Below are 71,801 nucleotides of genomic sequence, written 5' to 3'. Positions count from 1 at the left end.
CCAGGCCAGTAAACTGAGGCTCAGAGAAGTCCTTCTGCTTTTCTGGTTTGTTCCTTTCAAAGAAAAAAGCAAACTTAAAAAAAAAACCAAAAACATAGACTTATGCAAAAATGGAAGATACAGAATTTACAGAGAAGCATAAATTGGAAAAATGTGCATTTCCACCCTGGTGGTCTCCACAACCTGAGGCCTAGTCTTGCACTGGCTCATCTGTTAGATGTTGGTGGCAAAGTCTCCCCTGTCTCTGGTTCTCACTCCTCCCTCCAGTAACAAGAGATCAGGACCTTTTGCCTCCTTCCTATAATGACCAGTGAGTCAGCCCCAGGGAGCTAATAAGCCTTGGGAAGAGCACCCGTGTGTGGGGCTTCTTCTTTTTTTTTTGAGACAAAGTCTCACTCTGTTGCCCGGGCTAGAGAGCCTAGCTCACAGCAACTTCAAACTCCTGGGCTCAAGCCATCCTCCTGCCTCAGCCTCCCGAGTAGCTGGGACTACAGGCGTGCACCACCACACCCGGCTAATTTTTCTATTTTTAGTAGAGATGGGGTCTCATTCTTGCTCAGGCTGGTCTTGAACTCTTAACCTCAAGCAATCCTCCCACCTTGGCCTCCCAGAGTGCTAGTATTACAGGCATGAGCCATGGCCCCTTGTGTGGCCTTCTGATGCCTAACACCTGCTGCGGCCCAAGTGGCAACTTCTATCCTATATATCTCCCAAGGGGCCCTCACTTACCTGGTCAGGATGTCCCCTGGGGTCATCTCTTTATCTGGCCAGATGTATTTGATGATAATGATGGCAGTGACGTACCAGGTACCCACAACACTCAGGAAGCTGCCAGGAAGCAGAGATTGGGTATCCTCTTCCCCATGCCAGCTGTCCCTTCTTTGACTCCCTCCCCAGGGACATCCACACTCAGCTCTAGTGACAAGTGTCCACTGTATGAACTGGGGACTATGCCAAGCAGACTCAGGAAATGTCTGAGAAATAAGTTTCAGAGAAAGCAGCCACAGCTAGGAGGGAGCCAGTAAGGAACCCGATGGGCATTTCTGGACATTGGGAAATGCCTTGGTTCAGTTCCAGGGCTCAGAGACCATGGCAGAGACCTGGGCTCCAAAGCACACCTGGGACTTCAGTCAGAGCAGCCCAGCCTTGGCAAGCGTGGCGAGCAGGCCATCTTCTGAGCCTGGCCTTTGAGAACTAGGAGATGCCAGAGGTAAGAGGGTTCAGAGTACAAATCCTGGAATTCAACATTCAAGGAAGCCACAGACACAGCTGAGTGTGACCCCTTCACTTACAGACTGGGGACAGTCTAGAATCCCACAGCTTTCTAGACACTGAGCCAGGAAGCCAGTCTCCTCCCTTCGTGCCAAGCTGTATGGAAGATGCTGCCAGGCTGACAATCTCAGGTGATCCAAATCCCATCCTCCCAGGGAAAGCCGAGGCCCAGGCCAGCAGGCTGTCTTCATACTCCCGGCCACCACCCATCCCTCCATTGACAAGGACACTTAGAACTGAATCTCTCAGTGATAAAAGGGTTGCTATCTCCTCTGATAGAGCCAGAAAGGGAAGCTCTGCTGCCTGAAGCTCTGCAAGCCCTGGCCCACCCTGCCTTGCCCACTCTTGCTCCCTGAGAAGGTGAGGTGGCACGGAGGAGCGGGGTTCCCCAGCAGCCCTGGGTCTCCATCTGCCCAGGACCAGAGTTCCTCACTGCCCCGGGCTGGGAACCTGCTCCGAACCTGGCATACTTCTGGAAGCCGATCTCCCTGGGGATGGACAGGGGCAGGATGAAGAGGAAGGCGGTGAGGCTGATGGTGAACTTTCGGTCTGTGTACCAGGGGCTGCCGCTGGTCCCCTCAGGCTCCTTGGCCATCACAGCTATAACTGCACGGGGAAGAAGGAGGGAATGTCATGTCAGGCCACCACAGGGTGTGACCCTTCTGCTCTGCTGGGCCCCAGGACCTCCCTCCGTATAATGGGCCTGGCAGCCTAGAGGGAGCACTCCCAGGTGAATGATGGGCCTGAGTATGTTCTAGGCAGGTGTTCAGCGCCTCTTCCCTTCACTCCAGGATCCCCAGGGCAGAGGGGGAGAGGTAGGTACTGAGGGGGAACCTTACTCTTGTCCTGCTGGTCCCCGATGATGATGAGGAAGGCGATGCAGGTGCCGAAGGTATATATGGCGATGGTCACCTCACACAGCACACCTGTCAGCTTGCCGCACACAGCCCACACCACCTCCTGGTAGGTCCTCTCGTTGCTGGCCTGGGAGCAGTAGGCCAGGATGACGAGGCCACTGATGATGAAAACCAGCATGCCCTGCAGGGGTGCAGAACCAGAGCATGCGGGAGGGGCCTGGCAGGAGAGGGCCTGCTGGGCCTGCTCAGCATTTGCCGGGCCAGTGCCCAAAGCAGGCTTGCCAGATCTCACGGGGCAATTTTAATAGATTGCTAGAGGTAGCTGAATTGAGATTTTCTGTGAAAACAAAATGTTCGGTGAAAAATTTCAGACACACAAAAAGTAAGGAGAACAGCACTGCCATTATCCATCACTCAGCTTCAGATATGATCAGTTCACGGTCAATCTTGTTTCGTCCTACTCCCCTTCCCACTGTGGATTATTCGGAAGCCAATACAAGCTATCACATCATTTCATTAGTAAGTATTTCAGTATGTAGTTCTGAAAGATAAGGGCCCTCTTTTAAACATAACCACAAAATCAACATAACACCTAAAAAATTACATATGCAGTTGATGTTCAGATTTCGCTGACTGTTGGGAAGGCTTCGGAAGCCTCGTCTGGGCTCAAAGGAAAGAAGGCTGGAATAGATTAGTAATGTCTGCCCACGTGTGAGGGAGGGGAGAGTGGTGCATATGTCACCTACTGGCCATCCCTGACCCAAAGAGCCCACCTGAACCGCACCTCTGCCCTCCCGGCCAGTGCACTCACCATCTGCAGTGCGATGCCAGCTGCCACGCCCCCGGCAGTGCTGAAGGCTGCTGGAAAGTTGAGCAGCCCTGCGCCCAGGCAGGCATTGACAACGATGAAGACGGCCCCAAGCGTGGAGGTGGTGCCTCTGCTCGGACCCCCAGGAGGGGGCTCCCACTCAGTCTTGGGGGCTGTGTCCACACAGGGGCTCTGCAGCAGCCGGGCCCGCTCCCCGGCATCTGTGCTCAAGCCCCACTCGCCATGGTCACTGTTGATGCAGAGCTGGGCCATGGCCCCGAGAGCCCTCTTCCTGCGGGCTCTGCAGGTTCTGCCTCACGAACACATCCCCCGGGCAGTGGAGGAAACACTCGCCTGTCTGGGGCTGTTATCCTCAGAGGACTCCTCTCAACCTAGATGAGACGAAAGCAGGTACTCCTGTTATCCTGAGATGGGGAAACTGGGGCAAAGAAAGGCGAAACAGCTCTCCCAAGATCACATGGCTAGGATTCAAACCCAGGTGTGCCTCTGTGCAGAAAGCTGCACTGGGTGCCGCAGTGTGGGGAGGCAGGGACAGAAATACGTCACGTGCAAATCTTGCTTGTTTTAGGCTTACAGACCTGTGGGGTCACTTAGATGGGAACATAAAAAAGAGGAGTACTAACACACTGTCAGCACTAGAGAGAGGCCATGCACTGGGCAGGTGCGTCATGGACCTATCTTATCTCATTCCATCCTTATGACACCCTCGTGGTCACAAGGTTCAGAGACATCAAATCACTGTCCCAGGGTCACACATTAGCAAGCTGCAGGGCAGGATCTGGATCCAGATCTGTCTGGCTTCCTGGTCTGTTTCCATGCCACATGGTCCCCTGAGGAGCCCTTACCAAGAACGGTGATTCAAAATATTACAGCGCAGCATGCCTTCCTCTGGCCCAGAGTCTACATTCTGTGCGGCTTTCAAGGCCATTCAAAATTTAAGCCATGTCTCACTCTTGTCCCATGTGTCTTCTCCCATGTGACAAGCCCTCCACGTCTGTCATGTATGTGTGTTCAGGAAAACAATTATCAATCCTGGGCCTGGAATGCTCCCAGCCACTTTGCCAGCCACCCTTTCAGGTCCCATCCCTTCTTCATTTCCTCAGACACTCCCTGAGCTCTTCTTGGAGCCACCAGGGAACTCAGCCCCGCTCAGGATGTTTCCTCCCTGCATTCCCTCATGTGCTAGCATTTCACAGGCACTTTGCTTGTTCTCCTGGGTTAAATTACAAGGCTCTGAAGCCAAATGTGCAATGTTTATTGTTACTATCAACCACCATTGCTGCAGCCATGGAATGCTTTATCTTAATCCTCCATGTAGTCCAAAAAGGCAGATGATGACAATCACCATTTTACCAAAGAGGAAATTGAATCCCAGATGGGCTAAGCACTCTCCCCTGGGTCACACGGCAGTCAGTGGTAAAGCCAGGCCTGCCAGACCCCAGGCGCATCCATTTGTTTGTATTTACTCCACCTTTGGGCCCAAGATGGTACATTGGGCACAGCTGAGCTCAGATACAGGCTTATTACCTGATTGATTCTCTTCATTCTCTGGGTAAACACAGGTGAGCTGCAGTCTTTCCTTTGGCCTTGGTCCTCTTTATTGAAAACTGGGAAGAAGTTTCTTCTTCCCAGAATCTTAAGAGGCTCTGAGGAGCCTGGCCCTGAAAATAACCTTCAGTGTTCTCAAGGTTAAGCTCAGAGTCTGAGACCCCCAAGAAAATGATGGTCTGAAAGAACCAAGTCCACCCCCAGATCAAGTGCAGCACTGAAGAGGGAGGGGTGGTGGGACTGGGTCTCAGATTAGATTCTAAAATCAGAATGCTGACCCCTCCACTTCCTAGCTGTGTGACCCTGGGCAAGTCATTTCACCTTTCTAAGCCTTTACATGGTAAGTTCCTGTGAGGAGTGTGTTAATATTAATAATGGTTTAGCACTCAATAAATGGTCATTGCTACTGTTATTTTTGCAAATGCCCCTTTCCACATTGCCTAAGAATCTTCAGCTCTAAACAAGCAGAAAGCAGAACACATCAAAATCAGGGCCTGGTGCCATTGGCCAGGTAACAATGGGCACAAAGGCACTGGGATAGCTGACAGGAGGAAAAGCGACATGAAGGCCAGGTTACAAAGGCAGGGGCTGATGGAGCAGTAAGGAGCCAAAAGCAGCCTTCCCCAGAGGCTGCTATTGGCTGGCTACCACGCAGGCTAGTGAAATCTGCCAAAGACTCCTTTCCCTAGAGTCTCATCATTCCTGAGTCCCAATCCAGGGCATTCACACAAAACTCTCTTTTATTCCCTACTCATCCTTCCCTGGTTTGGTCTTTATAGCCCACAGAGAAAAGAAGGGAACTGGCTGGATTCAGCCATAATGACTGGGCTAACCACTGTCCCTCATAGAGCCATGCTGTCTGATGCCCTCAGCCCCTGGAGGTGTAGAATGGCTACCAAGGCCCCTCGGGCTGGAATGGTACACTAACGAGAAGGAACGGGAAAGTTCAGGTCCTCTCAGACATGTGTCATCAAGCATGGAACCAAGGGGCACAGCTCCAGAGGAAACATTCCTCTGCTGGGTCCAAATCCAGAAAAATCAGTCAGATGCCACAGGGCTCTTCCTCTTATGCAGCCTGTCATCAGGCCAACAACTCAGCAAAAATCAAAGCAATGAGTCTCGAAGGCAGAGTTTTGGGACTCCTAGGCTTCCAGCATAGCTTAAGAGACAGTCCTGCAAAGTGGATGCCACCAGAGTTGCAAGACCACCTCCACCCTGCTCACATTACAGACACAGACATCTACAGAGTGACCCATTCAAGGTCATACGGCTTGGTGTGGCTTTCTGACTCTCCAAGTGGCACGTTTCCCTTTGGCACCCTTGCCCCAGACTCTTCTGCCACCCACAAGAGAGCGCGGGGTGGGGGTGGGGGTTCCTTATGGAACTTAGAGGCAGAGTGGTCCCACCTCTTGCAGGCTCTCTGCATTGGTCCAAGATCTCTCAGCACCCCCACCCTTCACACCCAAATTACTCAACCCCATTGTTCCCAGCTTACCTGCCCTTTCTACTTGATTGGCTATGGTGGGGCTGCAGTGCTCCTTTTCCCCAAACGTCTGGGATCTGATTCTCCTCACTTCCCCCTCTGGCCCCCAATTTCTTCTTTCTCAAGACATAACCTAAAACCTGCTGTCAGCAGAGAGAAGAGTTTGCGCGGTTTCTGTGCTGGTTCAGCAGAGTGTGGGGATCTGTGCAGCTCTGACACTAACTCATAGAAAGGAGTGCCAGATCAGACAGGGCAACAGGCCCACGGTGGGAAAGAGGTTAGACTAAGGTCAATGCGGCCAGTTGGCAGAGCCCGAACAAGAAACCTGGTGCCCATATGCTCAGGCCACAGATGTAGGCCCCTCAGATCCCAAATGGAGGGGGTCCCCAGTCCAGCTTGCGGTTGGAGCCCTGAGAAACAAGAGGCAGGCTGCATTGGGAGGTGTGCCAGGGTGCACCCGGGCCGGGGCAGCGGAGCATTGATCCTCAGGCCTGACGCAAGGCGGGTGTGCAACTGTGGGGTAAAGTGGGGAGGGGTTCTGGGACTCGATCCCGGCCTAGGACTAGGTGGTGACTGGCCGGGCTCAGGCGCGGCGGAACCGGCCCAACAGAGGGCGGGCGTCGGGCGAGGACGCCGGGCTCCGGAACCCTGCAGGGAAAGGGCCCGAGCGCCGCCGCGGTGGTGGTGGGGCTCCAGGGACCCCGGGGACCTAACGTGTCCACTCCCCACCGCCTCTACCGCCTACCACCTACCTTCGGTGCTTCATTCCCGAGCCGGCAGCCGAGACACGTGAGCATGGATCACATGATCGCCCGGCTCGGCGGGCCGCGCGGCACACTGGGAGTTGTAGTTTTCCGCGGGTGTCAACCTTGCACAACACCGGCTCCCTGACCTGACTTCATCCCCTAAGCCGGCCTCGCGCCCAGGAAGCCCGTGCTCTTTCTGTTACTGTCCTGGCCTCTTGCCCAGGCCAAACACTGCTCCTTCCTCCTAGGAAGAGCATTAGGAAGTTTGGTGTCTTTGCCAGTCCTGGGGCAGTGGGTCATTATTGGTCTCATTATCCTCCTCCGTTTCTATCCTTGCCTTCATGGCCACCGCCAATGACCCTGGAGTTTCTTTTACTGAGGATTGTGAGGAGACCATTTTTACCGCCTCCAGCCGTGATCTTTCCTACCAGAGAAAGGACTGCACTGAGTATTGTTTATGGTTGCAACTCCTGGGCTTAGATTCTAGAACAGTTTTTGAGGCACTGTAAACACTCAGTAAATATTAATATTTGTTGAACGAAGGAATCGGCGTCCAGAGCCGCGGCTTCCGTTCTTGGCTGTGTGCCACCCATAAATTGTCACATAATCTCTGGCATTCCAATGTTCTCATCTATGTTTTGAGGATGTGTTCTCCACTGCAACCTTCCTCTCCAGGCATCAGAAGTCCTCACTGATGAGGAAACACAGTGACTGTGTTAGAAACTCAAGTCACATTTTAAAAATTGGAATATTTATTGAGATCATTGTATTGATAGATTTGTAACCGGCTCTATGACACCTATGTTTTTTATAATCCTCTCCCTCTCATGTTTTAGATTCTCAGGCCAGTAGAGCATGATGACCAGAACCCTGAAACTTCTAACTAACTACTTAACTTTTCTGAGTTTTTCCCAGAAATGGCAGAATTTCTGCAAGACAAGGAGCTGTGATTCTGAAGGGCCCTAGGCAGACTTTCTGACACCAAAACACATTATCCCCCACCACCTGCCCCATGCCCAGAACCCCTTGTTAATTATACCACTCCTGCTCCAATGCATATATCCCTTCCTTGTGAAGTCCCTAATCTCCATTAGTTGGAGAGTCCGATCTGAGGCCTGATTCCCTGCTCTCCCGAAAGACAGACTATGAGGATGAAGACCTTTACGATCCACTTCCACTTAATGAATAGATTTTTCCTTCCTTATAATTTTCTTAATAACATTTTCTTTTCTGTAGCTTCCTTTATTGTAAGCATACAGTATATAACACATATAGCATACAAAATATGTGCTGATCAATTGTTTATGTTTTTGCTAAGGCTTATGGTCAACAGTAGGCTATTAGTGGTTAAGTTTTTGGGGAGTCAAAGGTTATACATTGATTTTTGACTGTGCAGGGAGTGGGGGTTGGCACCCAAAACCCTGCGTTATTTAGGGGTTAACTGTACTTATTTTTTGGTGTATATTTAGTTCTGTACAATTTCATCACATGTAAAGTTTGCATATCACACTGCCTGTAAGATACTGAACATTTCCATCACCACAAGTGTCCCTCCTGCTGCACTCTCCACACTCATCTCCCTCCAGCAAGGCCCCCCACCTTCCATAACTCCTGGAAACCACTAATCTGTTTTTCATTTCTAAAAGTTTGTCATTCCCAAAAAGGTTATACAGATGGAATCATACTGTCTTAGTTCAGGCTGCTATAACAGAATATCATAGATTGGATGGCTTAAACTTATTTCTCACAGTTCGGGAGGCTAGAAAGTCTGGAATCAGGGTGCCTGCAGGGACAGGTTTGGGCAAGAGCCCTCTTCCTAGTTTTCAGATAGCTGTCTTCGTGCTGTGTTCTCACACGGTGGAAAGCAGAGAGAGGAAGCAAAGTCTCTCCTGTCTTTTCTAACAAGGGCACTAATCCTATCATGAGGGTTTCACCCTCATGACCTAATTACCTCTCATCTCCAGATACCACCACATTGGGGATTAGGGTTTCAACATATCAGTTTGGCGGGGACATAAACATTCAGTCCATAGCACATACAGTCTGTAACTTTTTAGGATTGGCTTTTTTTTTTTAAACCAGTATAATTCTCCACAGACCCATCCAAGTTATATACATCAACTTATGTAGGTTTCATTGCTGAGTAGTATTCTATGCCATGTATGTGTCACAGTTTACCAATCACTTGTTGAAGAACATATGAGTTGCCTGCTGGTTTTCAAAAAAACAAATAATAGCTTTATTGAGATATTATTCATATACCATAAAATCTACCTTTTAAAGTATTCAATACAGTGAATTTTAGTATCTTCAGAGTTGTCCAGAGTTGTCTAATTTATCACCAGTATCTAATTTGAGAATACTGTGATCACTTCCCTGCCCTCCCCATCGCCAAAATATCCCATAACCATTAGCAGTCACTCCGTATCCCTCCTAGCCTCTGGCAACCACTAATCTATTTTGTGCTCCTACGGATTTGCCTATTCTTGACATTTTGTATAAAGTGAATAATACAATATGTGACATTTGTGTGTGCTTCTTTCACTTAGGGTGCTGTTTTCAGGGTTTATCCATGCTGGAGCACGAATCAGTACTTCATTCCTTTTTATTGCTGAGTAAGAGTCCCTTGTATGGCTATACTATCATAGCATGGCAGCCTCAAACTCCTGGGCTCAAGTGATCCTCCCGCCTTAACCTCCCAAATAGCTAGAACTATAGGTGTATTAACACCCAGTTAATTTTTAATTTTTTATGTAGAAACAGGGTCTCAAACTCTCGCTTCAAGTGATCCTCCCACCTTGGCCTCCCAAAGTGCTGGGATTATAGGCGTGAGCCACCACACTGGGCTAACTTGTAGAAAATAAATTTGACTATTACTGTGAGGGTTTATTTCTGGACTGTTAATTCTGTTTCATTGATCTATATGTCTATTTTTTTTTTTGCCAGTACTACACTGTCTCATGTTTTTTTCTAGAGGCTTCATTGTTTCACCTTGCATATTTAAGTGTATAATCAATTTTGCATTAACTTTTGTATACGCTGTCAAGTAGTGGGTCAAAGGTTAAAGTTTATTCTTTTCATTTAATACACAATGAAGTACTTGAGGGCAGAATTCGTAGGGCAGAGGCTGGAGGTATCTATAGTGACACGGAGTGCCATTCCTTTTTCTTTAGTTGTCATCAACTGCTGGGAACAGGGCTGCTTAGCACTTAGATTCTCTTCCCTCCAGTAGTACCGTGGTGGTGCAGATGGCACGCCTTCACATTTTCTTCTTTGGCTCTGCCTCTTCTGCTACCGTGTAAGCCAAATACGGCTGTTACAAAAAGGAACCGCTGGTTCCTCCTGGGAAACTCAGGCCTGGCCTGTGTTCTGTAATAGCAGGGGTTTTCTTGTACTGATCCTCCTCACCCTGGTCCAGTCTGCAATGCTCACTTCTCCTCTTCCTATATAGTGGCTTGTGGTAGATTGTATTACTGTTCTAAAACACTTGCTGTCCTTCCCTGGGGGAGGATTGTATTATGTTTCTATGCCCTGTTGCTTTCAGGCTTGATCACGTGATTTGCTCTGGCCAGTGAGATTTGGGTGGATGTGCCAAGTATTACTTACAGACAGAAACGAATTCTTTTTCTCTCTGCCATAAGAGGTCATGTTGAAGGGTGGAACTAGCTATATAAAATAGCTAAAACAGAGACTGGGAGTTTGAGCCTTCCAGATTTTGGGGATGTTTATCTTACCCAATCACTGAGATGTCCAATAAAGTCAGTCCAGTCCTGTTTTAGACAAACATTACCTTAAGACTCAGCATTCAGGGCAGTCCTGTTACACAATCATGTGGGTCTTAAACTACTACTTTCACTGCTTGGAAAGGACATGCAAGAAGGCTACTTGAGTCTAGAGGAATCATTTCAGATAGTTGCCACTTTGTAAATGGTCTTGGATATTAGGCTAAAGGGTTGGAGCTTTATTTGAGAAAATGCCATAGCAGCAGGGCACACTCTTTAAGCTGATTGTCATTTAAGTGTAATAACAGCTGTAGATTTGTGTAAAGACTATGAGATCATGCGCAGATCAAGTCTCAGTTTGTTTATCTGTAAAAATGGAAATAGTAGCTATCTCTTGAAACAACAAGGATTAAGTAAGACTATGTAAGTAAGGAATCTAATGATAATTGCTACAACGGGGAGCAGTAAGTTGTAGTGCTCTACAGACTAGGCTACACGATTAATGTCTTACTCCAGAGTTTGCACGGCTCACTGCTACATGATACTGCCTCCCCAATAATTTAGGAAGATTTCACAGAATTAATCCTTCCAAGCAGCAGACTTATTTCTGAGAGGGAAGCTATTTGGCCAAAATGTGTGAACTGGTTTTGGGTTGTACATTAGGATCTGTGACTTTCTTATACCTAAGCAAATAATGGAAATATGCATACTATGAGAGAAAAAAGGATGTCGTGTTTGATAAAGTACCATTATACATGCCTAGGTATCAACAAACAAGTGTCTATTTAGGAACATTCTTTCAGCTAAATTTGCTTTATAATTTTTTTTTGGTATGGCAAAAATAGAATCAAAATAATTGCAACTCCTATCACAAATGACTAATACTAATAAGATCTGTAGGAAGGGAGCTCTTGAAGTTGACAATAATATTTCAGTAGAAAATGGGCAAGAGAGGGGAATAATTTAGAGAAAATATTGTCTCAAACATGAAAAATGTTGAATCCCCTCACAAAGATAAATATACATGAAAACTACACTGAGAGGTCAGTTGTCACCAATCAGACTGGCAAAGACCAAACATAATGTGTTGAAATTATGATCAAACCAACTCATTCATGGCTAGTGGGGAGTGTAAATCAGCATCTCTAAGAGGAGGGCAATTTGGTAATGTCTCCAAAATGTACATATATTATTAGCTCAGCAATTCTAGCTCTAAGAGTTAATCCTTCAGCTATACTTGCTTATGCATAAACTGACACCATGTACAAGATTATTTATTACAGCACTATTTATAATGCTAAAGACTGGAAAAGGCCTATCAAGAAGGAACTAGCTCAATAAATTACAGCATATCCAAACAATTATGCCATGATTAAAAATACTGAGGAAGTTCTTTTAATTATGTGGGGGAAAGGCATCAAACATGTTAAGTAAAAAAAAGCAGGATATAAAATTATGTAAAGAGTATAATCTCAACCATGTAAATATTTGCATAGAAAAACCAAGGGAACCAATTTAAATTAAACGAAACAAAGTCATGACTATTCTTTCTCAGCAAGCAAACCACTCTCCTCCATCAGGTTGGAGAGCGTTAATGTTTTAGACCCAAACTAGGAAACTAGGAAAAGGTTGTAGGCAAACAGACTGAACTTCTGAGAAAACATCAGGGTTCACACACCATGTGAGGAGAGATTTAGTCTAGGGTGAGCTGGTGATACATGTGTTTAAAAATAGCAAGGTCAGCAGGGTGGTCAAGCTGCTTTGCCAGTTAGCTGAGGTGAAGTCTTGGCAGGCAACTTTCAACTACTGTTGCTCCGACACGGGGGAATTTCAAGCAGTTTCTCCTAACTTAGGCAGTCAGTCCCTTTCTAGAGCAGCTAATATGTTTATCTTTTTCCCTTTTCAGATATTTTCCCAAAGATATCCAGTGATATTCAGCACCTTGGTATATCCACTAGCAGTAAGAACACAGAATAAAGGGTCAGGAGGGGTCAGGAGTGACCTGCCATACACTGTACCTCAGGACGGGAGAAAGCAAGGGGACAAGAACAAGTTGAGCCTGCCTTCCCCTCCCACCCACCATCAGAACACTATGGCCAGTCTCTGGGCCTGACTCCTGCTCCACTGCTTGCTTGGCCAGTTGCCATCCCATCTTGAAAGGCTCCTCCCACTAAGCAGAAGGGGACAGAATATGCTAAGTAACCCTTATGTTGTGCAGGTGCCACTGCTAGATGTCTGCTGACAGGGGCACATGACTTTATGTTAGAGATCATAGACTGGCAATCACTGTTTGCACCTTGCTTGAAAACCTTTTTTTAAAAATTGAATTAGTTGCCAAATTTTTAGTTCCAATAGTCTTCCCATAAAAATTGAGATTTCCATTTCTCTTGAAAAATTTAAGACCTGTGACCTTGCCATTCTCACAGGTCCCGTCACTTCCCAACTGCTTCTCAACACTGAGGATGAGGGTTGATCACCACCAATAATCATCTTACACTCAGTTCACATCATTTTTATTTACATTACTTACTTGGCCCCTGCAGACATCTGAAATGGCCACCTCCCCTCCATCCCTTCCACCCCTTCCCTATATCCACAGGATCTTTCGTGGGACCCCACTTGTCTCCCAAGGTCCTAGGGATTACATGCACATTCTCAATGTCTTTGGACTGGACAAGCCGAATGGCAAGATGAAGAAAAAGATGCATCTTCAGTCAACATTTGGAACAGTGAATTCATCTATTGGCTTATGGTCACTTGGACATGGTTCCAGGCTTCTGGAATATATACCCACTCTTACCTCTTCCTCCCATTAAAGAAAAAAGGTAACTTAGACAGTGTTGGGTCTACAGTAATTTTATTGTAACAGAGAAACCAGGCTGCAGTAAGTCTACATGATTAGAGCAGATGGTGGTTATCTTTCCAAAGGGTGAAGCCTGAGCCCAGCTGGTAGCACACAAAGCCCCGAATATCCTCTTTCCTGGTACTACCCTGCACTGCCTGACTCATGATGTGAGGTGAGTGACTGCACAACCACACTCAAGCAAGGGAGAAGGTCCACCTGGGCAGAGGCAACACCCTGACAGGAGACAATTACACAATCATTGAAGAGGATGCCGAGATAAAGTGCAGTCACCTACTCTCCACTATTCTTTGCCCAGAAAGGGGAGGCTATGGCATGAGCAGAAAATTATGTTCTTCATTCTTAAATAAATCTGATAGGATGGGGTTGTCAGTCACACAGTAGAATGGGATGAAAATCTAGGCTAGTTAAAAATCTTTGTGCCTAAGGAAAAGAACAGCAATGATAAGGAAGAAGAGCGAGTCTTCTCTTTTTCTCAAATAAGAAATAGCATCTTTTATCTTCCTTGCTACAGTGGCAGCAGACTCATTGTAAAACACAATCTCTGCAATATGGTCTATTGATAACGTTGCTCCATTACAGGAGGACAAACATGAGGCTGACTGTTAATGACAGAACTAGGTCTTCTCTCAAAGCTGCTAATATGTGCTATTTCTCACGAGGAACCCCTGACACCATAATATACTTCAATTAAAGCTTCTGAAACATTGCAATGGCATGATTGACAGGTTTTTTTGGTGCTATGACTTTCTTGCACATGTAAACTCTTTCAGAAAAGTTGGAAATAAAAGGAGAGGAGAGAGTTTGGTTTAGAGCCACAAAGTTCCATATGCCAGCCACGGATGCCTCTGCCCTATGTCACTGGATGTTCTTTTCGGAGAAACACATCTGATCGCCGAGTGTTATGCGCTGTGGTTGAAGAGATGATCCACATACCACCATCTACCCTCCCTCATGCTCCGTGTGAAGCTCACAACAGCAGAGGCTGAAGACAGAAAGGTTGTCTCTGTTCCTTCGCACCAGGGAATTACTTGGTGACCTGGTGAATGGCGTGGGCAAGGTAGCCCACGTTGCTGGAGGTAACCCCTGCCACAGAGATGCGGCCATCCTTTGTCATGTAGATGGAGAACTCTTTGGTCAGCCGCTCCACCTGTGGAGAGGAAAGAGCTTAGGTACCTCTTCCCAGTCAGGGAAATTTCCTAGCCCTGGCATGGCACAATAGCCAACTTGTTCAAATAAGAAAACAGAAGCTCTATTTTCTTACTTAAGCCCTATTCCCAGAATTTGCTGTGCTAGCTTAGAGTGACAAAAGACCAACAAGCTATTTTGAAATAGGATGATGAATTCTGGGGCAGGAACAGGTGAATAAAAAAATCTTAGATTCAGCATAGAGCCAGAATTCAGTTATGAAACAGCTATTTCTCCTCTCTTTCTTCAGAGAAGCAGCATCATGAATGCATTGGAACAAGCTCTGTGGCTGGGTGTGGCGGCTTACGCCTGTAATCCTAGCAGTTTGGGAGACTGAGGTGGGAGGATCGCTTGAGGCCAGAAGTTTAAGACCAGCCTGGGCAATATAGTGAGACCCCATCTTTATAGAAAAATTAAGAATTAGCCAGGTGTGGTGGCGTGTGCCTGTAGTCCCAGATACTTGAGAGGCTAAGGTGTGAGGATTGCTTGAACCCAAGAGTTTGAGGTTACAATGAGCTATGATTATGCCACTGCAATCCAGCCTGGGTGACCCTGTCCCTTAGAAAAAAGGCAAAAAACCCCAAAAACCAACAACTCTGCTCTTCAGAAGTCTGCAAGTTCACGGGGGATACAGATAAGTAAACAACTAATTTAAAAAAACAAAATGAATGAAAAACAAACAAAATGAATGCTACGTAATAACTTTACCAAAAAGGGCTCCCAAAGAACTGTTTTTAGGGTAGCCCTGAATAGTTAGATGACCTATGAGGAATTTAACTGGTTTGCAAAGACTGACCAATTGGTCAGCTGCAGAGAAATTAGGAGTTCACTCACCTGTTCAGGTTTTAGCCCTGTGAAACAAAACATGCCAATCTGGTCAGTGATGTGTTGCCAGTTGTGGGAGGAGCCCTCCTTCTTGAGGTTAGAGACCAGCTGAGTTCGCATGCCAATGATGCGGTCGGCCATGCCTTTCACTTCTTGCAACCTGGAAGAAAACCCCAAGATGCAGCTCATTTTGGCCACACACTGACAGATAAGCCAGAGTTCATAGCATTTTACTTCCCTTGAGTTCTCCTCTACTGTGCTTCAAATTCTTAAGTCTTTGACTGTCACGTGTTGACATTGGCCAGGGAAGAAAGCTATTTTACAGCATTTTATTATATATATATATGAACACTAATTTTTTTTCCACTTTTTTTTTTTTCTTTTTGAGACAGAGTCTCACTTTGTTGCCCGGGCTACAGTGCCTTGGTGTCAGCCAAGCTCACAGCAACCTCAAACTCCTGGGCTTAAGCAATACTTCTGCCTCAGCCTCCTGAGTAGCTGGGACTACAGGCATGCGCCACCATGCCCGGCTAATTTTTTTCTCTATATATTTTTAGTTGTCCAGATAATTTCTTTCTGTTTTTAGTAGAGATGGGGTCTTGCTCTTGCTCAGGCTGGTCTCGAACTCCTGACCTTGAGCGATCCACCCGCCTCGGCCTCCCAGAGTGCTAGGATTACAGGTGTGAGCCACCGCGCCTGGCCCGGAACACTATTTTGATTAGGCAACTAAAATAGTTAACACACCTGAGTACAGACAGTTCCCAATTTGTGATTTTTCAACTTCCTGATGGTGCAAAAGTGATATGCATTCAGTAGAAACTGTTATTTTAAGTACTTATACAATTTTTCATTTTCAGTACATTATTGAATAAATTACATGAGATATTCAACTTTATTATAAAATAGGCTTTGTTTCAGATGATTTTGCCCAACTGTAGGCTAATGTTTTCTGAGCATGCTTAAGGTAGGCTAGGCTAAGCTATGATGTTTGATAGGTTGGTGTATTAAATGCATTTCTGACTTTCAATATATTTATTGGGATGTAATCCCATTGTAAGTTGAGGAGCATCTGTATTAAGAAAAGTGAATGAGGCTGAGTGAGGTGGCTCACATCTGTAATTCTAGCACTCTGGGAGACTGGGGCGGGAGGATCATTTTAGCTTAAGAGTTTGAGACCAGCCTGAGGAAGAGCCAAGACCCTGTCTCTACTAAAAACAGAAAAATTAGCCGGGCGTCGTGGTGCACTCCTGTAGTCCCAGCTACTTGGGAGGCTGAGGCAGGAGGATCGTTTGAGCCCAGGAGTTTGAGGTTGCAGTGAGCTGGGATGACACCACTGTACTCTACACAGGGCAACACAATGAGACTGTGTCTCAGAAAAAAGAAAAGTGAATGAATCACTCTAAAACTTATGAAGACTAAGGTAAAAACTGAGGGTTAAACAATAAAATATGACCTTATTTTTTAACATGGATGGAACAAACATTCCTACCGTCACAGTTAAGACAATGTACCGTGACCGACCCTATGATGAACCAAGCCATTTGCTAGGTGCTGAGGTCTGAAAAATTGGTCCTTGCCTTAAAAAGCTTACTGTGGAGGCTGTGAACCAAACTTGTAAACAACCAACTAAAAAACAAAGCAGCACTTGTAAAACTAATAGAATACTGCTGTGCTATGAGAGCCCCAAGGAGAGTCAATTCTGTCAGAGGGTGTGGAGAGGGCAGACCTCTGCATGGCTCACTTGATCCAATCCTTCCCTTCCTCAGAATCTGCCCTTTTCATTCCATTCCCATGGCTCTGGGAAATTCTTGTCAGCTCTCGCCAACTGGATGACCCAAAGACATTTATAATTTATTTCCCTGTTCTTATCTGTTCGCTTTCCTAAACCATTTCTGTGATTTCATGCAGTTAAAAAAGAGATTACAAACTGCCAAACAAAGCCCAAATGTAAGTCTCAATCATATTTTATTTGACCCAGTGGAACATTTTAAAATCGGGCACTTGTGCATAAAAGCTTAAATCTGGAGTTTGTTTTGAAAAATGAAAAATTGACGGCACATTAGCAGAGTGATTGCTGGTTGGAGCTGAGGAGTTCCTATCCCCTCTAGGTGTGGCACCTGATTTTAAATTTCCTGCAGTCCCCATTCACCCAGCTCCATTCACTTTGAGGCCCAAGTCCCAAAGGCATTGGGTGTATGACCACAGCTAGATCTGGTGCCATCTTAGCAAGATCTCTCTATCCTCCTCGTTGCCCAGAGAATAAAGTTCTAACTTTTCACAGGATCAACCAGGGTGCTTCACGATCCGCTCCACCTTCTCAGCTTGGTTACCTTCTACAAACCTCCTCACTATTTTCTCTACAGAAGCCACTTGGGGCTATCTGCATACGCTTTGAATAATGCACGTCCCATGCCTGGGCCTTCTCAGGCAGATTTCTTTGCCCAGTTTCCCTGTCCCTTTCATTTCCTTCGCCAAAAAAGCCCTTTCCTCTCTTTAAGGCACAGCTCAGTCACCACAGTCTTCATTACATCTTTCCCAACTCCCCACTAGAATCAACAGCTCTTCCTTCAGTTACTCTTTATTCCATTCAGTCTTATATCAAATGTCACAAGTGTACTTTTCTCACTGGATTATAAACTCCCTGAGGTCAGACCATATCCTAGTCATCAGCACAGTATCTGTCATCTTTGTCCACTATAAACTCTCAAATGTGTATCAAAATGCACACATTAAGGGGCTGGGCACGCCTGTAATCCTGGCACTCTGGGAGGCCTAGGCAGGAGGATCGCTTGAGCTCAGGAGTTCGAGACCAGCCTGAGCAAGAGTGAGACCCCCATCTCTACTAAAAATAGAAAAATTAGCTGGGTGTGGTGGCGTGCACCTGTAGTCCCAGCTACTTGGGAGTCTGAGGCAGGAGGATTGCTTGAGCCCAGGAGTTTGAGGTTGCAGTGAGCTATGATGATGCTATTGTACTCCACTGCATTCCAACCTGGGCAACAGAGTGAGACCCTGTCTCAAAAAAGATGTTCTTAAGGAAGTTTTCCTATTTTAGGGGAATGCAGGTTTTATTTAACATAGAAATGATAGAATAAAAGGAACTACCATTTCTGAATTATGTCTGTCTCTTAGAGGGAAAGATCAACTCATGTTTGAAAGTATTGACAAAATGCATACTCTTCCCCACCTCATATGGAATCTATGAGTTAGTGTAAGTCACTAAGTATAGGTCAGTTATAAACTAGCATTAAGGAGCAGTGGTGGGAACAGGTGGATGGCTGGGGCTGGCATGAGCCTTTACCATTGTTTTCGCAAATCCGGGGTGGTCAGAATGGTAGAGGCAATGCGGGCCCCATTGAGAGGAGGGTTGGAATACATGGGACGGATCAAGATCTTCAACTGTGACTCCACCCTTTTGGCTTCATCCGCGTCTTTGCAGATCATAGTGAAGGCTCCCACACGCTCACCTGAAAAGATAAAACGGATTTCATCTTCTAGATCTTCTACCCAATACGCTAAACCAAATCATGATTAAATTTGCTATATATTATCTGTTTCCATCAGAAGGACCACAAAAACTCTTTATAGTAAATAAAAAGTTTTCAGCAACCAGAATGGTACATTGAGGCACAAGAGAAAGTTTGAATATTCAAATGTCTCTTTTTATTGTATCTATCTTCTTGGCTCATGGATCAGTCACTTTTGTTTAAAGAAGCAGCAATCAATTTTCCTTGATTGAGGAATTTAAGGACACTGAAGAAGATATAGCTAAAAAAAAATCAGGAAAATTCATGATACCAGTCTTTCCTCTCTGGGTAAGGAGAGACATAGACACACACATACACACACACACATACACCAAACTCTATGCATTTGTGGCATCTTCTCCCAGCTCTTCTTCAAACTCATGAGAACACATATCACCCTGGGGCCGTTCGCTTACCATATAAGCCCATGTTCTTGGCATATGATTGGCAGAGACAAACATTAATGCCCTGTTCAATGAAGTGGCGCACAGCCCAGGCATCCTTGTCACCATCACCGCTGGCAAAGCCTTGGTAGGCCATGTCAAAGAATGCAAAGAGATTCTTTTTCTGGGAAGGAAAGAGAAGACCAAAGCTTTAGACAGTGTGTCTGAAGATGCCCTAGACGGTTACTTGTGCTTATTGGAACCAGGCCTGCCTCACACAGACAGAGTTAACAGTTTTCTCCCCAGATGGCAGTTTGGGAGATGCTTTAATTTTCCAAGAGTTAGGATATCAACATACTTTTTTATACTGTGGTGGACAGTGCCCCTCAAGAAGACACTAACAAAACAGAATCTTTTTTTTTTTTTTTTTGAGACAGAGTCTCACTCTGTTGCCTGGGCTAGAGTGCCCTGGTGTCAGCCTAGCTCACAGCAACCTCAAACTTCTGGGCTCAAGTGATCCTCCCGCCTCAGCCTCTTGAGTAGCTGGGACTATAGGTGCGTGCCACCACGCCTGCCTAATTTTTCTATTTTTAGTAGAGATGGGGTCGCTCTTGTTCAGGCTTGTCTTGACCTCAAGCAATCCCCCCGTCTCGGCCTCTCAGAGTGTTAGGATTACAGGTGAGAGCTGCCGGGCCCGGCCAGAAAAGAGAATCTTAATCTCAATCTTCCCAGGATGCTGCTTAGTCAAACAAGAAGCTCTTCTAAGGGCCACAGTGGTCTGGTTATTTTTGGTCCAGCCAACACAAGACCAGTCAGCCTTTTCTGGGGCTAACATAATCCTGGCAGAGTCATCTTATACCAGGGTTCAGGAAACAACCTCATTTGAACCCTCTCATCTTACAGTGTTCTCCAAATGCTGTTTCTCTGTATCATTCTGTTTGCAGCTTACATATGACAGAAGGTAAAGAAAGGGAAACCAAAAGGAGTGAAAACGGGGACATGTGACAATAGGAATATTTTTCTCCCTAGGAATTTTGACTGGTGCCTTCCCTGACAGCTGGCTACACTCTGTAAGTGATAATAGCAATGCCAGAAAGGAGAGGACATGAAACAGTATATTAGGATGAACGAGTAACCAGTGACTAATGCAAATTGTAGGCACCACCAGCAGATATCCTGGGACCAGGGCAATGCCTGTAGTGCAGGCTGGCCAGTAAGTTTTATCAGAATTCCCTACATATAGGCTGAGGAACAAAAATTATTTTCAAATGCTCAGGTATCATCAATTATAGAACTGATTATGCAAATGAGGACCCCTTTTCTGGCAGCTTACCCACATGTGGACATTTCATGCAGGCCCAAGGTTAAGACTCACTGTTAAGACTTTGCCAAATTAGGCACCCAAGGCTAGTTACTAAACACAGAACTGTCACGGATTAGTTTGGCCTCCTCACCTTCACCACTGCTGCTATTTCCTTCCACTGCTCTGGACGAGGGTCCACTCCTGTGGGATTATGGGCACAGGCATGGAGAAGAACAACACTTTGCTCTGGTATTTTCTAAAGAGAAAAACGACCAAGTGGTGACTTTGCTTCACAGCTTTAAAGGAGACAGTTTACCTGAAATGTCACAGGATCACTACCATTTGATAAGTAACAAAGATAACTTGAGGTCTGGGGATTAGCTCATTCTTAGTATTTTAACTCAGATATTGGGACCCAATGGGAGACATCAAATGTCCTTGAGGAGGTTTATTCCTTATTATTTCACCCATCCCACTCTGAAAGCCACACTTACTGAAATGTCCTCCACAGCGCCCTCGAAGTCAAAGCCGCAAGTCTTGGGGTCATAGTATCGATAACCTTGTAGTTGCATGCCAGCATCCCTGAAGATGGGTGTGTGATTTCCCCAGGATGGTTTAGGTAGAAAGACATCTCTGCTGAACTTAAAAAATCTTTGCTAAAAGATGGGATGAAAGGGAATGGAAAAATGAAGGAGAGGCAAAAAAAAAAAAAAAAAAAAAAAAAAAAAGAAGGCATATTTTACTGAGAAGATCTTTCTCCACTGAAACTTGCCTTTTCTCTATGGCTGAGAGGCAGTACTGACTCAGCAGCGACTTGGAATCCAGGTTCTGACAATTATACTGGCCGTGTAGCCAAGGACTTATCTGGGCCTCATTTTCTTCACTTGAAAATAGGGTTAACTGTACCTCCCCCATAAGGATTAAACAAGTTAAAATACAGAAGCTCCCCAGTTAACAGTAAGTGCTTACTAAATTGAATTTATTATCATCATTATAACATCCCTTTGTAAGTTCTTCAAAGTACTCTCATTTTTTAATCAGAGAACAAGAAATCTGCCAACTTCATGTAAAGAAGAAATCTACTTCTGGGTCGACCGTCAGATTCATACACAATAGGAAATCCTATCATCCTTAACTTACAGCTCTTTCCTGAAGGAGTTTCCAGACTCACCAGAAAACTGGCTCCGATCCTTAAGGCCCCAGTTCCAGAAATGGTCTGCACGGTGACAAACTGAAGGAGAGACACCCATGATCAGTGATGTGCAACACTCTATACAGGCCCAGCCCACAGAGAGGCAGTGCCCTGTACAGACAGCAACTGTGTATTTTAGAAGCTAATTCCTGGTGGCTCATGCCTGTAATCCTAGCACTCTGGGAGGCCGAGGCAGGAGGATTCCTCGAGGTCAGGAGTTCAAGACCAGCCTGAGCAAGAGCGAGACCCTGTCTCTACTGAAAAATAGAAAGAAATCATCTGGACAACTAAAAATATATAGAAAAAATTAGCCAGGCATGGTGGCGCATGCCTGTAGTCCCAGCTACTCGGGAGGCTGAGGCAGGAGGATTGCTTGAGCCCAGGAGTTTGAGGTTGCTGTGAGCCAGGCTAACACCATGGCACTCTAGCCAGGGCAAAAGAGTGAGACTCTGTCTCCAAAAAAAAAAAAAAAAGAAGCTAATTCCTTATGGCCTGTTATTAGTGTCACCTCATATTATACAGGAGACTTTCGGGACATAAAAATTCCTCCCCAATATGAAAAAAGAGTGATTCATACAAAAGATATAAAAAGACACTAAGAACAGTCACTATATAAAAACATTACTCTAGAATTATACAAAATAGAAGGATTCTCTGAACATCAAAGTTGCTAGGAGAGCAAGTCAACAAGTGTATTAGGAGAACATTACTACATTAAAAAACATTTTTTCCCCAAAGGCTAGTCAAGTGAAGAATTGGGAGTGGAAAAGGAACAAAGACATCTGTAACTGGAACATTTCTACGCTTTTCTTAATTTTGGGAAACAGGGTCTTGCTCTGTTGCTCCCACTAGAGTGCGGTGGCGTCAGCCTAGCTCACAGCAACCTCAAACTCCGGGGCTCAAGCGATCCTCCTGCCTCAGCCTCCCCAGTAGCTGGGACTACGCAGTAGCTGGCACTACAGGCCCGCCACCACGCCTGGCTAATTTTTCACAAAGACGGGATCTCGCTCTTGCTCAGGCTGGTCTCGAACTCCTGGCCTCAAGGGATCCTCCCGCCTCGGCCTCCCAGAGTGCTGGGATTACAGGCGAGAGCCACCGCGCCCGGCCCATTACTCCAGCTGAAGGTTGTCTAAGAGGCTCCTCTTCTATGAGTTTCCATGATCTGAAAATATTCATCTTCTGGGTGACAGGACAATGCCTGAAGTAAATCTGTTTATTCAAACTGGTCAACTTTACGGGATAAGTAAGAAACAATAGTAGGTTTAAGAGACTTTTTTTTTTTTTTTGAAGGCACTGTTGAAGTACGAGGCTCTACAAAACACAAACGTATTTTCTGGACTAGGGTGGCAGTGAATTAAACAGGGGGAACCCGACCGAAAATCTATTTTTGGTCAGCCCTGCCCGCCGCCTCGAGCCCCGCTCGTCTCGCCGCCCCGGTGGAACAGGATGAAACTGCTGTTCGGAAGCGGAAGAGGAGCTGAGGCCCAGCAGGCGAAACACGGCCGCCACGGCCACCTCCGGCGGGTTCTGGTGGATGTCCACGGGGGCCACGGCGCGGAGGGCTGGGCTCGGCCCTCACAGACGTCCCTGCGCCTGCCCCCTCCGCGGGAACACCAGGCGGCGCCACGTTCCCGACAGCCCTCGCAGCGCGCGCTCACCCTCGGACTGCTCCGGAGGGCGCGGCTCCAGCTGACGCGCCTCACACCCCGTCCCCTCACACCCCGTCCCTCACACCCCATCCCTCACACCCCGTCCCTCACACCCCGTCCCCTCACACCCCGTCCCCTCACACCCCGTCCCCTCACACCCCGTCCCCCACACCCCGTCCCCTCACACCCCATCCCTCACACCCCGTCCCCTCACACCCCGTCCCCTCACACCCCGTCCCCTCACACCCCGTCCCCCACACCCCGTCCCCTCACACCCCGTCCCCTCACACCCCGTCCCCTCACACCCCGTCCCCTCACACCCCGTCCCCCACACCCCGTCCCCTCACACCCCGTCCCCTCACACCCCGTCGCCTCACACCCCGTCCCTCATACCCCGTCCCCTCACACCCCGTCCCCTCACACCCCGTCCCTCACACCCCGTCCCCTCACACCCCGTCCCCTCACACCCCGTCGCCTCACACCCCGTCCCCTCACACCCCGTCGCCTCACACCCCGTCCCTCACACCCCATCCCAGCCACAGACAGCGGCCATAGCCTGCGCCCCGGCCCCACCCCGGCTGCAGGTCCTGCCGGACTTGCCTCTCAGGCCAAAAAGGCTGACGCGGCCGCCAGGAAGCGCAAGCAGAGGTGGTCGAGCACACCGCGCCCCGGCAGGGGATACGTGGCCACTCCCAGCGGGGACAGGCAGATGCCCCCGGGGGCCCTTGGCACGGGAGGCCCGGACCTTGGGGCAGCGGCCCTCACAGGCTTCCCAGCGCCCGCCGCTGCCGCCACCCTGTGGGCCAAGTGCTGCAGCGGCCATGCCGGCGCCACACGCCCATTGTCTCTTCTGGGGAAGGGCCAGCCGCCCCGGCGGCCCCGGCGGCCCCGACAGCCCCGACAGCCCCAGCCCCGACGGCCCCGACGGCCCCGGCGGCCCCGACAGCCCCGACAGCCCCAGCCCCGACGGCCCCGACGGCCCCGGCGGCCCCGACAGCTCGGCCGGCTCCTCCCTCCGCCAGTGGATCCGACTTCCATGTGAGTCAACAGGTGCCTATTTCTTCCTGAATTCCTATCTGGGAGATTTAGATGTGTTGCTTCATTTCGCATGTGAGGAGATTTTGCATACTTTATTTTTAGTGTAATTCCAGTTTTTCCAGAAAATATAGAATAAAATGTCAATCATTTAAAACAATATAAAAACTTTTTATAAATAGTTTCTCTCTGCAAACTCGGGCATGATGGAAATAAAAACCTAACTGTAGGTCCGATAATACTATGAGTTAGTTACAAAGGCACGGCAATTTATAAAAGACAAGCTGTTATTTTAAGATAGTCCCATACTTAGGTTATAATTGTGCAGACGGACCAGACTAAGGAAAATCACAGCATGAATTAAAAATGCAGAAATTTTCCTGAGGGGTTAACAGGTGCTTGACTGTATGGATAGAACTAGGCCACATTTTGTCCCTGACTTACGATAATTACTGTATCACCCGGGGTTGGGGTTGTACGCTTGTCTCTGGGTTAACAAACTAACGTGCGGATCTGTGAACTAAGTACATTTATTCTGGCTTTTCAGAGGAGGAAGGAGAGACAATGTTGGCTTTATTTTGCTAACTAGTATGTTTCTTCCCTTCAGACTTACCCGCAAAAATAAACATATAAATGTATTTATTAAGAAACATATTTTTTTCTTCCCCAAAGAAAGTAAACCACAGTGCATGTGAACTCACACATTGTAAGGCCTTCTCTCTTACAATGTCCTAGGGGCTGTGCAGGGGCAGCAGCAGGGTGCACGGTCCACCCACGGCCTATTTCCTGCTCACTTCTTCTTTCCAAGTTGGAAACTTAAGGACAGGAAGGTGGGGGCTGATTATAGACCTAAATCTAGGCATGGTTAGGCATTTCTAAAGCATATTCAATGTAAAATGAACACAAGCAGAGGGTGGCAAACAGCAAAAGCAGTGCCAAATCTATCAGTCAAATTACTACTACATTTTCAAGATTGCTAGTAGTACATGTTTAGAAGTGGTGCCATATGAAATGTTTTATTTAATTATGGCAATTCACTATCTAAAGAAGAATTATTAGCAACAGTGCAGCCACCTCAAAACAATCATTACCCACAAAATGAGTTGTCTTTCATATTTCTTTAAAGTTGCTTAAATTATTATAAATTTGTTTAAATTGTTAAATTTAATAACAGACCCGGTATGATGTCAAAGTGTGCTTAGCTTACCCGGCCACTTTTCAGCACTTCACTCTTCTCACCCAGGGCCAGTTCTGCAGATGCCTTGCAAAATTCAGCCAGTCCCCCAATGGGCAGGTATTCCTTATCTAGATTCTTTGCAGCAATCTGCGCCTCTGCCTAGACAAGAGAAAATGCAATCATTTAGTTTCTTCTCCTCACTTGGAATTATTATGATTAATATTTAAAGTTTTAAAAAAAATTTTAAACAATGGATACCTGGAGCTCCAATTTTTAATTTTTTAATTTTTATAACATTTTAAAAAATATTTAAAGTTAAGTAAGTTAAGTTTTGGAGGTTAAAGCTTTGTTTTTTATTTGAAGTTACTGTCAAGAAGGGCAAGCAGAGTACTTTGATACTTTATATTACGGCACAGAAATACTTTTTATTTTTATTGTATTTTATTGTTTGCTCTACGTTAGGTTTTAGGTGGATGGATATACAGTCTCTCTTGGTTACTATTTAACATAAAATGACATTCTTGGAATGCACAAGAACAAAGTTTAAGAACAACACCTAAAATATAATAGATATAAGATGATAAAATCAAAATAAAAAGAGAAGCATTTCAAGGTATATGCCAGTCTCAGAACTTCAAAGGTTTAACAGTAGTAGTCACATATCTTCATGCTTTGGCATCAGAGTCCTGGCTGTCCCTTATTAGCTGTGTGACCCTAGGTGAGTTATTTAACCTTCCTGGGTCTCAGTTTCCATTTCCATTAAGTGGAGGAACAACTGTTTCTACATCTCATAGGGTTGAGGCAAAGTGTTAACGAGGTAATGTACAGTAGTGCTTGGGTGTGTTCCTGCTAGCCATAGCAAATATTTGGTTGAATAATTTAAAAGATTAGCCAGGTGTAGTGGCTGATGCTATAATACTAGCACTTTGGGAGGCTGAGGCAGGAGGATCGCTTGAGCCCAGGAGTTTGAGGCTACAGTGAGCTATGATGTGCTACTGCACTCCAGCCTGGGAGAGAGAGATCCTGTCCCTAAATAAAAAAAAAAAAAATTGTTCTAAGGAGATTAGTGATATTATTTAAAGTTATAAAGTTAACTAATAGAAAATGCAACTAATAAAAATATTATAAAAATAAAGGAGAGTGAAAAAAATTCTATAGTTCGACAGGAAGAAAGGACAGAGCATGCCTGTGTATGAGGGTTTTATTAAGGCAATCAAAATGAGAGAAATGGAGAATAACAGTAATCCTCATCCACAAAGGACTATTTCTCTCACCAAGAAACAATGTTTAAATTCTTGGTTCTCTCGTGTACCCTCAGAATTAAACATGACACCATACTTGTTTTATAGATTATAAACTAGGACCACAGAAAGTTCAATCTTGGAAAAGACCATGTGGTTCCAACTTCTTGCTTTTATAGCCAAGGAGCCTATAGCCCAGAAAACCTGAGTGATTCATGCAGTTAGTGCTAGATTAGAACCCAGGGCTCCTGTCTAGCACTATTCCTGCCCCTCCCCAGGGCTCCCTTCAGTCCATTCACCCTGACTCAGGAGGATATGGATGGCAAGCTCACCTTGCGGACACTAGGGAGCACGTACGGCTTTCCGTTATCATCCCGATAGGCACCAACTCCCAGATTCATCTTTTTGCTATTGGTGTCTCTCTTAAAGGCTTCGGTGACTCCCAGGATGGGATCTGGGGGTCCCATCTCCACATGGGCCCACCAGGAGCTGAAATGAGAAATGCATCAGCTCAGTCCCATTAGCTAGATCCCCATGGCCAGAGATGCCTGAGCTGCCAAAGATCCACTTCAGTAAGTATGTGCATGTCTACTATGCACAGGGTATAGCAATGGACACCAATAACCCCACAATGCAAAAGACTTCAAAACACCTGGCAGAAGAGTGGAAAAGATGAATAATTTCAATACAAATACAATGAAAAGCTGATGGGGGGCACCAAATCATCGTGGGGAAGACAGAGGGCAAATGTAGGCTTTTAAAGGGGTCTAAACCTTACTTGAATTCCCACGCAAACAATATTTTAAGTCATTTGGCAGGAAGAAGTGAGAGTGGTAAAAGATGAGACAGTAAGTAAGGGCCATGCAAGAGTATTATTTAATCCCCTAAGGGGTGTGGGTTTTATACTGTTCTCAAACTTGTCAAGAGCATAATTTGGAAAGCTTGTTAAATATACAGGTTCTCAGGCCCTACCTGGGATGTAGTGAAACATGGAGAATCATTAAAGTTTTCTTTTCAGGGGTAGGGAGATGGTGATTAGGTGAGGGTGTGAACATGAATGGACTTACATTCTTTATAGCCCACCTGGTTGTAGCCTGGGGTACTGTACGCAGAGTGGTAAGGGTGGATGCAGAAGGATCACTGAAGAAGCTGGTTTGTTACCCAACAAGACAGATAAAGAGATGAGGACCTGAACCATGGTGGGGCAGCAGAGGTGGAGAATGGGAAAGAGGTGCTAGGTATTTAATAATTAAAAATCAGCAGAACTGGTTGTTACATCCTACTGGTTCCCTCATTAGTTAATAAGTTAAAATGTTTGACAATTTTTATCATTTTACATTTGTATGAGTCATGATTTTACCTAAAAAACAAAACAAAACAAAACCCCCCACAACTATACTTTAACAGTCTTGGAGGTGATCCATCGATGCCAATGATGTCACCTGACTAGGTCAGGTAAATCGTGCTACTGGGGAAGTATACCCTATCTTTCCTTGGATCCCAAAATGAACGCCAGGAGCCCCCAGGAGTTTAAATGACTGTTCCTCTAGTTTGTTCCCCATCCTCTACTGATTTGGGATTTTGCTTTTGGTTCACAATAAGCTAGTCCCTATGGGTGGCAGCAATGACTATGAAATTGGTTTTCTGCTCTAACCCTTTGGTAGTCTCTGAAGGATGGCAGAGAACTATTCTCTGTCAAGTGAGAGACAACAGAGAATCCCGTTTAAGTCTTTTTGTTTGTTTGCCTTTGTCTGCTTGGAGCTTAAATCAATTAAGAGTTTTACAGCTTTTTAAAAATTAGATCCATGAATTCTTTGTTTTTATGTTTGCTCTTGACCTATGGCTGACGGTGTAGATCTGAAGAGCTATAATCTTTCTACGTGTCAGTAATTCAGAAAGGCTTTTTTTTTAAAACCTCTGAGTGTCTGAATGTGAAATGTTTTCTATCTCTGGAAAGTACTGATAAATCAGATTTTGAAAGTCTCAAATTACAGGTGCTCTATTTTGAGTGTGTTTTAGATATACATGAGCACTTATAGCAATCAAACATTCCTAAAATTCCCAGGAATGGGAAACCAAATTTCTAGTACTTTCAAAGTGCTAGACTTAAATTTTGTTTTCTTAATTAAACTCAGAAACATTTTAGACATTCAAGTTCACATAAATAAGGAAAACCTTTGGTAAATGAGGCTAGTTACTATGTAACCTGAACATTTTGTACCCCCATAATATTCTGAAATTAAAAAAAAGCAAAAAAAAAAATAATTGCAGTTTTAGCATTGTTGAAATTTGCCATTTGATATTGGAATACATCCTTAAATAAATGTGGTTATGTTATGCATCAAAAAAATTGGATTTAATAAGAACAGCTATGTCTTTTATTCACGTTAGGTATAATACAGCATACATTTTATGCTATGTGAATTTGCTTTCCCTAAATGCACACTGGTTTACTGATAAATTATAAAAAAATGTAAATTTGTGTTAAACTAAATTGAATTTTTATTCTGACAAACTTTAAATTTCAACAGTAATCATATATTTGTACACCATTATTAAACAGATAGTACAGTTCCCATATACCCATACCCCCAGTTTCCCCTATTAACATTTTTACCCTGGTATGGTACATTTGCTACAATTAATGAGCCCATATAGATACATTATTAAGTCTACAAAGTATTCAGATTTCCTTAGTTTACCTATTTCTGTTCCAGAATTCCATCTAGGATACTATATTATACTTAGTTGTCACGTCTCCTTAGAATCCTCTTGGCTGTAATGGTTTTGGGAACATTGGTCAGGTATATTGTAGGATGCTCCTCTATTGGAATTTGTTTGATGTTTTTCTCATGATGAGACTGGGATTATGGGATTTTGGAGAATAGTAATTACATTCTATAATATGTCAGTTTGAAGACAATTTCCAAGATTTTTAGGTAACTTAAAATTTTAGAGTAATATTATAATGAGTTAATACATTAATTATTCACTGGATACCTCGATAATTTCTATCTAAAAGATACAGACACATTGATATACTTTTGCTTCTTATTTTTACATGCTCTAGAGAGGCTATATCTTTGAGTCATTAAAATGAAAATGTCTTTGTTGCCACTTTAGGAACGTATAAAAGGGATGTGTATGGCTGTAAAAGTTCTACTTTGTGTGCTCATGAGCTTTGCAAGTCTGCCTAAAATGCTTACCTAGGACTGGCGTCACTACCTTTCCCCCTCAGTTTTTCAGTGAAAAAGAAGTTACTTTGGTTAAAAGATAATTAATGAGTGGTTGAGAATATACCAGGATCAACAGTGACAGAGAAACATAATTTGTTTTTTTTTCCCCAAGGAAAAAGAGTAGTATCCCAAAACAGCAGTTCTCCAACTTTTTTGTCCTTAAAACTATTATTATTATAAATTTTAGAAACAGGGTCTTACTCTGTTGCCCAGGCTGGAATTCAGTGGCATGATCATAGCTCACTGAAACTTTGAACTCCTGGGCTCAAGCAGTCCTGTCTCAGCCTCCCCAGTAGCTGGGACTACAGGTGCATGCCATCACACCCAGCATGCTCTTAAAATCTATTGAAGACCCCAAAGAGCTTTTATATGGGGTATAACCATTAATAAATTTACTGTATTAGAAATTAGAACTGAGAAATTTCTTATACTTATCTATTGATTCATCTGAAAATAGCAATGATGGAAACACATTGCATGTTAACAAAAATAACATCTCAATATGTTCCCAAAAGAGAACTACTATCCTAAAGTATGTTTGTTCCAAATATAAAAGAGCACATGAGGACAAAACTTGGAAAGTGAATTCTGTTTTGATTTATAATAATTAAATATGAAAAGAAGCTATGATAAATTAGCATTTTAACAAAGTTTGCTCGATCTTCATAGTTTAGTTTCTTTGGTTTAGTGACTAATGACTTCACCTACAATATGAAAAGTTATATTTTTAACGCTGTTAAATCTCTACTAGCAGAGCTAGTAGAGATTCTGTGCTTTACCACAATACTTCATGTTGACTCTGCTATATCCTTGATTATTCAAACAAAACAAAAACATGGTTTCTCACATATGAAAGAGCTAAGGTTCCTTACAATTATGTTATATGTTTAATTTTAATGTTTTGTTGTCATTTTGATTAAATAGGTAACCAATGATTCTTTCTCTGGCACTCACAATCCTAACTTAATCAAATGACCAAGTATCACCTAACAACTTTTTATTTGGCATTCCCAAAATTGGATCTAAAATGCAGAAAAACAAATTTTTCAGACTTTCACTTAAAACTATCTTTGAGATTTTGGCCAGGCGTGGTGGCTCACATTGGTAATCCTAGCACTCTGGGAGGCTGAGGCGGGAGGACTGCTTGAGGCCAGGAGTTTGAGACCAGCCTGAGCACCAGTGAGACCTCATCTCTACAAAAAAATAGAAAAATTAGCCAGGCACAGTTGCGCATGCCTGTAGTCTCAGGGGGTCTGGAGGTTGAGGCAGGAGAATTGCTGGAGCCCAGGAGTTGGAAGTTGCAGTGAGCTATGATGATGCCACTGCACTCTAGTCTGGGTGACAGAGTGAGACTGTCTCAAAAAAACAAACAAGCAAACAAACAAACACCCCCAAAATAAAAAGAAACCCCAAACCCCCCACAAAACTATCTTTGCAATTTCCTAGAGGGTCCTTGGAAAGTGCCACCTTTTCTTCCAATAAACACCCTGCTGGCAGAATGGATGCATTAATGTATCAAAAGCAGATTTTTTAAAATCTCATGGTAAAATACTGTTCTGAGAAAAAGATTATTATGCCTCTTTTCTTCAGGGGAAGTAAGAAATAAGCAAGAAAGCTTTTTATATAGTTTCATAATATATAACACAAAGTCTTTTATGATCTCTTAAATCAGTCATTAAGAACCTGCTACATGCTAATGTAAAAAAGAGTAAAACACCTGCTTACTCTGGGTGAGGGTGGGGGAGTGGCTATCAGGGACTTGTAAACAATGCCAGATTGGGGGAGATGATGGACAGTGATAGAGACAGGCCCAGGGCACAGGATATTATTTATGGGAACCCTGAGGAGAGGACCTAATAGCTTGGGGAAGGGAGGAAAACACTGTATAAGGTCAGAAAGGCTTCCAGGAGGATGTGACCCATGAGCTGAGTGCTAACAATGAAAGGAGGAGAAAAAGGGCATTCCAAGCAGAGGCTTAAGAATAAAGGATAAGGGTGAGAAAGAGCCGGGTATTGTTTCAGCAGAAAGTGGAAGGTAAGGAAGCAAGGCTCCAAATTACCCAAGTTCTCTTAGTAATAATTTATCTAATCTCAGTCAAATGTTTCAGCATGGCACAGTGGAAGTTCTCTGTGCTCACCATGCTGATGAGCTCTCGAATTATTTCGTTAACATTTCTCTCCTGACAAAGGCTCTCTTATTAAGCTTGTGGCCAGTCAGCACTCATACACCTCACTCCTCTATGAAACACACTTGATGGCAGTACTGAGTTGGATTTATGCTCTCCTAACAAGTTAAAAACTGCCTCAGTCTCAATAGTTGTAATTAGTGTGTACAGTTAGTTCTGTTATTTAAGGGCAGATTATTCCTTATTTTGGATTTCTTAGTCTCTTCTTTTAATGGATTCTTTTAATAGCTTGCCTAGGACAATTTCAGTACTGGGCAAACTGCATGAATTAGAATAACAGCTCAGCCACCTACCAGATGTGTGAATTAGCTTCTCTAAGTGTCAACTTTCCTCATCTGTAAAATGGGGGCACAATAGTATCTATCTTACAGGGTTGGTATAAGTATTAAAAAACACTCAGAATAGAGCCTGGCAGAGTGATTGATGTTAACTGTTCATGATAGCTCACTACAACCTCAACTTCCTGGGCTCAAACAATCCTCTTGCCTCAGTCTCCTGAGTAGCTGGGACTACAGGTGCACGCTGCCATGCCTGGATAATTTTTTTTTCTATTTTTTGTAGAGATGGGATCTTGTTCTTGCTCAGTCTGTTCTCAAACCCCTGACCTCAAATGATCCTCCTGCCTCTGGCTCCCAGAGTGCCAGGATTACAGGCGTGAGCCACCATGCCTGGCCTTTTCTGCTTTTCTTTCTTCTTTTTTTCCTCCTTCCCCATGCCCCCTGGATGTTGAACTGCTTTACAATTATTATTACCTGTACTTAGTTTTTTCCAGTCTCAGGAGACATTATCATTATTACCCTTCTCCCTTACTAGCTCTAGTGCCAAGACTTGAAATCCCTCCCACTTTTGTTGTTGTAACTCTAGGATGCTTGGTTATTTCTAATACTTAAGCAACAGCAAGAAACAACAGATACAGATACCTTGAGGCAACTTGTGAATAGGGCCTGAAGAAAGCTCTCATTCATTCCTTCTTCCTTTCTTTTTTTGAAACAGGGTCTTGCTCTCTCGCCTGGGCTAGAGTGCAGTGGTGCTATCACAGCCCACTGTAACCTTGAACTCCTGGGCTCAAGCAATTCTCTTGGCTCAGCCTCCTAAGTAGCTGGGATTACAGGCACACACTACTGCGCCTGGCTAATTTTAAAAAATATTTTGTAGAGATGGGGTCTTGCTACTGCCCAGGCTGGTCTCAAACTCCTGGCCTCAAGTGTCCTTCCCCCTCACCCTCCCAAAGTGCTAGGATTACAGGAGTGAGCCATGGTGCCTAGCCAGCTTTCATTATTTCTTATCCACAATTCAGACCCTGAAACCATGTAGCCACCTGCCTATCTACATCACTGTCATTAACTGCTGAGTGAAAGGAATACTTTGAATGTCAAGGACAGATTATAAAAGAGAACCCTTCTAGAAAGCAGTTTTCATTTTCAAGAAGATGGTCAAGCTGGGCACAGTAATGTGAGCCTGCAGTCTTAGTTACTTGGGAGGCTAAGGTGGGAGGATCAGTTGAGCCCAGGGTTCTAGTTTAGCCTGGGCAACATAGCAAGACTCTTGTCTCAAAAAAAAAAAAAAAAAAAAAAGAGTCTGTATCCAAGGCCTTCAATCAATAATGACGGAGCCACTGCCCGCTGCTCTTAACCACAAGGACAGAAGCCATCATTCTTGTTCGTGTGAAAAGCACCTATTTATCAAGTTCTTTAAAACATTAAACAGAAATTCTTTCAGAAACCATAGCCTTGATTGAGTCTTCTGCTGTATCTCTTAAGAAGAATTCTAAAAGTAACTTAAAAATATTGAATTTTAAACAATCTAAATATAGGAGCAAGGATACTCACTTTGATTGGCTCTACATTAATAATCACGTTCCAACTCCTCTGTGCCCTTCATTATTCCATTTCTTAAAAGAATTATAGTAGATGAAAACAAGAATGCTCTAGGGACAAAAGTGAAGCTGATAACCTGTGGCCTACAAAGTGATTGTTATCAATGTACTTTGGATATAAGCACAGTCTCAAACATTGAGCAATATTGACTAGTCAACCAAAAAATGTTAGGTACAAAGTATTCAGATAAGCTTTTCTAACTGAAATGCCTTGCGATTTTCCCAGGGCTTTAGCCTACTTAGTACTTTAAAATGTTTTTCCTCACATTCTTATTTTAAAATGAGAAGTTAATTAACTTGTCCATAATCATAGAGCTAGAAATGGCAGAGACAATACCACAATTGTGATCTTCTAACTAATGGTTATTGTACCACTGTTAAGCATTGCCTTGCTAAGGGGTCTTGTGATACTCCTTCAGTTATTTCACTAAAAATTAAATAATCAGAAACAAATTATTATAAATCAAAATACGTTAGCATATTTTTTTTCTTTCATTGACCTGTGACTATGCCTGATCTTAAGTCACCATGCTTTTATAGCACAGGTCAACAGGAAAAAGTTTTATGTCCAGTGTTTAAAATATGCAGCTAAATTATAAACTTGAATTTAGAAAGAGATCTATTTAAATGATCCAAGTACTTAAATACTTGGATCCTCAGTTCTTTAGAATACCAATTTACAAGGTTTTACTGTATTAGAACCAGTTGTTTAAAAAGAAACTTCAATGGGTTGAGTTTATTTTAAATGTTTTCCACTTTTACCATTTGGGTCTAGGTAGAGATCATTTCTATAGTGGAAGGAGTGAAGGTTCTGACTTCCGTGTCTGAACAGTTAACACTCATGGCCAGATATGGCATCTGGTTCTACCATCCAATCATGTATCATTGTTTAAGTCTGAAGAGCAATTCCTCAACATCAGGTGCACAAATATTTTAAGACTTAATTTTTTGGGCACATATTTTGCAGCACTGTAGTTCCCCTATATGTTTAGTTTTTTTCTTTTTAAAGGCTATTTAAATGAAGCAGTGGGAGTGGAGAAAGAACAAAGGAATCTGTAACTGGTTGTGATCAATTAGTTGTAAATATCACTGCACTCGGACTGGCCTAAGTTTAGATTTTGATCTAAGATACAACATTAAAATGCCATACTGTACTTGTTTCTGTTGCATTAAGTTAAAAATCAGGGTTTAAAATAAAAATATTCAATCTGAAAGATATGCCAGGCACTGTTATAAGTGCTGAGATATAACAGTGAATAAAGTCTCTGCTCTCATGGAATTTACATTCTAATGGGGAAAAAGACAGAAAAGAAAAATGAGTCAGGCTCTCAAACTGAAATAATGACTAACCCTAACCCCAAGGGATTTTCACCAAGTACTGTAACTAGAGCTTCAGGCCACCCAGCCAAATCCATAAAACAAGGCAGTATGTTATCATTACTACAATGGTGAAACATACTTTCTCTCGCACGTAATTTTAAGCTTCCTTTTGGTTTTCCAAATTTGCTGTGTAAATAACTCGTTCCTAATTATGGCTGACTAGGTAGGCAGGCTTAAAAAGCACTGTTTGACAAGGGGCCAAGGAGCCAAATCAGGAGGAGAAGAAAGCATGAGAGCCTGGGTAAAACTGTACTGCCAAGACTGTAGGGCTTTGGAAAGGACAGACTGTAAGGACAGACTGTTCTGCTGGCTTAAAGACATGGTGCATACATTCAAACGAAAGGCTAAGGCAGGCATAAAAGGGCAAGCAACGCCCTGCTCCTTGTAGTTCATGGTTGCTCGCGCGTGGGGAGGGGGGAGGGCTTAAAACTTGGTTCCTCGTTAGGTAGTACAGTTAAGGAGCCTGCCCCAAATCGGCTTCTTGCGTGAATTAATCGCCTGGCGCTGATCTTTACTAGGAAAGAATTACTAGAGTCTGTTTCATGCTCTGAACTTTTCCTCCATACTACATATCACAGTACGAAATTATGTATTTGTCATTTTTTGAGCAATGACAATTCGTCATTGTTCTCTCAGTCTTGTTCACCGCCGTATCGCCAGCGTGTGGTCCAGTGCCTGGCGCTGAGAAACTGGGGTTACGAAATATTTACTGAATGAAAGAGCAGAGCGAGATGGAGAGGAAGACTGACTACTTCCCTACCACCGGGCCTCTTAAGAGCGTTAAAAAAACAAAAGAGGAGGCGCAGTACACCTAGACCCTTTCCCATCCAAAGGCCCAGGGGTCACCGGGACGTAGGCGGCAACGTCGACGGGAGGATGCCGCACGCCAAGGTCACGAAATGCAGAGGAAAGCGGAGCCAGGACGCCGGTGTCCCGGGAGCCTTCCTCCCACGCGCGTCTCCCGGGTGCCCGCACACGTGCGGCAGCCAGCGGCCGCCTAGCCCACCCGCGCCGGCCAGAGCGAGGCAGCGACAGGTGCGCCCGCCGCCCCCCCAGGGCAGCCCGTCAAGGGCACGCGCGCCCCCGGCGCCCCAGCCAATCGCCGCGGCCCGCGTGCTCTCCCCTTGCCCCCCGTCCAGACTGGAAGTCCGGGAGCCGTAGAGGGCCACACTTCCCTCCCCAGGGGACTGCGCTGTCACGCCCTCCTGTGCCATATTGGGGGAGAGAGGGATGTGGTACCCTGACGGTCACTGTGAGGCGCGGACGCCCAGTCTTCATCCCCCAGTAAAGGGAAGCCGAGGGGGTTGCAGGGAAGGCGTGTGGTGTGTGTGGGGTGTGTGTGTACGGGGCGGGCAGGGACAGATGTACTGGGGCGCCCGCCGCGCGGCTGGGCAGGGCCCGTCGTCCTGGCTCCATCTCCGTCTCCCCTGGCTTACCTGGCTCGGGCAGAGGCTGCGGCGGCGAGGCCTGGGTGGAAGGCGTTGGCCATCCCGGAGAGGACGCGGCCGGAGTGCAGCAGGGCCATGGTGGGCGGCAAGAGGGCAGTGGGTGGCTGCGGGACGGAGCAGAGGGCAAGCGGGCGCTGGCACTGAGGCGCTGGCTCCTGCAGAAGGTAAGGACAGTGACTTCCCCGGGCGGGGCTAGAGCGGCCGCGCGCCAGCCCGACCCGCGTCACAGCGTCCCCTGGCGGCCGGGGGCGGAGCGGCCAGGCCTCCACGGAGGTTCCGGAGAACAATGACGACACAGTTTACGCCCTACCTGCGCCGGGCGTTTGCTCCGCTTGGTTCATTTAATCGTGCCCGACTGGACCGAGGAGGTGGCTGTTACTGTAACAGTTTGAAAGCTGGGAAAATGTAGGCTACATAGGTGAAGTATTTTGCCCCAAACCTTACAGTCATTAAGACCCAAAGTGTCTTTACTTTCAACCCTAAACCATCAGCCAGACTGTTTCTGTAAGAGCAAGTCATCTCACCTTCTTCCTGTTTCCTTATCCCTGTTTCGGAGAGGATAGTATGTGTATTTTATGAGGATTAAGTGAGATTAGCAGATTATGTCTAAAAACAGGGCCTGATGTTGTAAGCAAAAAATAACCCATGGTCATTAATGAGAAACTTGTGTATTTCAAACCTTATAATTGTGTGTGGGAGTGAATGAATCAATTTTAAAGGAAAAAATGAATGAATTTGAGGCAAATCCACAAATCAAACAATTCTGCTCTAAATGTGGGCGATTTTTCTGATACTTTTCTCTAAAACTCAGAACTGTCCCTTGCCAATTTCATTTATCTTCTCTTGCTCCACATTGCCTGAATGATGAAGTCCAGAGGCTACATGTGGCCTACATGTGGCTACGTCTGGACATCCCCAAGTGTGGCCTATCCACCAAATCCAAACTTCACAGAACAAATCCCTTTATTAAAAAGATTTGTTCTGTAAAATTTGGATTCAGTTAAAAGGCCAAACTCAAGGATCCAAAAGGCCACATGTGGCCCCAAGGCTGCAGGCTCCTCACCCCCAGTCCAGCCCCAATTTACTGTCTCAGGCCATAAGCCCTCTCTCTGACCTTGACCTATACCCCCACAGACCATGACTTGGGATTCCACCAGTATATTAGTTTGCTTGGGCTGATGTAACAAATCACCTCAAACTGAGTGGTTTAAAACAACAGAAATTTATTTTATTTTTTTATTTAATTTTTTTTTTGAGACAGGGTCTCACTCCATTGCCTATGCTAGAGTGTAGTGGCATCATCATAGCTCACTGTAACCTCCAATGTCTGGATTCAAGCGATCTTCCTGCCTCAGCCTCCCAAGTAGCTGGGAATACAGGTGTGTGCCACAATGCCTGGCTAATACAACAGAAATTTATTATCTCACGGTTCTGGAGGCCAGAATTCCAAAATTAAGGTGTTGGCAGGGTTTGTGCCTTATGGAGTCTCAGAGAGAATCTGTTCCATGCTCCTCCTAGCTTCTGGCAGTTGCCTGCAATCCTTGGCATTCCTGTGCTTGCAGATACAGCACCCTAATCTTTGCCTTTGTCATCACATGGCATTCTCTCTGTCTCTGTGTCTCTTCTCTTTTCCTAAGGACATCAGTCATATTGGGTTAGGGTGCATCTTAATGGCCTATCTTGATTACATCTGCGAAAACCCTGTTTCCATGTAAATCACATTAACAGGTACCTTAGGTTAGAACTTGAACATATCTTTTTGGGGGACACATTTCAACCCATAGCAACTACTGTCCCCCAAGCCCCACAATTATGCTTTCAGGTATAAACTATAGAGACCTACTCACACATTTATAAAGCTGTCAGTGAAGCATCGTTTATTCAAGGAAAACATAGGGAACAACCTAGTTGCCCATAAATGGAAGAATAGATGGATGTGCTGCTAGAGGCACATGGTGGAGCATTATCCAACCGCTGACATGAATGAGCTCAGTAGGTGTCAACATGGATAGACATCAAAACATTTTAAAAAGTTGCAGACCTATACATAAAATTAAAAAATACACAGAACCATGCCATACATTCATTCATAAATGTATGTAAAAATTTGAAAAAATATACAAAAGATATAGTTGAATACAAGATCAGGAAGGAATGAGAGAGTATTTGCCCTTGAGGGGAATGAGACAATTTTGTCATATTTGCTTCATAAAAATGACAGATCAGATTAATAGTTGTCACAATTTTGGAGGTGGGTATTTGTTATATTGGATTCTGTGCTTTTTTCTGTATATGTGTGTGTGTATATGTATACATATATATGCTAATTTGAGTTGCTGGTATGAAAGGTAGATTGGAAAGGGCCGCTCTAGAGGTAGGGAGATCAGGTAGAAGGAAGGCTGACACAGTAATACAGGCAAGACTTTCTGATTACCTGAGTTCAGGTAGAGATAACAATGACGGAGGAAAGATTACAGATCTGGGACATATCAAGGAGGTAGAATCAAAAGGATTTGGTAGTTAGACACAAGGAAAGGTAGAAAAGGAATCAGAAATAATTCCCAGTGTGTTAATTAAAATTAGGGTTGTCTGCAAGTAACAGAGACCCAAAATAATTGACTTAGGATAAAATTTGTTTTTTTTTTTCACATAAAAATCTGGAGATAGGCAGTCCAGGGATGGTGTGGCATTTCTGACCCACAAAGTCCTCAGCAACTTTGTCCTAAGGCCATCTCCCAGTAGTCCAAGATGGTAGCCATAGCTTCAGCCGTCACCTCTCCATTCCAGGCAGCAGGAGGGCAAAAGGCACACACTAGCTGTCTTTTAAGGAAGTTATTAGGTTATTAAGTATGGAATGTCTGATTTCCTTAGGTACTAAGTTTGACAGTTGATATCTCTGACATTTCACTTAGTTTTTTATTGTGTAGGTACATCCTTATTCTTTCAAATGCATGTTTTGGCTTGTGATTATCTTTCAGATTTTTTTTAGAGCAATTTTTGTGACACCATGGATAAGTCAAAAATTCATGTTGTTTTTGAATATGAGTTCCGTGGTGGAACCAATGCGGTGCAGACAGCTCGAAATATCAAGGAAGTGTTTGGGAAGGATGTGGCTAATGAATGCACAGTATGCTGATGGTTTGAGAAGTTCTGTTCTGGTGATTTTAATCTTGAAAATGATCCATGTGGGTGACCTGAGACCAAGGTGGGTAATGATGAGCTGAAAGCTGTAGTGGAAGCGAATCCATCTCAATCTACATGTGAATTAGCAGCAAGGTTTGACGTTACTATTCCAACAATATTGGACCATTTGAAACAAATGGGCCAGGTGAAGAAGCTGGACATATGGGTACCACATGAATTAACAAGTATCAGAAGAGAAATCATCTGGAAGCTTGCCTTTCTTTGCTGTCACAACATAAAGGCGAACCATTTCTACACCATATTGTTATGTGTGATAGAAATGGATTATTTTTGACAATTGCAAGCATTCAGCACAATGGTTGGATAAAGATGAAATGCTGAAATACAGTCCAAAACTGAATATTCATCAAAAAAAGCTAATGGTGGTCATGCGTGGTGGCTCACGCTTATAATCCTAGCACTCTGGGAGACCGAGGCAGGAGGCTTGCTTGAGCTCAGGAGTTTGAGGCCAGCCTGAGCTAGAGAGAGAACCCCATCTCTACCAAAAATAGAAAAACTTAGCCTCTACCAAAAATAGAAAAAATTAGCTGGGTGTGGTGGTGCGCCTGTAGTCTCAGCTACTTGGGAGGCTGTGGCAGAAGGATCACTTGAGCCTAGGAATTTGAGGTTATGGTGAGCTGTGATGATGCCACTGCACTGTACCCAGGGCAACTCTGTCTCAAAAAAGAAAAAAAGAAAAGAAAAAGAAAAAAAAAAAAAAGCTAATGGTGTCTGTTTGGTGGTCCAGCTTAGCACTGGTATTATCCACTACAGCTTCATGAAACTTGGTCAATCGGTTACAGCAGATGTCTACTGCTACCAATTTGACGAAATGATGAAGATGCTTGCTATTAAACAGCCGAGAGTGGTCAATAGACATAGGCTAATCCTCTTGCAAGAACACACACCAAAAACAATGCTGCTCAAACTACAGAAGCTGGATTTGGAAACTCTGTGTCATCCACTGTATTCACCAGACCTTGCACCAACTGACTACCACTTCTTTCAGGCTTTGGACCACTTCTTGCAAGGAAAAATATTCAATTCCCGGCTGGGCGTGGTGGCTCATGCCTGTAATCCTAGTACTCTGGGAGGCCAAGGTGGGAGGATCGTTTGAGCTCAGGAGTTTGAGACCAGCCTGAGCAAGAGCAATACCCCATCTCTACTAAAATATATAGAAAAAATTAGCTGGGCATGGTGGCGCATGCCTATAGTCCCAACTACTGGGGAGGCTGAGGCAGGAGGATTGCTTAAGCCCAGGAGTTTGAGGTTGCTGTGAGTTAGGCTGACACCACGGAACTCCAGCCCGGGCAACAGAGCAAGACTGTATCTCAAAAAAACAAAACAAAACAAAACAAAATTAGTTTCCCAAAAGCTGTGGAAAACGCTATTCCCTATTTTATCCCCACTAGCTCTCCAGGCTTCTTTGCTGCTGGCATAAACAAGCTACTGTTAAGATAGCAAAACTGTGTCGATAGTTTAGGCACATACTTTGATTAATTGTACTGCTTCTTGTTTGAGATATGATGAACTAAAATTTTCATTCAAACTCGGACATTTCACATTTAGTGACCTAATAAAATAGGAGGAGGTACAGTGTCTCGGAGGGCAGATGCAGGAGAGAGGGGAGCTCAGTAAGTGCCAGCTGTGGAAATCAGGAAGGTCTAGTGGGGGAGATGGCATTGGAGCCGAACTTTGCAGGACGTCTGGTATTTCACAAGTGGAGCAGGAAGGAAGAAAAAGGGGTGGTCCACATCCCTCCTCATTCTCCCTGTCCTGGATGCCCACCTGCCCAGTCTCCCTCCACCTCCCTCCAGGAGAAGGCAGTGGTGGGCCTCCTCCCTTTTCTAACTCCTTCACCCCTTGTGGCCATTTCCCTAGGTTTTTTCCACTCACCTCCCTCATACCTTCAACCCTACTATTAATTACTTGGATTCTTGAATCCTGCATTTCAGGTTTTGGTACTGATATCCCACTTAGCAGCTGCAAGTGCTTGAAGCCGTCCACTTGCCCTGCAGTCTCTGGAGTGAATGGCAACGCCCCCTGCCCTCGGGGTCAACCATGACATTTCTACTCTGTATTTTACAATATGAAGTAAACATCCTTTTTTTTTTTTTTTTACTTAAGACCATCAGTTGTGTTTCTTTTTATAAGATTGGTTTTAATAAAGCAATGTGCAAATCCCTGGACTGGGCAGTCTGAGTGACCTTTGGGTTCAAGCATTGACTGTGTCAGGTGTAGCACTTAGAACTTATTAGCTACTCTGTTCTGTTTTGCTGTGTCTTGAGCTTCTCCAGGCCTCTCTCCCATTTCCTGCTGGCCTGGAGAGACTCAGAGGAAGTGTTTCCAGAATGAGCTCAGAAAGGGTTGCCCCCAGGGCTCCAGGTGGTTATATATATGCGTTGGATTCTCCTGGGAGAAAGGGTATGGGGAACGCCTGTGAGAGGGTCCTGAGTCAGAGAAGTCCTTTCTTCACCTTATTCACCTTCATCATCATTTGTATTGTTATTTTTAAATTACTCTTCCCACAGTTGGAAATTATGCTGGGATTTTGAAAGCTACCTGGAACTGAGCTATCTGATCACCCAGGAGCAAAGAAATAACCCCTCTTAACCAAAAGCCTTACGCTGCCACCTCAATCCTGTTGATGCTGTGGAGTATAGAACTCTGGTTACTGAAAGGACTTTTAGAGCTCATTTGGAGCAGTGCTCTGTGAATGCACTGTGACGGGTGTTGGAATCACCCTGAGATCTTGTGAATATGCAGATTCTGATTCAGCATGGGGACTCAGGAGCTGTGATTCTGTTTTTGTGACAAGCTCCAGGGCGAAGCCAATGCTGGCCAGTGGGCCATGTTTTGAGTAGCATAGATCTAGTCCATGCCCTGCCAGCTATTTATAAATGTCAGACTGATTCCCAGAGACAGGAAACATGTGTTCCAAACTCTAGACTTCCCTCTATATATATAGAAAAATCTGAGGCCAAATGAAGGAAGTATTGCCAAAGGTCACATAGCAAATGAGTTTGAGACTAGGAACAAAAGCACAGATGAAGGGTAGATTCCTTTTATCAATTTCAACACCAAATACAGACATCTAAGAGGATCTCCTGGTCTGTGCCCAGCACTGAGCTCACTCAGTGGCCTGTCCAGGAATCGTCTTGGAGCTTCTGCTGTATGCCCAGGCTATAGGATCTGTTCTACAGGTCAGCCTTCAGGCTGCAGGAAGAAAAAACCCAGCCTCCCCTAGGGCCAGAAGACCGACAGGGAGTGTTCTGCACAGACTCACACCTTTGGGGAGTGCTCTAGTGATCACAGTGAAAAGCAGGATTGGGTAGAGGGAGAAGCTGAGCTGCACCAGTAACAAAGCCTCTGAAGCTGGAATGGCCCTGCAGAGCTGTCTTGAATTGGGGTGAGGGGGCCTGGCTTTCATTCCTCTGTAGTTACTCCCCCCACAAAACACCCCTTCCCATCTCCTGCTGTTGAGTGACTATCCTGGGCAAGTGAGTGCTTCAGTGGAAAGGAAATGGTGTGTGTGTGTGTGTGGCAGAACATCTGAGCGACACATCACAGCCTCCACTACATAGATGTTTGTATAAATTGTGTAAATTGTATAAATAAGGAACAAGTGTGTGTGAGGTGCCCATGTAGACATGGGTGGGATGTGTGTGTGTTTGTGTGTATGTGTGTGTGTATGAGTATGAGTAGTTGTCTGTGGAGTCTATGGAGAGCATAGATGTGCACTTGGGGTGATTGTGTTTGAGCACGACCTTGTGGTTTTGCATTGGTGTGCACATGTGAAAGTTGGTGAGTGAGATGTGTCTCTGTGCAGGTGTCTGTGTGTGCACATGTGTGCATGCATGTGCTCTGTATGTGGGACGGGTGGGGAGTGGCTGTGTGCCAGCTTCCAGATCCATCAGGCCAGAAGGACAGAGGAGGCTGGGTTGTGCCAGGGAAGGGGGTTCTGGGTTGCCTTAGTGGCCTTGGGTGGGGAGGGCATGGGACTGGTTGAACAGACCACTCTTATCTGAGAAGTAGCTCTTCCTTTGGACCAGGGCCTTTTGTATCCCCACAATTCCTGTGGTCCATGCCCAGCCTGCCACAGGGAAATGAGGAATTGCTGGAGGGAGACCTAGGTCAGGCACTGCCTCACCAGTCAACCTGGCCCAGGAAGCAACAGGAGGGGGTAGTTGCTGGCGACTGTCTGTCCTCAGGGCTGGAGAGCATCTTGCGAGCAGAACATCTAGTCTCTGGCTAGTGGCCCCTCTGGAGAGACCTCTCCTACTGGCCCACAGGTGTCCAAATACTTTTCTGTGCATGTGAAATTACTCATAAAAAGTACACCCACTCACCCACCTGATAATCGTAAGGAATTTTTTTCCCCACCACCTTCCCTCTGCTTCTCAATCATAAGGAATTTAATAAGTGACTTTTTGACATACTTTATTAGTAGTGTCCATCTGTGGCTCCCTGTTGTGCAGCCCCAGGAATGTTCTGATTCCCCTCTGTTCTGTCTCACACTCAGACTTTTCACCAGAAGGACCCCAGTTCCCCTGTTGGCTACGGTCATAACAGCAGGAGCTGCAGGTTCTAGACTGGCCCTGGGCTCCTGCTGGCTGCTTGCAGGGACAGGGAGCAGAGCAGCAAATGTGCCAGTGAGCACCTGTGTGTGTCCTGTGTTGTTCCAGGGGCTGTGGGACAGGAAAAGGCCAGACACAGCCCGGGTGTGCTCAGAGTGGAGGCTCTGGGAGCCCAGATGGAGAGAGGCTGCTCCTGGCTGGGAAACCAGGAGAGCTGGCAGAGAGGAGGAGCCATGTGAGCAGGGCTGGGAAGGAAGAGGAAGAGGTGTTTCAACATCATTATCTGTGCTTCACGGATCTAGTGTCTGGGAGACAGGAGCTGGTCACAGTTGTCTTCCCCATTCACACAGTGTGAACATAGGCCCCAGAAGGTGAAGTGACTTACCTAAGGCCACATGGAGCACCTCTGTGAGCCGTGCCTTTCAGATAGTTGGCCTGTTGTTTTTCCTAGTCAGTTCTGTTCCTTTGGCTGCCTGTGCTGGGGCTACCCTGCCTTGCCCACAGGGGTGAGGACCAGGCACCAGAGGCAGCCAAACATATCCTACCCCAAATCCCTGTCTCAAGACCTCACACGCCCATTGTTGAGTCATTTCTGACTAATCCACCCACTTCCTTAAGCCGGAAATCCAAGAGTCATCCTTCATCTGTCTGTCCTTCACCTTCCATGCTCCCCACTTGATCTCCAGAACACATCTGGAATAGTAATAGTAATGATAGTAATAATAAACATCGATTTGCTTATTTATTCCTCACCATGATGCTGTGAAGTTGGTGCCCAAGGTCCATAGCCAGCGAGCGGCAGAGCAGGGATTCAGCCCCAGCTGTGCGCTCCTTACCACCGCCTTTCCCTGTCTGCATGGCCACCACCATCGGTGGCTCTCTGGGCTACACCAAAAGCCCCACACTGGACTGCATGAGTCCAGCCTGGCCTGTTTAGGACACTCCCCACAGAGCAGCCAGCAGGATCCTTCTAAAGTATGCAGCCAATCATGTCTCTCCCTTGCTTAAAACCCTTTAGAGGCTCTCCAGTACCTTCAGCCTAGAGTCCAGTCTCCTCCACATGCCCCTTCAGGAAGCCTTGCGGGATCTGCCGACCGACAGAGAGAAGCAGGTGCTGGCCTCCCCCATGCAGCAGACAATGCCAGTCGTCCACTCACAGCCATTGGGTCCCTTAACTGCCTTGGTGTCCCCTGCTCCCTGTGTGCTTTCACTCTCAACAGGCAGCCAGTATGTGCCTAGAGCAGTAGCAGCCACCCTAGGGGATGTTGCAAATAGGGCAATTGTGAAAGAATACACTGCGTCTGCCACAAGCCTGTGATCGTCTTGAAGGTGGGAACCACGATTTTGGGTTCTCTAAGTGCAGTGACAAATGTTCTCTGCAGGTGCTACGCCAGAGGAGTGCAGAACAGACACGTCCAGCCTGGGATGGCAAGAAAAACCACCGGGAGGAGAAAACACTTGAGCCGAGTCTAGAATAATGAATAAAAGTGTATTAAGAAAAAAAGAAGGAAGGATGTTACAGGAGAAAAAGCAGCATTTGTCAAACTAGAAGACATCAGAGAACAACGTAGTAGAGTCAAAGTCAAGGTGTTCCCAGACAACATAAGCCAGGCGTGGTGGTGCACACCTGTAGTCCCAGCTACTCAGGAGGCTGAGGCAGGAGGATCGCTTGAGCCCAGGAGGTTGAGGGTGCTGTGAGCTATGTTGATTGGTGAAGTCAGAGTCAAACAGAGACATACCTCAGGTCTTCGATGCTCTTCTCCATGCAAGTGTGGCTCTAAGGGGGTTATTGAGGGGGTTTAGACAAGTCCCAGGCCTGAATCAGCTGACAAGAGTGTGGAGGGGAGGGAAGGGTGTGCAATCAGTGACCTCAAAGACAAAGCATGAGGCTTTCCTGGGGAAGAGATTCTCTGTGCTCAATAGTTAAGAGGATTTGAGCTCCTCCCTCCTAAGCACAATTTGGAGAAACAGAAGCCTGTTGAAGATGGATCCTGCCAGTCACATCCCGCTGTAATAGTTCCGTAACTCAGTCCCACGACCAACGCAGTTTTTGCACAATTATTTTGCAAAAAATATACCACCCTGGTTTTGCAATATATTATAGCTTCATTGTAAGCCTGGTCAAAGCCCGAGAAGTCCCATTCTAGCCATCGGGAAGCCTTTCCATGCTGGCCTAACATCAGCTCCTGTTGTCTCTCCTTTTAAAACTGAGAGATAATTTACATACCATTCATGTATCATAAAATTAACCATTTTAAAGTGTACAATTCAGCAGTTTTTACCATATTCACAAGATTGTATGACTATCACCTCCATCTAATTCCAGAGTGCTTTCATCATGACAGATAGAAACCTCCCACTCATCAGTCATCTCTACTCCTCTCTAGCTCCTCATACAATATATACTTTTGTGTCTGGCTTCTTTTACTAATGATGTTTTCATAGGTCATCCATGATGTAGCAGGTATCAGTATGCCATTCCGTTTTATTGCCAAATAATATTCTACTGTGTGGCTATACCACATTTGGGTTGCTTCCATCTTTTGGCCATTGTGAACAATGCTGCTGTGAATTGTCCTGTACAAGTTTTTGTGTGGACATATGTTTTCATTTCTCTTGGGTACATATCTAGGAGTGGAATTACTGGGTTGTATGGTAACTCTATGTTTAATAATTTGAGGAACTGCCAAACTGATTTCCACAGTAGTTGCAGCATTTTACATTCCTATCGGCAATGTATGAGGATTACAATTCCTTCGTATCTTCACCAACGTTTGTTATTTTTTAAAAAAATATTATAGCTATCCTAGTGAGTATGAAAAAGTATCTCATTGTCGTTCTGATTTGTATTTCTCTGATGAGTAACTGATGTTGAGCATCTTTTCCTGTGCTTATTGGCAACTTGCTGAACTTGTTTATCAGTTTGTACAGTTTTTTAATTGATTTTTGGGGGTTTTCCATATACTGCATAGGATCATATTATCTGCAACTAGAGATGATTTTGCTTCTTCCTTCTGATCTGCATGACTTTATATCTTTTCCTTGCCCAATTGTCCTGATACAATGTTGTACCTTCAGTACAATGTTGAATAGAAGTGGTGAGTGGACATTCTTGTCTTCCTCTTAATCTTAGGAAGGAAGCATTCAGTCTTTTACCATTAAGCGTGATGTTAACTGTGTGTTTTTCACAGATGCTCTTTATCGGGTTGGGGAAGTCCCCTTCTATTTCTAACTTGTTCAGTGTTTTTTTTTTTTTTTTTAATCATGAAAGGCTGTTGGATTTTGTCAATTGCTTTTTCTGCATCTATTGAGATGCTTGTGTGTTTTTTGTTTTCTATTCTGTGGTGTAGTGTGTTACATTGCTTCCTTTTTGTATGGTGAACTAACTTTATATTCCTGGGATAAACCTCACTTGGTCACAGTGTATAATCATTTTTGTAGGTTGTTGGATTCATGTTACTAGTATTTTGTTGATGATTTTTGCATCTATATTCATAAAGAAGATTGGTCTTCAGTTTTCTTTTTCTGTGATGTCTTTATTTGGTTTTGGTGTCAGTGTAATAATATTGCTCTCATCAAATGAGTTAGGAAGTATTGACTTACCTTCTATTTTTTTGGAAGAGTTTATTGTTTCTTGAATGTTGCTGAAGTCTTTCTGCCACCAAAGACCTTTTGGGATCTCAAAATATTTCATATCCTTGCTCCTGACTCTGTGTTCTTATCTAATAATGGGAAAATCATCAGTATTTAAAGTCAGAATTAACAGAATACTATCATAAATAATCAGTATAAAAGAAAGAAAAAAAAAGTCCTAAGACCTAGCATTGGGACTTGGCTTTCACCTTTACCTGTTATGTTACTATGAACAAATCATTTGAAGGTTAAGAAGATTAGGACAGTCATTACCACTATTATTATTACCTTTATATTTGCCATCTGTTGACTATTTATTATGGACCTCATATGCCTTTATCACCTTTAAGTTTCACATGAACCTGCAGGATAGCTGCTATTATTGTCCCTATTTTATAGATAAGGAAATGTGGCACAGAGAAGCTAAACTTCTTAAATTCGTGACCTTTGGCAGATGACAGAGCTGGAGTTTTAACTTAAGTGGTCCAGCTCCAGAGGCTACAGATTAATAACCACTTGCTAAATTCCTGAGGTGCTGGGCATTTTGAATATGTTTGTGTGTGTGTTTGTGTGCATATGTGTGTGTGTGAATAAGCCCTCCTCCAGTTCTCATAGCTGTTATCATTGTCATTGTAAAGATGAGGAGGCAGAGACTCAGAAAGATTTAAAAACTTGCCAAAAGTCACAGGCTAATAATTAGTATTAATGGCATTTGAACTAAAAGCTGTATATCTGCAAAATCTAAGCTCTATCCATTATGTGATCCTGATGTTTCTGAAACAGTTTCTTCATGTGCAAATAAATGTACTAACAACACTTCCCTAATGTTTATTTGGTACTCCCCTCAATACCAAATAAGATCATGGTTGCTTATGCACATCTTTGTCTATGCATTGTACCATCTTGCTGACTCTGGGCTCAAGTATGGGGAGGATGTCTAATTTTTTTTAGGGCCTTGTACAACATGGGAGGTAATTTGTCTTTGCTAGAAAAACAATTGAGTGGTGAGTTCATGCTGCAGCATAATTAGTCCCAGACCCGTGTGTCCCAGAGGGATTCCTTTCTATTTTGGCAAAACACAGTCAACCTGAGGCCCAAAGACATGCTTCAATCAACAGGGCTTCATTCCTGCTATCTCCAAGAGACTCTACTTCTCTCTACAAAACAAAAGGGTAGGTTTTTTTTTTTTTTTTTTTGCCAGCATTGAGGTTAATTGAATGATATAAATGCCGGCTGATAGTCCTGCATTTCTGTAGTTTCTCTTTTTGGGTAAAAAACAGAGGGCACAATTACGAAGCAGAAGACATTTATTATTACTTGTTTTTGCCTTGAGAACATGTCTCCTCTTGATTTTGAAAAGACTTTCTGAGCACTAAGGTTAAATTAGAGAATGGTTGCCAGCCAGCCTCCAAATGACAGGACTTACATGGAAAGTTTTCACTTCTAAGTTTTTGGCATAGGTTTATTGAGCTACAATAAAGCATATGGCTTTATTGCATACAATTCTCCCAGGTAAAGTGTACAATTCAAAAGTTTCTAGTTTATTCACAGAGTTGTGCAACCATGACCACAGTCAATTTTTGAACATTTCATCATCCTAAAATCAATCTTGTAACTAAAACTAAAACTGCTAAAGAGCTTTATTTTTCCCATTCTCCCCTGGCCCCCTGCACTCTCCAGGTCCTAGGCAACTACTAATCTGTTTCTGTAGATTTGCCTATTCTAGATCTTTCGTATAAATGGAATCATGCAATAAGTGATCTTTGGTGACTGTACTTTCATAGTGAGTCACGTTAGGTCTTGTTCATGGAGCAACCATAAATGTGAGAAAAATGTTTACTTTCTGTTCTTATTGTCTTAAATATTTTGGCCCATGTGACCCAGGGTCCCCTCCACCCTGGCTTTGCCAAAGTTGATTAGTTACAGACCTGTTTTCCCTCTCTACCCTTTTAGTAATAAGACGTCTTCTTCCTGATTGAGGACAAATAGAAAATCTTGTGTAAATTCACCTTGGGTTGGGGCGGGGATCATGTGAGTCAGCTTAGATCTTAGCTGTTTGCCTTTGTATCTGCTCTCATAACAGTCCTCAGAGTCTCTGGTTTCAGTGTCCATTATAATGTCAGATGGAGTCTTTGCAATTTGGGGAGGATCTTCCACCTCTCTTCTACTTTGAATGAATTGATGTGATCAAGGCAAGAACTCAGAATTCACACATATGACCCATTCAGTGGCGAGACGGTGAGAGGCCATGTGGAGGAGAACCACGTTATCCTAGACGATGCCATCACCAACTGCCACAAGTGTGGGGCCACCTGGACAGTCCATCCCAGCTGAGCTATCAGAAAACTGTAGCCCCATGAGTGACTCCAGGCAAGCCAGTAGAAGTTCCTATTTGAGCTCAGCCAAAATACAGAATCACGAACAAATAAATAGTTGTGGTTTAAAATCACAGCATAGTGGGGTGGCTTGTTCTGCAGCGGTACATAACTGAAAACATGATATTTTTCTTGTTGTTTATAAAGGTCTTGTATCTGAAGGAGGGCATAGGAAACTGGGAAGGAATAGTGTTCTCAGCAGGAAAATCCTCTCTTTTTATCTTTTTATCTTATCTTTTTTATTCAATTACCTCTCATTCATTATTTAGGTCTCAAATTAGGTAACCTTAGGTAACGTTTTTGTGGGAATCCTTCTCTGACTACCCAGAGATAGGGTTAGGTGCCCCATTGATGGGCTTCTTTACAGACTGTTCTTATTATAATACATTTCATACTTTATAATAATAATTCCTCATTTTTTCTTGTCTATTTCCTCTTTGAAGGCCTGTGAGGGCAGAGACAGAGCCCACCTCAAACATCATTCACTGTCACTTAGAATCTGGCATAGCACATCACATATATAGAATTTTCTGCTATGGATCTCATCAGTTCATCAGATATTTACTGATACCTTCACCAGGCCACTTAGTTTATTGTGGGGCAGTGTTGGGTGTGATGATGCCCTTCCTTATGAAGTAAACTCTGTCTGCCTACCTTCTATTCATAGTCCTACAACGGATCATTAGCATTAGAAAAGAAAATCCCCTGCATATTTGAGTACAGGTGCTATGTTCTCCTTTTCTCTTTATTTTTAAACAACACATTCTAAACCTAATGCTATGTTCTCTTTAAATCATTTCTTCTTTAGCCCATGGCATGAGAAACAGCTGAGGACCCTGGGGATGTCTGGCCTGGAGCCCTTGATCATTTTATCTCCCTTCTCTGATTAACAAAACCCATCTTAAAATGTCATGGTAAGAACTTAGCACCACCTAGAGAGGTCTGACATGGGCAGAGTAGAGTGAGATGGTCACTTCCATCATTTAGAATTTTATTCTTTTACCAACGTAACTTAAGCACATCTTGATTTGCAGATGATAATGACCCTGCAGCCAGCAGTAACATATATAAAAAAAGAATTCTGGGTTAGAGTTATTTAACATGTAACTTCAAACTAAGAATACACAGTTTATTTTATTTATCAATCTTTTTGAAATGTGTGGCAATTTTCATATAACTTAAAAAAGTGTATGTGGGATGGGCTTGATGGCTCACACCTGTAATCCAAGCAATTTGGGAGGCCCAGGTGGGAGGATCACTTGAGGTCAGGAGTTCAAGACCAGCATGAGCAAGAGCAAGACCCTGTCTCTACAAAAAATACAAAAATTAGCCAGCTGTGGTGGCACATGCCTGTAGTCCCAGCTACACAGAGGCTGAGGCAGAAGGATCGCTTGAACCCAGGAGTTTGAGGTTGCAGTGAGCTGTGATGATGCCACTGCACTCTAGCCTGGCCAACAGAGTGAGACCCTCGCTTTAAAAAAAAGAAAAGTGTATGTGGTGATGAGCGATTTTAGGTGCTATTATGATTGTGGAAAATGGCATTTTTATGCAATACCTGTGAGAATTCACATTGGTAAGAATTCCACATTCAATTCTGTTTAACTATGGCTTGGCTTTGGTAGGAAAATTTCTATTTAGCACTTGGCAAAATTCTTTAATTCTACTGGATCCTATATGTAAAAGGAAACCAAAAATGCAATTGACACTAAATTCTTTTCAGAGAACTGGATAGTCTTGTCTTTCCAGTATTGTAGAAAATGCCGGAACAGTAGGAAAAAATGGGGTTAGTTTGTGTCTCTTTTCTACTACTAGGTTCCTGTATGACAATGGAGCAATGACTAACCCCCACTGAAAATCAGTTTTCTGGAGTGAAAAGGGGATAAAATTACATCACAGTGCCTGGCATGACATGTTTACTAATATCAGCTCTTCATTTGTTGCGGTTTCCTCCAGTTCCTGGATGTGTGGAGTACAACCTCCACTGACTGGCGCCCTGGTTGACAGTGAGGACAAATAAATCCTGCCACTGAAACTGCTACTTAGTGTGCTCCATCTCCAGTAACTTCTATGTTTAAAATTGGAAGTAAGGAACAGATGCAAGATCCCTCTGAACCTTGAGACTTGGTAGTTCAGGAGCCTTTTTGCACTGTGGACATCTTGTGCAGGGTGGTGTATGTGTGTTTAAAATAGTCAACACCTGTATAGAAGGTAACAGGACTCTTTATGGGAATGAGGGCGGGAGTGTGTGTACCTGTGGCAGTGTGGGGACTACCAGGAGATGATTTTTGAACTAACCCTGGAACCCCAGCCCCAACAGGCGTCGAGTCTTCAGGCCCCCTAGCGTTCCTTAAACTTACTCCATGGTGTTAACACAAGTGGCTCATCTCTGGGCCGATGCTGCCATCTCGTGGTCGAAGTCTCACAATGCTCTGTGCAGGATGCGAGCTGAAAGGGCTCAGCGTTTTTACCTGGATTCTCAGCAGGCCCAATTCTGCTTTTGGAAGAGAATTAAGCAATTATACCAGAGAGTAATTAAAAAAAATTATAAGTTGGCATAAAGATAGATATCTTCTGGAGTAAAATGTGTATAGTATTTATTTTTAATTTCATAGGAACTTTATAAAATGCCAAGCCTCTTATCCAAATCCCTGATAAACCTGTTCACTCTGTTCTTATTGTATTTACTTAAAGAAAAAAAAACTCAGATCTTTGTAATATGGGCTTGTGTACATACTTAACCAAGAAAGGTCCAAAATCCAGTCTCTTGGCTATATTTTTATTTTTATTTTATTTTATTTTTGAGACAGAGTTTCGCTTTGTTGCCCAGGCTAGAATGAGTGCCGTGGCATCAGCCTAGCTCACAGCAACCTCAGACTCCTCAGCTTCAGCGATCTTACTGCCTCAGCCTCCCGAGTAGCTGGGACTACAGGCATGTGCCACTATGCCCGGCTAATTTTTTCTATATAGATTTTTAGTTGGCCATATAATTTCTTTCTATTTTTAGTAGAGATGGGGTCTCGCTCTTGCTGAGGCTGGTCTCGAACTCCTGACCTCGAGCGATCCACCCGCCTCAGCCTCCCAGAGTGCTAGGATTACAGGCGTGAGCCACCATGCCCGGCCCTGGCTATATTTTTAAATTTGGAAATTCAAACATGGTCGTATGTTAATTGGAAAGGACATAAAACGATAAGAAGAAAACATCTCCCTCTTCACATTCTCTTTCCCCAAAGGAAACCAATATAAATGGTTTCTTCTAGATTAAACATTAATATACACCATGTATTTATGTAGAAAGTTCAATAACCACCACGAGGAAAAAAAATAAAGGAAAATATAATAATAAAACTTGATGGTCTCCCAAAGTGCTAGAATTACAGGTGTGGCCACCATGCTTGGCCTGCAGAGACTGTTTTTTGTTTTTTTTTTTAATCAAGAATGGATGTTGGATTTTGGCAAATGCTTTTTCTGTATCTGTTAAGGTAATCATGTGTTTTTTCCCATTAGTTAGCTAACATGGTAAGTTACATTGATTGAATTTTGAATGTTCAACTAACCCTGGATTCTTTGAATAAACCCTGCTTGGTCTTGGTATATTATTCTTTTGATATATTGTTTATTTGATGTGCAAAAATTTTGTTTAGAGTTTTTGTGTCTAAGTTCAAGAGGAATATCGGTCTATTCATTTACTTGTAATGTCTTTTATGATTTTATTGTCAGAGTACTGCTGACCTCATAGAATAAATTGGGATGTATCCCCTTCTCTTTAATTTGTGGAAGAATTTGTATTGAATTAGCATCATTTTTTCTTTAAACATTTGGTAGAATGTACCAGTAAAGCCATCTGAACTTGGAGTTTTTTTTGTGGGGGTGTTTTTAGTTATAACTTTAGTTCCTTTCATAGATAGGATTCCTTTTCAAGTTATCTATTTTTTCTTTAATGAGCTTTGATAATTGCATTGTGTAAGGAAGTTTTTTCATTTCATTTAAGTCATTGAATTTATTGGCATGAAGTTGTTCATTATATTTGCTTTTTAACTTTAATATCTGTAAACATTTTAATAATGTAACTCTCTTATTCCTGATACTAGTAAAATTTGTGTCTTTTCTCTTAATTGTTCTGGCTAGTATTTTATTAATTTTATCAGTCTTCTCAAAGAACCAGCTTTTGGTTTCATTATTTTTCTCTTTTGCTTTTTTAAAATCTTCCATTTCATTGATTTCCACTTTGATCTTTATTATTTCCTTTCCTCCCTAATTTGGGTTTAATTTTCTCTTCTTAGTCTAGTTTCCAAAGTGGAAGCTGAGGTTATTGACTTGAGACCTTTCTTCTTTTCTAATATAAGCACTTAATATAAATTTCTGTTAGTATTGCTTTAGTGGCACTTCATAAATACTGATATGTTGTGTTTTCATTTTCATCCTGCCCAAAATACTTTCTTTCTTTCTTTTTTTTTTTTTTGTGACAGAGTCTCTGTTGCCCAGGCTAGAGTGCCGTGGCGTCAGCCTAGCTCATAGCAAGCTCAAACTCCTGGGCTCGAGCAATCCTCCTGCCTTAGCCTCCCGAGTAGCTGGGACTGCAGGCATGTGCCACCATGCCCGGCTAATTTTTTCTCTCTCTCTATATTTTTAGTTGTCCATATAATTTCTTTCTATTTTTAGTAGAAATGGGGTCTCGCTCTTGCTCAGGCTGTTCTCGAACTCCTGAGCTCAAACAATCTACCCGCCTCGTCCTCCCAGAGTTTTTTTAGTGTTTTCCTCCACAAATCTTATATGCTGTGTAGTAAAAATGGTTTTGGAGGTCATAGAGACTTGGACTAAATCTGCTACTTATTTTTTGTATTATATTTTATAAATTAATAAAATTCTGTAGTCTTGGATTTCTCATCTAAAATATAGAGGTAATAATACTTATTTCATGGGTTGCTGCAAGGACTAAATAGAACTGTATTTGTAGAACATTTAGTACAATGCCAAGTATGTAATGATTAACTGAGAATGGGTAATTAATGCTTATGGTCATGCGTTAGGGAGAAAATCAGGTGGAGAGAAGCAGATTTGAGCATGGATATAGCAATTTGTGAATTCTGGGATAAACACTACAAGCTGCTATGGCGCACTGCTATGGCAGTTTTGAGCATCTGACCCTTGATGCTTGGAGCTGGTGGCAATTCAGAAAGTTTCATAGTTGGCTTCCATGGAAAATGTAGTTGGGGTGGAGGAACACAGGAATCCATCCTGAAGATGTGGACAAACAGGTATCAGTGTGGCGTAATAATAACCATCATGGAAAAGGAAAGTCAGAGTGATAGAGCTGGGGGTAATGACTTAAGGGTTCCCCCATGCATCTTTAAAATTAAACCCATTCATTTTTCTACACAGCTAAAAAATAAACTCATTCAGACAGTCCAAGCTTCAGTCAGTGGACCGGCTCTTTGGTTCTGGAATTGCTTGTTCTCTGGACAGGAGGGGAAAGTGGAATGGTTGATTTTAGCATGAAAGGGCTTAGCTGAAGGCAAAATGAGGCTCTTTTTAAACTCTAAGAGCTCTATGAATAATATGATCTGGCTTTTTTCTTCTCCCTTGATGGATTTCTTTATGTTATCAAATTACATCATTTGCTGTTGTTACTAGTTAAAGCTTTGAACTCCCTATCTTGGTTGGGCCAGACATGGCGTGGAAGGTGACTCAAGGTCAATAATTTGGTCTCTGGGTCCTAAGTTATCACTCTGTCTTTCTTTCTCTTTCTTCCATAGATAAAAGGGGCCCATGAGCACTGCAGTCTGTTGAGTGACTTTCATTTGTAACTTTAAAAGAGGTTGTCTGAAGGCTTAAAAAATTTCCCAAGGTGGGAGTTTTAATATTCAGAGATATGGCCTGCTTTTGGAAGCTGAATTCTTTTGTTGCTGACAAAAATCAGAAAAGCTCTGGAGTTTGGGGGAAAAGATTCTTGTTTTTAAAATTGCTTCTGAAATCACTGTGTTATTGTTAGAAAAATGTTTCCTTCATGGATAATGGGGTCATAATTCCTATCCCCATGCCTAGCCTGCCCCAGGGGCTCAGTGCTTCATGCTGCCTGATGCATCAGTTATGGGCTTTTTGTATTGCCTGTTTGAGCTGGGGTCAGACATTCCAAAATCTCTCTTTCAGTTCAACACATTCATCCCGTGGTGCATCTTAGAAAATTGCCAGGGCATCACCCCAACCTCCTGTTTCCTAAAGGGCAGAAATCAGACACATGGTGACCCCAGCCTTTATTACTGGGAAAGACATGCTACCAGGACCATGGAAAGAGCACCACTGAGGCAAAATGTGCCTAAACTTGAAACTTTTCTTCCATACCTCTCATGCATGGCACAGTGCAGGGTTACTTATGCTTGACACTGTTGACATTTTGTGCTGGATAATTCTTTGTGGTTGGGGGGGCTGTCCTTTCCATTGAAGAATGGTTAGCATCCCTGGCTTCCACCACTAGATGTCAGTAACACCCCCTTCATCCCCCGAGTTGTGACAACCGAAAATGTCTTCAGACATTGCCAAATGTCCCTTGGGTCGGGGGAGGAACACGGTCACCCGTGGTTGAGAACTATTGGCACAGTAGTTAAAAGCCTGGGCTTTGGAATCAGGCAAACATTGGTAATGCGTGACTATTGTTTATCAGCTGTATGGCTCTAGGATAGTTAATTTATCTCTTAGATCTCAGTAGCTCTATCTGTAAAATAGGGATGTGATCACCTACTCCATATGCTTGTTCCAAGGTCTAAGAGAAACAATACCTGTAATAGCCAAATACCTGCTAAGATTCTTCCTTTGTTGCTTCTTATTCTATCCTGGATTCCTAGTGTCTTACTTCCTCATTAACTTCTGCTGGCCCTGGTCTTAGATGGATCATAGTATTCTGATTTTCTTACTGAGATCTGATGTCATCTTGCCTGGTTTGGTTTCTGACCTGTGACTCAATGGCGACTCTTGTTCTACATTAATAGGCTTTGGTGATGAGCAGGCCTGGGTAGCATGTGTGGGGTCATGCTTTAGTTTTCTTACTGCCATTTCCATCTCTTTTATCCCAGTGAGTTCAAAGGATCAGGCACACCTAAGACAAATGTCAGGAAGAATTTCAGGTCACCTAAAGAAAGAAGTTTGGAACATCATGGTGAGAACCTGCTGGAGGGGATTATTGGGAGAAGATAGGATTCACTTTTCTTGAGAATGAATTAGAAATGAGTACATGGCTCCTGCTTGAAGTTGTTTAGATACAGTTCATTTTTGGAAGAACAAGAATTAAAGTTCTCTCTTAATATCACAAAGATAATATATGTATAGAGTGAATTCTAAAAAGTGGTAATGTGTTTTACCACAAAATTAGTAACATTGGAACCTGGTATAGAGACTTACACAAAGAACAGTGAAATCAGACTTGGAAGATACATTTGAGGTCATATGGCCTCATCTCCTCTAAAACATAGACATCCAATTCTCTTTAGCATTCGTAATTTGTGGCCATTCAGTTTCTCCTTAAATACCTTGAAAGATGGGGCTATCACCATATTTTCAGACAGTTCTTTCCATATTGAATGCTTGTGAGAACATAGTGCAAGTGCAATATGAGACCAAAATCTGCTTCCTAAAACAAACACTTATTTATCCTTGCAGTGGTTTCTGAAACCACATGAATAAGAGTAAACAAGACTCAGAGAGATTATCATCTGTGGTAGATTTCTTTTTCTTTTTTTTTTTTTTTGAGACAGAGTCTCACCCTGTTGCCTGAGCTAGAGTGCGTGCCGTGGCATCAGCCTAGCTCACAGCAACCTCAAACTCCTGGGCTTAAGCGATCCTACTGCCTCAGCCTCCCGAGTAGCTGGGACTACAGGCATGAGCCACCATGCCCGGCTAATTTTTTTTCCTATATATATTTTTAGTTGTCCAGATAATTTCTTTCTATTTTTAGTAGAGACGGGGGTCTCGCTCTTGCTGAGGCTGGTCTTGAACTCCTGACCTTGAGCGATCCACCCGCCTCGGCCTCCCAGAGTCCTAGGATTACAGGCATGAGCTACCACTCCCGGCCGATAGATTTCTTTTCAACAAGTTACATCTTCCTTTGATCCTTTTCTGTAGTAGTTAGCATTCTCAGGATATATGCCACCTGCCCAGATGTGGACATCATATTCTAGATGTCTGAACAGTGCAGCCGTTCTTCCTTAATCTAGCCTGTTACCCAGTTTATTGTCTGAGCAGACATAGTGCAGGATTGGCTCAAAATTCCTATAGCCAACTAAAACTCTTTGGTCTTAATTGCAGTTAATCTGAGCTGACCTTTTGGAAGTGAAAATGAAGGCACAATTTTGTGGTGCAACAAAATTATTTTAGGTTTTAAACCAAGAAAACTTGGATTTGAAGTTTTGTTCCATAACTTACTAGGATGTCTTTCTATTTTTTTTTGAAGATCAGTTTCTTAATATAGGAGCAATGGTAAATATCTGAAGCGTTCCTGTAAGGATCAGAGAGAATTGTATAGAGCATTTGTCACTTAGTAGGTACTCTATGTATGTATGATAAATGTTTTATTTATAATTTCGAGATTTTAGAAATTTCTGTTATTAGCTTTAATCATTTGTTACTACACACCAATAATGTTTTTCCATTAAAAAAGTCAAAATTTACATATAGTAAAATTCATCCTTTATGGTGTACAGTTCTATGAATGTTGACAAATGTATACAATTGTGTAACCACTATTGCAATCAAGATATAAAACAGTCCGGGCACGGTGGGAGAATGTAGGGAGAAGGGGACATTCTGTTGGTGAAGTGAAAGGTGTATGGTTGTCTACCATGTGCCGTGGCTTAGAAAGTTTGTGCCACATCATTTCTACCTCCAGGATTTGAGCAAAAACCAAGATGAATATGAATTTAATTTCTTCCCACTGTACTAGATTGGTGTACAGAATAGGAACAGAAAGAAAACTGGGCAAGAGTATGGTGATTATACAAGGAAGAACACTTACTTCTGCTGTCTGTGATACAGAGAAGTATTAGGTGATCTATCTCTTGATTCCCTAATTCTCTAGTGGAAAAGGAGATTAATCATTTTTTAGGTAATTAATAGGAGCACTGAACCTTGTGTTCACATGTATACAAACCATTAACAGAGCAAGGTACCAGCTGGAGGCAGGTGATTTTCTAGCTCCTCCAGAGAATTCTTTGAGAATGAATATTTTTGAAAATTTCAAGCTGCATTGTTGCTAAAAAAGGAAGTGAATTTTAACACCCATATTTAGCTATCTCTGGTGTTATACCAGTGTCTTAGTAGAGTGCCCCAAGTGATCTATTCCATGGATTTTATGAATCTACTCATTTTTTCAGGCCCTTTTTAATTCCTTTCCTGCCTAATTCAGCATTTAGTTTTTCGTCGTTACTGTCTCCTTTCTGTTTCCTTCAAACACCATAGGCTGTGGCCAGGATTGACTAGCCAGCCCATGTCCTCCACATTTTCTGGTACCAGATTCAATGCCCCAGTGACTGGGTCACCCTATGAGAACAGATGTGTCACTAACCCCAAATTTGGGTTCTCTTTGCTTTTTCAAATATTGCTATTGGTCTTCAGGTTTGGAACCAAGTTAGCTTCTCTGTGGAATACTTGAGTGTTTTGCTAAAAACTGACATTCGGTGGGCTTAAAAAGTCCCATAAATGAAAGCCTGTCTTTGTAAAGCATCTTTCTTTCTGTCCTTGCTTTCTTCCTTTCTTCCTTCCTCCTCATCAGCTTTGAGTATCCACTATGTGCTAAGTTCAATAACCACTTGGTTTTAAGGAGTGAATACTCTTTAAGTCTGGTTAAGCTTAAATAGAGAAGGGTGGAAGAGTATGAAAATAATACAAACCAGGCCTCATAAATGTCTGGAAGTAACACACTGAAAAGCCAGTGGGAATCATGGCAGCTTTTCTGCTCCTCTTCCTCTGCTTCCTTCCCTTCTCCCTTTCCTCCTCTTCTCCCTGTTCAAAATGTGCTGATCTCTGATCTGAGACTTTATGTGGGAAATCAAGTGGCCAGGTGATGTGTGCATGAGGAAGCAACTGGCTATATTCTGGAGATATCCTCTGCCTTTTTGAGATTGAAAAGGTAATTTCTTTAGCTCCTCTTCGCTCTTTCTCCATTCCCAAGGAGCCCTGTTTATGAGCTTGGATTCCTTTTCAGTAGTCCTTTTGACTCAAGAGGCTAGGACAGAGATTTATTAATTATTAACATTAATTAATTTGTTAATTTAACAAACATTTTTTGATGCCTAGGTTCTGATGATACAGAGATGAATAAGAGAGTGCTTACCCTTAAGAGTAGAGTTAGTAGAAAGACTTTCAGTGAATTATCTTAGTGGGAACTTTCTGCTCAGATTTATGAAGAAAAATAACTCCGGTTTTGAAAATTCAAACTTTGTTCTTATAAGTGTTATAAAGGTCCTGATTGAATCTAAAATGGCACAGCTGTGGGTAGGGTGTGTTGTTGGCCAGTTGTACTGAAATAGTCTCTCTTTGATGTTCCAAATACTCCTCTATTCAAGTGAACTGAGCTCATGATCCACCAGTTCCTCCCACCTCCTGGCACACGCTGGCCTGCAAATATATTTGAAAAAGGCGGCACAATTCACTCAGCTGTCCAAGTTAGAAATTTAGGAGATATTCTCAATTTATACTTCATCTCTACATCCAACTGATCTTGTTCATCTAGTCTTTTAAAAAAATTTTACTAATACATAACACCTCAAATCTGCTTCCTTTCCCTTACTCCTTCTGGTATCACTTTCAGACATTCATTATCTCTCACTTAAATCACTGTCATAGTCCCTGCTTAACTGATCTTGTAGCTTCCAATCTGTCCTCCTTCTAACCATTCTCCAAGAGCAGCGTCTGACAAATGGTGGTTGTTGTTAAAATTGCAAAAAAAAAAAAAAAAAAGAAACTTTGATGATACATTGGTTACCTTTCCCAGATTATCTTGATCTTAATGTCCAGGAAGATCCAGAGACTCCGTTTTATTTTTCATTTGGCTATCTCTAGATCTCTTTTCAGTGATAAGATGGTGGTAGTATTTATATTTTCCATTGACTAAGAAGAAATTGTTGAATAATTTCAAACAAATTGCATTTTAAAGCATCTTTATTTTAGAGACAGGGTCTTGCTTTGTTGCCCAGGCTGGAGTATAGTAATGCTATTACAGCTCACTGCAACCTTGAACTTTTGGGTTCAAGTGATCCTCCCACCTCAATCTCCTAAATAGCTAGGACTACAGGCACACACCACCATGCCCAGCTACTTTTAAACTTTTTTTGCAGAGATGGGGTCTCCTTGTGTTGTCCAGGCGATCCTCCCACTTGGCCTCCCAAAGTGCTGGGGTCACGGGCGTGAGCCACCACACCCGGCCTTGAATTGTTTTATTTAAACCTTCTCTATAGCTATTACAAATGTGTGCAAAACATTATTAATTCAATCTATAGACTACATATTTTGGATAGAGATTCATATATTATGTGTAATATCTAGCTCCGTCTACAAACTTGTGTACTAACTTATAGAAATCATTGTTCTGGACAATATCCCTTCCATGATAAAGCAAAATACATCTTTTCCCTGATAACTCATAAAGTGTAAATCTTCCTCCAACAATACCTTGGTAATTGCACTTGATGATAAGTAGATCCCCACCTATAAGATTCAGTTATTTAATTGATCTAAAACTTTCTTTCCAGATTATTCTGTTGTTGCCTAATAAATACTCTAAATTCTCACCATACTGCGTACCCTTATGATAGGTGTGCAGAAATATTTACTGACCCTGTGCCTGTGCTTGTGTTGTTCATTCTGCTAGTATAGTCATGTGCTGCATAGTGATGTTTTGGTCAATGATGGACTGCATATGCGACAGTGGTTCCATAAGATTATAATGGAGCTACAAAATTCCTATTGCCTATTACATAGTAGCCACCATAACCTCATAGCACAACACATTACTTTTTATTTTCTAAGTTTAGATATATTTGGATATGTGAATACTTACCATTGTGTTACAACTGCCTACAGTATTTAGTACAGTAACATGCTGCAGAGGTTTGTAGCCTAGCAGCAATAGGCTGCAATATATAGCCTAGATGTGTATAGTAGGCTATACCATCTAGGTTGTGTAAGTACACTCTATGATGTTTCTATAATGATGAAATCACTTAACAACACATTTCCCAGAATGTATCATCGTTAAGTTTGTACATGACTATAACGTATTCTTTCATGTTTTTGTCTATTAAAATCCTACCCACCTTTCACTCCAACTTCATCCAAAGTTTGTCTTAGTCTTGTCTGTTTTGTGCTGCTATAACAGAATACCACAGACTAGTTAATTTATGAAGAACAGAAATTTATTTCTCACCGTTCTGCAGTCAGGGGAGTCCAAGAGTGAGGTGCTTACAGGCGTGGTGTCTGGTGAGGACCTGGTTTCTGCTCCCAAAATAGCACCTTGACTCCTGTATCCTCTGGAGGGGAGGAACACTCTTCCTCACATGACAGAAGAACAGAAGTGCCAAGAGACAAAAGAGGGCCAAGTTTACCCTTTTATAACAGCAGTTATCCCACCCATGAGGGCTGAGCTTTTGTGGCCGAATCACCTCTTAAAGGTCCCGCCTCTCAACACCGTTACAATGTTGTTACAATGGCACCTAAATTTCAATATGTGTTTTGGAGGGGAAAAACATTCAAACCATGGCAAAACTTTTCTAGGATCTGTTGTATTCTCTTTCCTCTGAAACAACTGAGTTTTCTATTTCTTTCTTTTCTTCTGCCAATATTTATTGGGAGCCTACTATGTGCCATGGGGAATATAAACGTGAATTAGTTTCTTCTTTAAAAGATTCTACTGTCTCCTGGAGAAGACAGACACATTACACATCATCCTTATAGTCAGAGGCATTTAATATTATCTTCTCTGTTAGACAATAGTGATTTTGAGATCATAAATCATATTTTAATCACCTTCGTGTCCTTCTTCAGCACTTAATACATCAATTATAGTAAGTGCTTAAAATTTTTGATAAATGGATGAATATAGTAGCTAATACTTATTGTATACTTACTAAGTGAAGGTTACTAGGTTAGGTGTGGGGTGGAGGTGGCAGAAGAAGAATAAGGTGTGGTCTTTAGTGTTATGTAAGTCCTCTGTTTGTGTTATTGCATATATATACCAATAAAACAAAACAAATATTTTTGTCTTCAAATATACTTAGAATAATATGCCTACTCTGTATTGTTCCCTAAATGCATGCATGGGGTGAAGGTGGGGGTGCTGAGAGGTGGATTGTGACACTTTGCAAGGTGACTACTTTAAAAGGAACAATGCTCATTTAGATGTAAGTTCTATTAGATGTAAGGTCTATTTGTTCCATTTCCAGTGTGTCACGACAAGACTTTAAAGTATTTGTGTGGTGCAGGATAGGGGTGAGTTGGGGGCAGTTTTTATACAAACAGTGAATTTCTAGAACTTCAGAAAAGAATGCTAAATACAGTCTGAGAAACAAAACAGAATTATAGAGTGAGGTGAGCACAATGCCTGAAGCACAGTTAGGGCTCAATGAATATTCATTGGGAAGGAAGAAGGAGGAAGAAAGGAAATAAGCCAAGGTAACTACCATGTGTCTGAATAAACAGAAGCTCCTAAGAGCAAGACCAAAATGGAGTCAATAAAGGTGAACCAAAATTGGAGACCAGTGAGGCAAATGAGATATTACTCTTATAATTATTATTTTATTAGCAATGCTATAACAACTTAATGTGTTTTCCTCCTTGCACTTGGCATCTCACATATATTAACACATTTATTATTTAGAAGAGCATTTAATTATAGCTACCATTATAATTACTTTATGGATGAAGAAATTAAGGTTCGGAGGAAAAAGAAGTTTACCAAAGCTCACATGGTCTGCTAAGGGCAAATGCAGTACCCTATCCTCTGCAGAACAAGGCTTTCCTAAATTATTCAGCATGAGGATGTAGATGCTGGTCATGCCTGGGGCCGCATCCCCTTGACCCATCTTTTTCAGCCCAGCTTAGGTAGACAATTCCTGTTCCCATTCCCATCCCACCTCAAGCATGTATGTCACGGTCTCTTTCTGACTTTTTGCATCAGAAATTTTTTGAAAGCCACCAAAGGACAGTCAGCTGCCTCAGCCCAGATGTACAAGAGAGTGATCCTTCAACAAGGAAGGAGAGTTGGTTGAAAAAGGTACCAGACTTCTGTCCTTCAGCTGAACAATTCTGCATGGGTTCTCAGAAGTTCCCTGGTGGGGCTGAATTTCCTTTGACCCAGAAGTAAACAGCTCATTAACCCATCCCTGGTTTTTCCTCTTTCCCTGTTTTATTCCTGCCTTTCCACACACCTGCACCTGATATCATCTGCACTCAACTCCTCTCAGGTTCTGCTTTCAGGGGAGCCCACATCAAGACACTAGTTAATCAGTCCCACATCATGTCACCTCAAGATCATACTCCCTGGGGCATCTTAAAGGAACACCGGGTATCTAAATCTGTTAAGCCGTCATTATACCTTGAGAATTATACCTGTGTGATAAGGAAAGATGCGTTTTTAAAAAGCTCGCCTTTTGATGTGGTGGTGGTGAAAGCCATCAGAGTTTTCTCATTTCCTTGTTTTGGAATTGATTTCAAGAAAATGGTGCTTTTTTTTTTTTTTTTTTTTTTTTAAAAAGAAAAATAGTTAAGAGGAACTAAAGGCACCTGTGCGTGCTGCAACTTTAAAGCGTTGACTTTGGATTGCTGAGCGGGTCATGAACGTTCGTGAACACAAGGGGGCAGCCTCGTCCCGGCTCTGAGGGAAAAGCTGCGGCTGCTTTTTTTCCTCCTTGCGTGACACAGTAAGTAAAACTCTACAGTTTTGTGGGAGCAGAGTGTTTTCTTTTTCTTTATGAAGGGCTCGAGGGAGGGACCTGGGTTCGCTCTGTCGCACATCACAGGGGGTGTGCGTCTCCGCGCCTCACCTCCAAGGGCCTTTTGATTGCAGGGAAGAGGCAGGGACTCCAAACACGCTGCGTGCAAGGGCCCGAGAGGCCCGCGCTCCCTTTCTGACTGTCAGGCGCTGTCAGGGAACTGCTGTGTGTGGCAGAAAAGGGCGCAGAGCCCCTCCCGGAGAGGAGCGGAGTGAACTGCTCCTTTAGAGACACTTCCCTTTTGCCTGGGTGACCTCACCCAGTCCCGGGACTCTGAAGAGCAGCTCTACGGTGGCAACTCCCAACCTGACGCCTCTATTCCAAACATCTTCCCGGAATCCCAGACTTGTGTATTTCTATATCCAATCGTCTAGCTGGTATCTCACCTGGGTATCTCATAGGCATCTAAATTTGGCCAAAAAGAACTATTTCTAACTCCCACGTTTGCTTTCCCACGGCCTATTTTTCTCATCCTCAGTAACTGTTGTCACCACTCATCCAGTCGCTCAAGCTAAAAACCCACCAGTGACGTAGCCCTCCTCTATGTTCTCATTTCCTCCCACTATTTTTTTCTTTTTTTGCTAATAGAGACCCTGTTCTAGCATCCTCCCACATTTAATCAATTCACATGTAAGTTCTGTTGACTCTACCTCCAAAACTCCTCTTTGTTTCCACTGCCACCCGCATTCTCGTCTCTCCCCCGTCACCTGCTGCAACCTTCTTTCTGAATTCTACACTTCCTCTCCCATCCCCTTTAAGCCACTTTCCACGCATCTGCCAGATTGATCTTTTAAAGAGAATTCAGATCACTCCTCTACTTAAAACCCTCCGGTGCATGCTTTTTCACTTGTAATAAAATTCATACACCCTGTACCTACACCCATGGATGTGCAGAGTCCTGTATTATCTACCCACGGTCGGCTGCTCCTCCCTCATCTCCTACCACGCTCCTTTCTTCCTTGATTCTAGACACTCTGGTTTTCTTGCTGGTTTTCAGCAGCCTTAGGCCTTTGCAGCAATGATTCTCTTGTGCTTTTATGCCCTCCCACTGGTTCTCACATGGATAGCCCTCCACATCATAAAAGTCTCAGCTGAAATGTCACCTCGCAGGGAGAGCTTCCCTGGTTGTTCCAACCATAGTAGTTACCCAGTCACTATCACATTCCTCTATTCTAATTCTCTGTGAGCACTGATCCTAGATGCATTTTTCTTGCTTCTTTATTTGTTGGTTTATTGTCTGTCTTCCTTCACTAGAACACAAGGTCTGTGATGGCTAGGGTTATGTCTGCTTTGGACACTCAACCACGTCCTGGTGACTAAACAAAGCCCAACACATGCAAGATACTCATTAAATATTTATTGAACAATTAGCTGATTAAATGGGTAGAAATACCACATCTGACCCTGAGGGTGGGCTGCAGGGTCCTCTGCTATTACCTTTCTCTTTGACCTTATCATTTCTTCTCTTGGAGCATCAGTTTCCTCTTTCAGATTAATGATATTCTGTGATATGTTTATTGTAATCCAGGAGTAGGCGTCTCACTTAGGAACTTCTGAAGAAGTTCTTAAGACCCTGTAAGTGGAAAAGCCTCTTGCTGACTGAAAGTTTTGAATGCCTTTGAAACTGGTGGGAAGCACTGAGATTTAATGGTTCCTATCATTTCCGTTCATTCACTTTCATGTAATGAAGCAAAACCTGAAGTTGCCAGGGTTTTTGAAGTCTCCTGTGAAACTGATCCTAGGTCATGAAACAGACCGAGTTTCCCCTCTTAAGACGCTGGCTCCCTGAGTTGGAGGGTCAGGCTGCCTTTTCTCTAAGCCTTTGGTTAGTGGTATCTGGTTTGCAATTCCGGACCTGCCATTTCAGTAACAACTTAAGCACGGCATAACCATTCTGTCTTATTGCACTTCAGGTTTTATCTAAATGAGGCAACAATTACAGACCCAGACTCTTCAGGATGTTAAAGTGCTGTTCATAACTAGCCAGGAAAGGTCACCAAATAAATACTTTGACGTCTGTTGAGAAGGGAGATTAGTGAAAGCCTTGACTCTGTGTTCACCCAGATCCCAGGATGTGGGAGTGTTTTTATTCCCTCTCAATTCCTTTGTTGCTCTGGGATTCTGATGTGCTACTAAGCTTTAATTTCTTGAAAAGCCGTTTCATCAACCCAGTTGACTGTACGATAAGATTCCCTCCTCACCCCTCCCCTACATTTGGGTCAGCCTGTACCAAAGGAGAAGGTTATCTGGGCTGTTAAACCTTTGACTTGGTGTCTTTTGAAGAGCACATTTTGCATTTTGTTATGTCAGGATTGTAATTAGATCCGTTAATTAAGGGAAGAATGAACTTTTCCCAAACTCTGCACCTCTTTGAATTTTTGATAAGTTTGCTTAGGTTGCTGCTGACCTTTGCTAAGGGGTATGCCACTGTTCATTAATTGGCAAATTTTAATGAGGAGAGTTGATGAATGTGCTGGCCTTGACAATAAATAACACTGGCTACTACTCCAGGCCTTACCACCTTCGGTTGCTTCAAAGTGTGTAGTGTTTCTTGACTAGTGACCGTTAAACTTGGGACACTCAGCTGACATTCTACCATCTGGCTGAGCCGGGGCCTCCTTTCCAGACACTGTCCTAGAGGATTCCTCACCACTGTCTCATTTGATTCTTATGCTAATCTCATACCTGTTTTATAGAAGGGAAAACTGAGGCATAAGGAAAGTAGGAATTTGCATAGGGACATGTAACTAGTTAATAATGATGATGATAATAATAATGACAATAATTGCCACTGTTTAATTGAGTTCTAATTATGTGCTAGGCACTCTCCCAAACTCTTTGCATGTATTGTGTCACTTAATATTCAGAACAACCCTATGAGATAGGCACTGTTCTTGCCTAATTTTGCAATGAAATACTAGAGACAAAGAGAGGTAATTTGTCTAAAATCACACAGCTTATAAGTGGTTGAGTCCGGATCTAAACCTAGGTTTGCAGGATGCTAGAAACAAGACTCTCAACCATACTAAGTGGGTGGCAAGCCAGAATTCCAACCAGAGTCTGCTTCCTCTTTACCCATTTGCCTCATTGATTTAGATTTACTGAGGTTGTGTGTGTGTGTGTGTGTGTGTGTTTCTCTGTGTTTGAACTTGGATTGTTTTAATTCCCTGAGCATAATTAATTCTTCTGGAGTTAAAACAACATCTATAATATTCTCTGGTGATTCCAGGTATTTAGAATACAAAGAAGAGTAAAATTCAAATTCACATACACACACACTTCTCTCCTCAAATATAAGAGTTTCCACTGCCTGTTGAAACCTAGTGAGCCATGGCACTTCAGAATATAATTAGAGGTACAGTATTTAACAGATAGAGTTGAGTGATGAAAGATTTACTTAGTGATCAAAGTCTGGGGTATGAATTTTTCTTTGTAGCCACATTCACTATGACTTCATGGATTCTCATTGATTCATTAGTGAGTGACAGGGCATTGGTAGGAAACGGAATAAGCCTGCGAGGCAGCTACAGGTAACTATTCGGTGCTCCTCCTAAAGGTCCTCCAAATACTATAACTTTTAGCAATGGTAAAATATAGTGCTGACATCACTTTGCCCCTTGCTTCACACTGGCACTCCTTCTAATAGTCTACAATCACAGTAACTGTAAAAAATAATGACTAAATACTCAACAGTTTAAAATACATACCAGCATCCACAGTTGCCACAAGCATTTTCTGTTTTTTGCTGAAGGCAGCCCCTCTTTCAAAATGTCACCATTTTTATTTCTGTCTCTGAACATTGCCCTAATTAAGTTACTTCTTAGAAACTTCTTCCACCTGTTGGTGAAGACAATTTGCCATCACTGGGTAGCTGATACATTTGGAGAAATGTTGTTCACATTTCATCCTCATCATGTTCTATAATGACTGTTTTATAAAAGGGAGACCCTGAGGCAGAAGGAATGTTGGTGTCTCGCCCAGGGTACCACTTAGCAAATACTTTGTTACAGTATGTTGATTATAAATGTCAAAATAAACCTATGTATTTGAATATTTGTCCTGTGAGCTGCTAGCATGGTGAAAGCCACTATTATCCTTAAAGCCACGTACACAGACTATTAGATCTGGAAGGGGATTCTTTCCCCATATTATGAGGAGAGAGAACTTGCTCAAAGTTATCCTTTAAGTTAATGTCAGAGATATTATCTGGAACTAAGGTCTCTCAGTCCCAGAAAATAGGATTTCTGATTAAAAATATCTCCTGAGCTCATGGAAAACATTATTATAAAGGGATTGCAGGAAGCAGTGAAATAAAATATCCTTTCCACCAGACATGGCCTTGTTCTTTTGTTGGGATAGAGAAAGAGTGGATTATAAAAGTGAGCAAAGAGTGCTGGGATTGTCAAGGGGGGATCCAAGAAGGTTTCACGGTGAGAGCAGTGTCTGAATGGAGCGTTGGAAAATGGATTAGATTGCTGTTTCTAGATGTGTGTTTTCTACCCCATCAAAGGCCTATTTCCCCTCTTGTTATAAGGTGAATGAAAGGAGGGCCACACATCTTTAGGAAACTAGGGTTTTAAGACCTTCATGGTGTTCTGTTTTCTTCTAAGCTCCTGGTGCAGAGTGAAGAAATAAGTGCATTTTATTTTCTATAAGTTCTGAAAAAAGTAAAGCCATAAATGTGTTAAAAATAAAATCAAATAAAACAACAAAATCCAGAATATCTGTGAATATCTAATTTCAATTCTGGATGCTGAGTGAATCAGCAAATTGGTAATATTAGGCTCCACAGTGTTTGCTAGGAGGTAGATTATTTTCCTAGGGAGTTCTCAAGTTGAAACTCAGGAAGGTCATAAAGTCATGTTGTTATTACAACTGGAACCAGTAGCCCTGTCTTCTAGGACAAGAACCAAAACTTTTTATAAGCATTAAACCAAGAGCCAAAGGACAACTTTTCAAGTAGCTGAAATGATGCCTATTAAAGTTTATTAGAAACAGAGAAATAAAAAGCCTAGTGCTTCTTATTCATGCTCTCTTCTTCAAATTTGTTTCCAGAACCATCGTCTGGACCTACAAACCCCTTTTTGTTCTCACAAACATTTCAGCCAAATTAATGTGAGTGACACATATGACATTATTTCTTAAACATACATGTTGCTTCTTGGAATCGAGTCTGACATATTTGTCAGGGGCCATGTAGTTTGGATTCTTCTAAGAGAGGCTCAGACATGAACTTGAGGGGATAGTTTATTTGGGAAGCAGGAAGTAGGAATGAGGAAGTGGGGAGAAAGATACAGGGAATGAGGACGATCACTGCAATGTTATCAAGGTCAGTGCTGTGGCTGATGGAGGTTCAGTTCTGCTGGGAACTCCTGGGAAGATTCCAGAATACCTCTCAGAATTTTTCATCTGAAGGGAAGGATGTCAGAGCATTCATCTACAGATCTCATCCTGCATTGGTTGAGGGTTGTCTTGAGGGGTGGGGAACATTAACTTACCTGCACTTTTATGTAGGCCAAGAAGCAACCCAAGGATTTGAGAATCTCAAGGGTAGACAGAGAACATAGTGCATCTTGAGGCAAGATTCTGCCTGTAAGATTAGCCCAAGCCCACACAGAATTGTCCATTGCAGCTGCTATTTAATTATATGTAGGCCAAAAGAATGTGACTGCTGTAGTCTGCAACCACAAATGAGATATATATCTGTTAGTATAATTTCAGCCTAGGGATGACAAAGAGACTGAGTTTACAAATACTATCTTAGTCTGTTTTGGTGCTGCTATAAAAGAACACCATAGGCTGGTAGAATAGAAATTTATTTCTCATAGTTTCAGAGGCTGGGAAGTCCAAGATCAAGGCACCAGCAGTTTTAGTCATCTGGTGAGGGCTGCATCCTCTGGGGGAAGAATGCTGTGCTCTCACATGGAGGAAGGAGGAAGAGCAAGCTGACTGAATGCTGCATGAAGACTCTTTAATCAGAGCCTTAATCGCATTCATGAGGGAGGAGCTCTTATGGCCTAATCACCTCTTACAGGTCCCACCTCTTAACAATATTGCATTGGTAACACCTGAATTTTGGAGGGGACTCATTGAAAACAT

At 43.2% G+C, this 71,801-nt stretch overlaps 2 protein-coding genes across 5 annotated transcripts in view; both read right to left on the bottom strand.

Annotated features, from left to right (window-relative positions):
- SLC38A7 (solute carrier family 38 member 7) overlaps window positions 1-6,786 on the bottom strand; it is a 14,417-nt gene extending 7,631 nt beyond the window's left edge. For 2 of the 4 annotated variants that reach the window (XR_006730439.1, XR_006730440.1), the window contains exons 1-6: window positions 6,742-6,776; window positions 6,002-6,132; window positions 2,941-3,329; window positions 2,112-2,310; window positions 1,734-1,878; window positions 730-828 (exon numbers count right to left, since the gene is read on the bottom strand). Coding sequence is in view for 2 of the 4 variants with exons in the window: in XM_045533594.1 (XP_045389550.1) it covers window positions 730-828; window positions 1,734-1,878; window positions 2,112-2,310; window positions 2,941-3,210 (713 nt within the window). In the remaining 2 variants the exon portion in view is untranslated. Of the gene's footprint in view, window positions 1-729; window positions 829-1,733; window positions 1,879-2,111; window positions 2,311-2,940; window positions 3,330-6,001; window positions 6,133-6,741 lie in introns of all 4 variants that reach the window. The other 2 variants (XM_045533594.1, XM_045533595.1) reach the window with 2 other exon arrangements.
- Window positions 6,787-13,297: 6,511 nt separating this feature from the next.
- On the bottom strand, window positions 13,298-37,163 carry GOT2 (glutamic-oxaloacetic transaminase 2). Its single transcript, XM_045533593.1, has 10 exons — window positions 36,951-37,163; window positions 27,170-27,326; window positions 25,627-25,755; window positions 21,715-21,774; window positions 21,038-21,199; window positions 20,695-20,799; window positions 19,274-19,424; window positions 18,632-18,797; window positions 15,343-15,493; window positions 13,298-14,470 (listed from the first exon to the last, which is right to left on the bottom strand). The coding sequence occupies exons 1-10, from the start codon at window positions 37,037-37,039 to the stop codon at window positions 14,348-14,350; spliced, it is 1,293 nt and encodes a 430-aa protein (XP_045389549.1). The 5' UTR covers window positions 37,040-37,163; the 3' UTR covers window positions 13,298-14,347.
- Between the last annotated feature and the right edge of the window lie 34,638 nt (window positions 37,164-71,801).

The sequence above is a fragment of the Lemur catta genome, chromosome 20, assembly GCF_020740605.2.
Source record: "Lemur catta isolate mLemCat1 chromosome 20, mLemCat1.pri, whole genome shotgun sequence".
Classification (NCBI taxonomy): Eukaryota; Metazoa; Chordata; class Mammalia; order Primates; family Lemuridae; genus Lemur; species Lemur catta.
The sequence above is the reverse complement of the archived record's forward strand: the minus strand, read 5'-3'. Positions and strand labels throughout refer to the sequence as shown.

Bases quoted from the DNA above. Each gene is read 5' to 3' on its own strand.
- GOT2 (XM_045533593.1), bottom strand. From the start codon at position 37,039: ATGGCCCTGCTGCACTCCGGCCGCGTCCTCTCCGGGATGGCCAACGCC. The intron at 27,327-36,950 runs GTAAGCCAGGGG...TTCTCATTTCAG, and splicing joins GCAGCCTCTGCCCGAGCCAG to CTCCTGGTGGGCCCATGTGG. The intron at 25,756-27,169 runs GTGAGCTTGCCA...TCTCTTGTCTAG, and splicing joins TGCTCCCTAGTGTCCGCAAG to GCAGAGGCGCAGATTGCTGC.